Raw genomic sequence first — 72,089 nt, forward strand, 5'->3', positions numbered from 1 at the left:
GATTTGTACTAGAGACTATCCTATTTGAGAATCCACCTTAAATCTCTCACGGTGCTAAGTTTAAATTTCAGTGAAATAGATAAAAGTGACATATCATTAGAACAATGGAAAGGTAAAGACGAAATATGGACCGACTTATTACAAAACCTATATACGCCTCGTAGGTCTTCTATGGTCCATACATCTAAACCATATTTAACCCTTGAAATTTTACTTAAGTCTAGGACTCACCAGCGGAACCTATCTACGACTCGTATCACAGTGAGACGTAAAAGGGTGCTTGGAATTGATTTTAGAATATTATTTTGTCCACATCCTATAATTTCTATCTACGGTCCATAGAAGCTTTTATGGTTCATGGATGGGACTCTTTTACGTAATCTCAACCCAAGAAAATGTATTTTCCTTTTTTTTTCAAAAATAAGGTTTTACATTGTATCCCCCTTACAGTCATTGATAACTCTCAAATCACTCTCCAAAACAAATTAAATGAGTGAGCAATCATAATTTAAAAACCCCAATGAAGAGTCAGGGTTGTTGACACCCAATTTTGTCCAAGCATTTTCAAATTCGTGACTTTATATATTTAATAATTCAAAATAACTTTTTTATAATTTTAAATAAATTGAGTAACTATCCTTATTTGTTAAAGGTTGGAAATTTTTTAATAGTTAATTTTAAAATTACATTTTTACATGTCACCGGTTACGATCATTATGTTATTTAATATATATTTTATTTGTTATATCATTTAATATTCATTTTGATATTTTGTAAAGTTTAAAAATTCATTTAAATATGAATACACTTTGCATACACAGATATTTTAACAGCTAATAATTTTTGGGCCACAATCTCGAGTCCATAACTTAGGCCAATTTTTAAAATTTCCTATATATAGAAAAATTGGTTCGCTAGGTTAAGGTGGTGGATGAAATTTTTAGACTGGGGGGGTAAGAATTTTGTAAAGGAAAAACCCTAAAATTAACTCATATCCTTCCAAATATGCTCCACCCAAAAATAAATAAATTAGATCTCCCTTTTGGAGTAGTCATAAACAATGACCTCACAACTCAACTCGACCCTTCATTCTTCTCCTTCCCAGCGAAAGCAAATCCATCGGAACACCAAAATTTCAAAAGCACCACCTTCTCAAAGCTCTGATGAACCAGAGTTAAACAATGTCAGACCCCTTCCTCTTTCCCTTTTTTGATTTCAAATTTCGGCGAACCATCCCAAAACCCCCTTTTCGTTAACCTCAAAGCTTAAAACTCTCATGTGAATCCTATTAAATAGAAACGATACAACCAACAAGCACCACCACAAAGGAGTTGCTCCAGTTTCGGTAAACAACAATCAGAAGTTTCAAACCGGGGATTGATAACTTTATCTCTTTTGTTTCTTTGTTTATTTTTATTTAGGTATGTGTTTACTATTTTACTGTTCATGGATGATGTTTGCATCCATGATTTTTTTTAGTTCAAGAAATTAAGAGTAAACCCGCTGTAGATTTAACTTCAATTTATCAATTCCAAACTCCAACTTGTAAAATCCCAAAATCTAGAAATGTTTTCTTTAAAAGGTAAAGTGCTCCAAGAACTCTCAATTCTATTCTCAAAATATAACTTTTTAAACTCAATAGAGAGATCTCTAAAATCTTTATCCTTTGGGCTATTTATTCTTTCCCAAATTGTGCCTAGAATTCATTTCTCTATTGACTTAATGACATTAGTCGGGCTCACCAAAGCATCTCAGGAAATTTCCCTTCACTCCTGAAATCACCTAATAATGTTGTAGGCTTCACATGTTTGAACCTGAGTTTGCAAAATCTATGGTTTACACACTATAACTTCAGGCGATGTGCATCAAGATCGCTATTCTCACTCGATGTATCACCGTCTATATCAAAGCCCGTCCATCTCAATGCTATGTATTGTCCATTACGGTGAGGTCGTAATATATTTTTTTTCATGATAGGCCATCAACAATATTTACTTTGAAATTCACTTTGTATTTTGGACATCATTTTAAACATATGTCTTTGCCTTGTCTGATTGCTTCTATACCTACAAACCATTAACATTCCATTTGAATAAAACAAAATTAGGCATTGATTTAAATAGGGATTAAATAAGTGCAAATGTACCACTCATCAAATATTTTTCCTCGAATGAAACTCAAGACATCATAAGGAAGGTAGGGAAGTGTAACAACCCAATGTATACCCTAGAAGTTAGATAACCCTTAAATAGCCACACGGCGTACTCGACCTCTAGAAGTTCTTATACAATCCCTTATACATCATTCATCTAATATATATATATGAAAAGTAGTGTGAAATTAAGCTTTTCACGATAATAGTTCCAATTTTTATAGAAGTATAAGAAAGAACTAAGTCTTTGTAATATCCCTAAAACAAAATAGGTGAAACTAGAGCCTATCATATGTTCCATGAGTTTTTAAGGACTTAAAATGGTTAATTATGGTATTTTAAGGCAGTGTACAAATTTTGGAAGAGTTCGGAAGTGAAACGTCCAAGATGTTCGAAAGAGACCCTTGAAACGTGCTTGTGTGCTCTAGTGTGCCTTGGCATATTTTACTTGTTTTTTTTAGTTCAAATTAATGGGAGAGGTTCCTAATATATAGACAAGTTTGTGTAATGTTGAAATTTCTGAGCATGACTCCCCGTAAACCACTCTAAGTGTCCTTGAGAAGGACCCAACCTTTGGCTTAAAACAGTCAAAAACAGTCTCCACCTAAGACTCACACATGATACCTCGTTGTCCTAGGAACGGTCCATCTATGGGGGGTGTCGCTGCACACTTAGGTGTTGGATATTAAACCCCCATTTGAGGAGTATCTTAACCAAACGACGGTTTCAGTACAACCTGTCGCCTGGTCGATGCCCCATAGATGGGCTCGTTGATTGGGGTCTGCATTTTATTGTAGACTCCCATTCAAGCTAAGGTCTATATAGGTAATTCACCTAGCCTTATAAGAATATATTGGGAGGTTACTTAAGGTATTTTTGGTGTTTTAAGTGACATTATAAGTCTAGAATCAAAAGTAAAGTTCATTATTCAAAACCCAAGACCCCGAATAGAATCCTCTAGAACTCCATCGAAGCTTTGAGCAAGTTTGAAGCTAGGAACTTGATTTCTCCATAAATTCTTCATCATTTTCATTTATAATCATAAATCAGGTTATGGTGTTTCATCCTTGAACACTCTTTCTTAAAGGAACCAAACTTCGAAGGCTTTTCTAAGACTATTCAAAACATGAAATCGTCAAAATCAAATTCTAGCTATTGTTCTTGCATAAAACCATCTGCATCGATGATATATGTTATCAAAATTCCTATGAACCCAGGTAATACATGAAATAATAATGGTGCATATAGTGTGAGTGATTTTATCATGGACTAATTATATTCAATTCTTGAATAGATTACTTTGGGCTATTGAAGTATGTAAAGATCATGTCAGAATTGTATATAGGTTGCCTTAGTTTGATGATTTTCACATTGTATCTTGATGAATCATGGCATAGTTGAATTATTGGTTCGGATTGGTGTGTATGGCTATTGGTATGTTGACCTAATAACTTCTATGTTGTGTAGTATAGGTATTGAATTGTGTTGATTTGTATTTGGTACACTTATGGTGGTGGTGCTTATCTGATATAATTGTGAAGAACATGGTCTTGTCAGCATTACTTTATGAATTGTGATATTATTATGTTATAGCTTGTATAGGTTATAAATGTGAAAAAAATATGTGGTATATATGTGTATGAATAAAGTTAAAGCATGTTTTCTCCTAATTGATTATTATGTTATCATGACAAAATATAGTGATGTCCTTATGTGTGTATACTTGACGTAGAAGTGTGATTCTTTCTAATTGACTATGTGAATATGTTGATGGAATATGTTGATGTTTCTATAAGAGTTAATAGGGTGACTTGTATTAGACTTAGTTGTCCCTATGTGCTACTTGAATGTTGTTGTACATGTGATAAGATGATGATGAACTATGTCTTGTTTTGGTAGACCTATGTCCCTCTACTTGATTCATGAAGAATGTGAATATGAACTCTTGACTTAGTAGGATTAAGTATCTTTGTCACATATGTGTATGTTTGGTTGAAATATGACCATGAACATAGTTTAAGAGGGTCACTAACTTGGAACCTTCAAACTAGAAAGAATGTTATGATATCCTTGAAGTTGAAAGTCGTAATGGTATCCTTCTTGTGTGAATGATGGACTAAGGGATAGGTTGGCTGGAAAGGCATGAAACCATCTCTAAGAAGTTCATTGAACTATCCTAATTGATCATTGAGTGGCAGCCCTAGTGGACCCATCCATGGTAAGGTGTATTGTGATTTGGTACTGACTAAAATATGGCATATGACCTTATGATTGAACTTACTCTATGAGAACCAAGGCTAGTACAAAGTGAGTATGCTTGGAAAGTGCCTCTACTTAAGTTGAGACTAAAGTAAAAAGAAACCCTTGATATTTCTTAACCATGTGCTTACATGGAATGGTGTCCTAGTTCTACCCTTGGAAAGTAGAACACCCTCCATTGGAGTAGGGTACACTCTGGATTCGATGCCTAGCTAGTATAGTCTATGTCGGTTAATGCCTATTCTCATCATGTGGGATACATTCTAGTATTGGACGAGTTCTACAATGTTTAGGTAGTGGAATAGGACGCTATCTAGACATGGCACGAGTAGGCTTTGAAGATGTTAGGGTGTAGGTTCCCTAGGTATTTTCCAAGACCATTATGTGAACTCCTCTAAATAATTAATTGAATCTTTATTAAATTAATGAGTGATTATGACTTAATATAAGTTGAATATAAGTATCCCTATCTAGGGTAGCTTTGAGGGTTAATTCAGTAGGCTTGAAGAGGGTGTATGGGCGGTCTCTTCATGTTTACTCAAGTGTATCTTAGAGTAACCTTAGTTGGTGAGTTAACTATTTAAAAGGAAATAATCTTATCTTAGGTAGTCTTAAGGATTATTTAGGTGTGCTTGAAGAGGGTGTATGGGCAGTCTCTTCTTGTCTTACTTAAGTAAGTCTTAGGATAACCTTTTGTAGGAGATTTATATGCTTATATGGTTTGAAGTGATCTTAATGCTATAATGTGGATTACTTGGAATATATCTTATATATGTTTATGTTGACTTGAAGGTTGTTTCTTATTCTTATGTTACGAGGTTTTCTCAAAAAAGAGCATGAAAGCATATGTTAAAGCAAATGGCCTTTTAGCATGAATTGCATTACACCATATTTAGTGTAATCTAATTTACTAATTCCATATGTTGTTTTATTTCTAAATTTATAGGTGGAAAATGAGAGGAGTCATTTCAAGTGAAGCTTGGATATTAGCATCCTTTCAAGCAACTTTTGTATGTCCTCAATTGACTCGAGGACATAACTATGTTTAGCTTTTCTATTCAAAGTACGTTGTATTAGACTTTGTTATTTTCTATTTGTTGATGTATGGGCTATAACCCAATATATTCTTGTGTCTAAGATGGCGACAACGAGACTTAGCATTTCCTATGTTTTACTATAAAGAGTGTTTGAGATGATATTATAAACCATTTTAATTCCACACTACTTTTCATATTTATATGTGATGAATGATGTCTAAGGGCTTATATAAGACTTCTGAGAGGTCGAATACGTTGTGTGACAACTTGAGGATACCATTTCTTCTAGGGTATACCCTCGAGTCGTGAAAGTCTCTTCATAGCCATCTTAGACACGTATAAATCTTAGGGTCACAGCCCTTACATCACTTAAAATGAAAAACCAATATCTATTACAATGCCTTTTGAAAAAGGAAACTAAGTATAACTATGTCCTCAAATCATATGAGGACATACCAAGTCTTCTTGAGAGAATATTCCCAGGCTTTGCTTCTAAGAGACTCTTCGCTTGCCACCTACACTTGTAGAAGTAATCAACATCTGAAATTAGCACATTGAATGCACTAAGTATAGAGAGCATGCAAGAAAACCATGCTAAAACGGACATTTGCTTTATAACATGTCTTTTATGCTCTTTTGATGTAAATCTCAAGAAATAAGTAAAAGAACCATTTTCAAGACAACATACACATTTAAGACATAATCAAGTAACATCAATCACATGATCATATTTATTATACCACCTACTAAATGTTATCCTAAGGCTCACTTAAGTACGACAAGAAGAGACCGTCCATACACCCTCTTCTAGCATACATTAATAATCCTTAAGACTACCAAAAGTAAAGTTATTCCATTTCAGCACATATCACATAGTCCATATCAATAAGATAAACTTTCAAATCAATTAAACTTCTACCTAAAGTTACTCTAAGACTCACCTAAGTAAGATATGAAGAGATCGCCCATAGACGCTCTTAAAGCCTACCAAAGCAATTGCCAAAGCTACCTAGGTAAGAGACTTTCTATCCATCATACATTAACTAAGTCAACCATATTCATTTAAACTATTTAAGAGACATCCAACAATCATAGGACTTCACATAATGGTATTGGAGGACACCTATGGAACTCATCCTACCATCTTCAAGGCCTACTCATGCCATGTATAGGTGGTGTCCCATTCCACAACCTACACGTCATAGAACCCATTATATACTATAGTGCACATCCCAAATAATGAGAACAGGCATGAAACGGCATAGAACATATTTGCTAGGCATGGAATCTGGAGTCTACCCTACCTCGTAAAGGGTGTTCTACTTGCCAAGGGTAGAACTAGGAGACATCCCATAATGTCACAGATCTAGAGATGCCAGAATGGATCATTTTAAGGTATGCGGATTGTCAAACATACCCGTAGAAAAGTCCACAACTTAAAACTGAAGATGTTGTGTAATGATAGATCCCACTACCCATAGGAATTCTTACGATGCATAGGTTCAAACCGTGGAAGTGACTGTTGAGCTCAAATTGTCCTGTATTTTATTTTTTAACTTTGTTTATGATTATATGTCTCTAAGTAGTCATTTATTCTCTTTTTTTACTATTAGGTAATTAGATTTTTTTTTTGCTTTGATAATCATTTTGGTGAACACTTTATCCATTTAATTCTTGAAGTATCGGTTTTCAATACAATCTTTTGTTCGTCATTTGAAGATTCTTGGTTTCATATACTCTAATTGTAAGTTCATAATTAATTTTGACAAACTTATTTTGAATTGTGATAACCCAAGAATGAGTAGCTAAATCTACAACTAGGGTTGTGAGAACTATGAGGAATTAACAACGTAGAATAATTTGTAATTTTTAATAATGTTTCTGCATGTATTGTTGATGTTTTCGCTTTGATTTCTTTTAATGGTGGGAAATGTTAGAACACGCCTTAAATCTACTTGTCCAAGCAAGGAAGTAACGAATGAATAAAGTGATTAAATAACAGAGATGTGAGTTCAACTATATCTAATAGTTGAAACCATCTCTATGAAGGTTAATTTAGTGTCAAGGGTAAGGGTTAGTAAAGTATGCACTCATAGGACCACCAAGTTGTGTGGTGAAATTCCCTATTTGGACTACCAATCACTTAGGAGATACATAACTTACTAACTCGCATGTTTAACACTAGACAAAATTACTACTATAAGGTTTACTACGTTAAGGACTTGTGAGAAACACGTACACCCTAGTTTCATATTGATTTAAAAAAATATTAAATTTTTCTTACTTGTTTACTTTGTTACTTTTTATCCAGACTCAACCTAACTTTTGTATTACAAAATTCCCATTTTTACGTAAATTGTCTGACTAAAAGTAGAATCAACAGTTTATTAGCCTAAGTCTAGACCTCATTCCACGTGGGATCTACCCTAACCTTTGTTGGGTTCTTTATTTGAACAAGGACCGCTTATATTTCACTAGGGACGTGTAATTTTACAATGACTTAGTTGATCAGATCGAGATCACACTTTGTGCACTCCTATGATGATTATGCAGGGTTAACCTAAATATCTTATAAAATTACAAAACAAAATCATTATTATGACTTATAATTTTATAATATATTATTTCAGCCACTTGGGGTAAAGAATGTGAGAAATGTATTGTATAACATTTAATTTAGTTGTCGATTGCTCTGTTTCAGAAGTTTAATTTAAGCTCTTTAGTTTTACTAAATGATTTAGATAATAATAATATGTTTCTTATATTGTTTTTACACTCCAACATTTTATGTTCTTGACCTCTATCATATTTACATTTAGTTGTTCAATTTTACCTATTATAGGACCATTTTAATTCAACTATTTTGCATATTATGGATTTCATGTAGTGACGTCATCCACGTTATATCATTTTATGTGCATATTCAGGTATTCTGACAAAAAACTAGAAGATTTGTTAGCTCTACTCTTCTCAGCCTAAGTGATCCTCTTTGATCTTAGAGGATTTCGAGCCCGTTTGGAAGGTCTTAAAAATAGTTTTCTGTCAAAAATAAAAAGTAGTCAAAAAATAAAAAGGAGTGAGAGGCCTATTTTTTGGTTTATAACTAATTTTAAGTTATTTTAAACCTATTTTATGATATTTTTATATTTTTCAAAAACTGATTTAAAAATAAGTTTGAATAACTTTTAAATCAATCCAAACACCTTCTTAGTCATATTGTGTTCAGCTTAGTAGATAGTAATTAAAAAATTAGCAAAGGTGGATTGGGGGTCTTTTGCCGATAGACACTACTTAGTTATGCTAATGTTCACAGATAAACAGACAATCATGCATTTTAGTTTGAACATTCTTCGAAACATCAATAATTTATTCATAAATAGTTTTTATTTAAGACTTATCATCTTTATCCTAACGAATTTTTCAAAGAGATATTTTTAAATTTATGCACTACGCTCATGGCTAAGTGTATGCGTACATTCATCCCATGTTATGAATATCCTCATGTTAGAAATGGCATGAGGTGTTGACCACGTTTTGGGTGGAGGCTCGGGGGTGATAAGTTGATAACAAATGAAAGATTTAAAGTGCTCTAGAGAATCTATGAAGTTGTGTCATATGAATCCTTTTATTGTTGTGAGCACTCCCCTTCTATAAATGAGATACTACAGATATTTAAGAAAAGTTTTTTTCTTTCATACTCTAGATCATCTAACTGAGTTGGCCCCTAAGGAACTTTTGCAAAATTGTGTGCTCCAATTCCTCCACATATACCTCATCTATCAAGTGGTAGTAATAGTAAAGCTCAAATCATTATATCGATGGGATAGTCTCAATTAAAGTCTATCAAAAAGTAAAGAGATTGCACAATGGCTTGAAAAGAGCTCAAGTGAATTTAACCTTATTTGGTTTCAAAAGATGCACCTTTGTTGGTTCTATGAAGTCATTAGTGCATTTACTGGTCGTTTGGTACAAAGATGCATGATGCAAGGATTACTAATGTAGGGATTATTTTTTAGGGATAATTGTATAGAATGACAAACTAATAATATAAAATAAATATAGTAGCTACCGTTTAATTTATTTGTGTTCCATAGCTAACTGTTTGTCAATCCCTCTCTCCCTTATATTCTCACTCACCACTCTCCCTCTCTCGGTCGCTTTCTTCTCTTGCTTTATAAAATAGAATTGTATAAATTGTGTTTCTAATTGTATAAAGCGAGAGAAAAGTGTATATACACATGCAATACATATATCTTTGTCTTATACACTTATAATTAAACAATAAAAATATTTCTCTGCCCAAGTCCCTTTTGTATTTCTCTCTTCTTGTTTTATACAAATTCAAATTGTAGATGATTTCTCTGTTTCTCATTTTATACAGTTCGATTCAATTGTATATTCCCTGCCCAAGTCCCTTTTGCCTTTCTCCCTGTATCGTTTTATAAAAATTTAAATTGTATATAATTTTCCTATACACTTATAATTATACAATTTGTTTTATACTTCGTATTATACAATTCTCTGCTCAAGTCTCTTTCGCTTTCTTGATTCATACACTTCTTTTTATGCAATTCTCTTCTTATATATGTATAGCGAGATTATACATATATATGTCTGTTATGAAGCGCAATTATGCAAACTTTGCTATAGCATACAAATATGAATTTTATGTTTGCTATCTGTGAAAGTTGCTCTAGTTTTTATCAAGTGTTTGGTTCGTTGTTTCCCATTTAATCTTATGATTGGCTTAACATTTTAGAATAAGTTTTTTACCTATTATACCCTTAGTTATTATGCGATTTTATATTTCATTTAATTTGTCAATTTAAATACTAAAATATATTTTTAAAAATTATTATTAATTTGAAGTGGTATGCCACCATAAAGATCCTCGATAGCATGATATATTTCTGATTTTTTTTGTTGATCAAGTATACCTTAAACTTAACATAGATTTAAGGCTACTTAAATTGTTCAAATACACATATATTGTTTTTTTACAAAAAATAATTCAATTAGACAATTGACCAACTACATTTAAAAAAAAAAACCCCCAATATAACAAATCAAACAATGAAAAAATAATATTAATTTGTGAAATCGTCAAAGTACATGGAAGTGTGGAATGGATTTGGAGAATTCAAAAGAATATTTATAAATATTCTCATATATATTAAAAAAGAGCATTAAATTACAAAAAAATTAAGAAAAAAGATTTGGAAATAGCTTAGTCATTTAGAGGTCTTACCAAAGGATTGTTAAACCTTGAATTAGTTATCCCTCCCTTTTCTAGAGATTAGATATAGCCTTGTATGAGATATAACTAATCCATATATTAGGTTAAATAAAGTAACCAAACAATATTTTGTTGGAGTAAATTTTAATCCATGAAGTTAATACCTCCCACCAAACAGGTCATTAATCTTATTCTATCTCAAAAGATGCACCTTTGATGGTTCTCAGAAATTATGCATTGAGCTATAGATGATACCTTAGGGCCAATTCTTAGTTCTTAGCACAAGAAACAAACAGATCATCCAAGAAAGAATTTAAAATACAGTGGCATTTCAACATATTACATGTTGCACTAATATGTATATTGATACATAAATTCAACTCCAGTCAAAGCACCAATATGGTGTCTCTTTGATAATAGTTGCACAAATGTATGACTCCAACATAATGAAGGAAAGACCTAATGGCTTCAAACTGCTAATGCTGCCATGTACCAATAACAGCATATTTCACACTACAATTACCAACACAAGAATAAATCAATGAAGTTTACAAGGGACTGACAAGACCAAACCTAAATAAAAAAGCCAACTGTATAAACCAGAAGTTCTAATTTTCAGTTTTACTGTTTTTCATTTCTGTTGTTAAAATAAATAAAACCCAAAAGCAAACCAAAAATCACCCGCAAGGACCTGTGTCTATTTATAGCTTGGGATTAGGTAGTGATGCGGATATGATGTATGTTGAGAGGAATGCCCAGGCATGCCTCTCATTATCTCCGAGGAGTGCAAACCTCTCTTAGCATCAATAACTTCAATTTCTCATTCCTCTCAACGACCAGTCTTGGGACGTTTCATGCCACTAGTATTGAAAGGAGAGACACTGCCACTTGGTCCAGGGCTCTCTTCCCTGAAATTTGAATTTAGCATCGCCAGTTCACGCAATTGCTGTCTCTTTATATAGTCCTCTGATTCATCCTGTAGATAAAAGCATTGCAAAAAATTAAATACTTATTTGCAACAAAAATGAAGTGCACTATAATAGGATTTCTTCTCATCAAAGAAAAAAGGGAAGTAAATAAATTCTATCTAGAAGCCACTGATGATATCTCAATATGCAAATATGTTAAAGTAAAGTTACTCAAAATAATTGTCGTGGTCAACCACCTCTACAGTTTACCTTTTTCCACAAAAAAAAATAAAAAAATACAAGGCAACAAAATTATAGCAAAGAGGAAACAAATCTGAGATACATACCACCGGCTTGAGCAACTCCTCTATGATTTCCTGTGCCTGTCTCAATCTAATATCCACAACGCTGGCTGGCAAATCAGCTTCAATTAAAATGTGGAGTGGTTCATTCAGGTGCTCATATCCTGGTCTTCCCCTTAGTTTCTCCTCCTTGAAATTATCAATCATGAAAATATGTTAGAACTCCAATGATACAGCATGCACAGATAACTCCCAGAAGATACAAGCAAACTACCAAGAAATGAATCTACAAATTGGATAGTCTCTAACTTATGTGCTGATTGCGAATGAAACTGGTGGAAGCCACTACAGAATATTGTGTCGATTACTAATGAAGGTGTAGATTCAAGAATCAAACTGAAGACACCTGGTATACTAGGCAAGCTGGACATAGAGAATCAATATTATCATGTTAACTGGAGCTATCTACTACCTTCTGAAGATGTTGGAAAGAATGGGCTTCGGGCAGAAATGGTTGAGATGGATATACTATTGTATTTCAACTGTCAAGTTTTCAGTGCTAATTAATGGAGCCCTTGCAAGATTTTTCAATACTCAGAGAAGTCTCAGGCAAGGTGACCCTTTTGTCACCATTTTTGTTTTTAGTCACACTATGGAGGAGTGAATAGTATGATCAAAACAAAAAACAACAAAGCCTGGTTGAAAGGTTCTGATGTTGCTAGAGAGGGTACTGACAGTTTGGGGGTGACATTGACACACCTATGGTATGCAGATGATACCGTAGTCTTTGTGATGCTGAGGAACAACAACTAATTGGAGGAAAAGCTTGGTGTATCCAATCAATGAAGTCACAAATATGGTCTGCCAAGCAGCAATTTTTAAGTGGGAAATCGGGACTGCCAACAACTTACAGGGGCATGCCTCTAGGTGCCAAATTCAACTTTGTTGATACATGGAATGGTGTGGGGGAGAAGTGTTGAAAGAAATTGACTAGATGGAAAACTCAATATCTGTCCTAGGGAGGCAGACTGACTCATCAATTCAGTCCAAGATGCCTTGCCAACTACACAATGACCTTGTTCTCAATACCAGCAGGAGTCATCAAGAGATTGGAGAGGAAATCACTATGGCACGGAAACAAGGAGAGGAAAGGCTTTCATCTGGTGAAGTGAAAGTAGTGATAACTGGCTAGAAGACAGGGGGTATAGGGATAAAGAACCTGAAGGTGCAGAGTAAAGCTTTCAGAATAAAGGGGTTGTGGAAGTTGTCAATGATAATCAGATGCTATGGAAAAGGGTAATAAGTGCAAAATATGAAGGTGAAGATATGTGAATAACATAGAAGTGACTACACCTTATAGAGTAAGTTTGTGGAGATCAATAAGAGGCCTATGGGATAAAGTTGAGAAAAATGCAAGGATCAATGTTTTAGACGGAAGCAAGAGAAGATTCTGGAAAGATGAGGTATGATATGAAAAGGGAAACCTAGAGGCTAGAAGTACTTTCCTGTGACATATATAATATAGGTCTGGGACAAAAAAATACCATAGTATAGTTATGGACAAATCAGAGGTGGAGCTTTAATTTCAGAAGACAATTCAATGATGGGGAAATAGTAGGAGTGTCCAAATTTTTCAACATTGTGAAAGCTTTCAATGGCAGACAAACAGGGGAAGATGTTATGTGGTGGAAGGGCAATAGCGTCGGAAAATTCAAAGTTAACTCATCCTACAGGTTGATGGATCAGGCAAACCCACACACACAAAATTGGTCATGGAAACAAATATGGAGAAGCAGAATACCTCATAAAGTTTCATGCTTCATATGGTTGTGGGCCACAGAAGCTGCTTCTGAATCAAGATTACTTGACGAAAAGCGGGATAACATTATGCTCTAAATGTTTCCTTTGTGAGGATAACTTGGTGAACCACTTATTCCTACACTGCAAGTATACCCAACAATTATGGAGGATTTTTTAAACCTCAAAGGCATCTGTTGGACCTTGCCCAGAAAGGTTTTTATAGTCTTTAAAGAATTGGGAGGCAGCAAGGTGAATGCAACGGACAGAAACAGATGGAGAATTTCCCTTGCAAGTATATGATGGACTAATTGGAATGAAAGGAATTCTAGGTATTTTGAAAGCATAGAAAATAGTGTCCAGAAGGTTCAGTTGAGATGCATTTTATTTTTATGTTTTTGGTGTAATCAGTTATACTTCGATGATAGTATCTACAAACGATGTTTTAGGCTCAATATAGACTGAAAACACTGGAAATTAAGACATCTGTAGATGCAGTACAACCCATGTACTGTTTTATGATATAATACAATGTTATCTATTTCAAAAAAACAAATAGCCGTAGTTCTGTAGTAACTAAACTTCAAATACCAAAGTATGGTCTATATTCCAATTAACATTGTTAGTAATAATAAACAAAAAAATCATAAGGGAACTAGTATTAAACAGAAATTCGATAAATGCAGTATAATCTTCTTGGTTTATCGAATTCCACGATTCTGACTGACTTGTATTTCACACAACTTTTGGTTTACTTATTATCAGATGCAATAGCTTGTTTTTATTTCATGCATCCAAAGAACTAGCACTCAACTTCTTTCACTATTTCTACTCTCTGTCCTTTTATTGTCTAGAATCTTGCTTTATCAAAAGGCACTTCAATGCAGTCACTCAAATACATCTTCACATTAAATATCCACTTTGGATGGGTCACTTCATATTTAAGACCTTGGTTGTTAGGTAAGTCAAACCCTTCTTATACAGATATTCCTACGAGGATAAATGTGAGGAAGCTACACTACTTTTTTAAAATGCTAAGGGAAAAATTGTAGCCCATCAAAAGGATGTGGTAACCTGGCATTTATTTGATTATTTATTCAAATAGGTAGAAGTAATAAGTAAAAGACCTGATATTAATCAATCAATTGCCATGAGTCCAAACTAAATTGAAATCGGAAAAACCTGACAATCATTGGCTCAAACAATGAATAGTTAATATATCTCTACAGTTATAGTTGTGAGACAATCAATCACACAATCCAACAGTACTGAGAAAGAAGATGAAAACTACCTTGTCTGGATCTTTTATCGAGCCTTTTCCTCTAATAAAAACACGGCATCCTGTGGTAGCTTCCACCCGTTTCAATGAATTCCCTCGGGGGCCAAGAAGTCGCCCAACAAAATTAAACTGAAATTCAAAATGAAGTTAGTTCAAAGTTCACACAAGCCTATACTACTAAGCTATATACCCATTCGAAAGCAAACTCTAAACAACAGCAGTAATAGCCTCACATTTGGATAAGTGTCGACTGGAATTTCTAACCGCAATATTCTTTTCACAGTGTACGAACTAGGACTTGCTGGGGCCCCTTGCCAGTCCATTGACATTCCAGGAGGTCCACTCAACCTCTGTAACAAATTTGAGAATTGGGGTTATAGATAACACAAGGAAAAATAACTAGCAAAGAAGAAGAGAACCAGTTATCTGACAGCACAAAATGCTTGGCACTTAAGATTATAAAAATAAAGAAGGATGCCAATTGAGAGATAATTAAGCACAAAAAAGAAACTATCAGTCCTGAAAGTGTTCAATGGGAGCAAATTGCACACAGCTATACTGCTGAAACCAGTCAGAGTATTAACCTTAACTATAATTGATGTGACAACCAGTATAACTATAACTGATGTGACAATCAGTATGGCGATAACAGCCTCCAAAATGAGCTAGAAACCATCTGTATCTTCACACATTGTCCAATAAAAACCCCGCATTCCAACCTTCAAATTACTATACCGGGAGAAATGATAAAATAAAAATTCTCAGGGAAGCAATTTTGCATTTTACGGGTTCACCTGTATTGTTTTTTTTGGGGTCAATCTTCTGGTATTATGAGAAAATGGTGTCCGTATGGAGAAACCCAAGAGATAATATGAATACAATGAGTCAAACATCTTTGTTCCCAAAATACTTCAGAATATAGCTAAATTCGACAGTCACATCACCCTTGTTATCAAAAGATAATCTGAAGCTTCCAAATTTTTGTGTCCATATCTGTGTCAGACACATCTTTAAGGCTGCAATATTATACATGGAATGCATGAGAGAGTTGAGATCCCTCCAGTGTCGACATATGCTTGTTCCAACTCTGGATAGATCAGATGACCGTACTCTGCCGCTTATGGATACATATAGCACCCAAAGGGGAATGCATGAGAAGGGAAACCAAACACCAACAAAATATCCACGTATGAAGAAGACAGCTTTGCAGCTAAGCATTCTCTCTCCTTAAATAAAGTTTATCAAAACTAATTGTGAGTAACATTGCACGACGTCGAAAGCTTTGGTTACAAGCAATGAACGGGGAAAGGAAGGGTCATGTAATTGCAGGGCTCGGCTATCCTTGTCCGGTCCTTGATTGTGGACAAAAGATATTAGGATGCACATGGAGAACAATATCCTATGCTCTACAACCAGATTATCAATTTGCAATATGATCATTCCTTTTTTGGGACTTCTACAAGGAAAAGAACCAATCTGTAACCTTAGGGCAAGAAGAGTGATGTTCTGGTATGCTGCATTCTTCTCCATGGGCCCACTGTTGATCGCATCATCTCACACTAACCACACTCATACATCTAGCTTAAAATTGTTCTCTTTGTCTAATGCAGTCCTCGTGAACCTGAATAATTATTGCAAGGTCTCTCACCTAAACTAAAAAAAAAAACCAACCAAATTAAAATAGACAATTTTACTTTAAAGAATGAGCAATATGAAGTGACAGCCTGTATGTCCATGCAGACAACTCAATATTTCTAGAGGCTTACTGAAAATCAAGAAATCAATAACTATGCAAAAGTAGCTTGAAAAATCTTTCTACAAGTAAAAGAACTTCATTTAATAAGTCCAGTACTTCAAAAATCTTACATGTTGACAAGGAAGAAATACATGATTCATAGAAATTCAAATTAGAACACAAAATTAGGCTTAGTATATTGTATTAGCATCGTACAATAAGCAGCTCCTTATAGTGTCCAGTACGCCAAAATTATTAGTATGCCAAAATCAACCCAATTTTTCTAGAGGTCTCCAGCATGTCCTTAATGCTGAAGAATCCAAAAAGAAAAGAAAAAAAAAAGCAGCTCGTTTTATTGTATGCATTAGAATCCAATGAGATCTCATTTTATTTGATATGGAACCTGACCATGTAGACCAGGTTGTGGAGGTATTTCCATCAAACATATGCCAAAAGTCAATGTAATAGTAGCATAATATATTTCAGGAAGACAAAAGTTTAAGAGCAGTACAGCTGCTTCAAGTAAAAATTTTGATTCCAGGAAAAGATCATCCAAATTGCATAGACAATGTTGCTACCTCCGAACGCCAAGCCTTAATGTGCACTCTGCATTATTTCTTTATAGGTAACCGTTTTCTCTATCTAGCCACTGCTATGGTTCCATTTGACAACATCTAGAAACTTATGAATCTTTTCCTTGGATAAAAGTGAAGCCCAACTCCTAAAGTACTAAGTTAGTGGAGTACTTTTTTTTTGAGAAAGCAAAAAGAAGTTGCTAATAACTTATAATCAAATATAAAGCAGGCAGCTATTAAGTTCCAATTATCAAAAATAGTGAGGATCTTAGGATAATAGAAACAGTTAATTCACTCCATTTAGATTCTAGACTATGATTTATCACCAGATTCCACTTGTTTTGAAATAAGTGGCTGAAGCATATCTGCTTTCCTTAACCTATGAACATCAACTAGGCGTAACTTCAATGGGTAAGGAATTCTTGTACACTTGGTCCACATATTCTAATGACTGAAAAAGCATGCTGCTCAATTCACTTGCATGTCTTAGGTGGTGAGTACGGAAAGAAAGGAACAGAGAAGCTTTTGAATGATCCGAATTAGCTGCTGTCAGATCAAAAATTAATTGTAGTCTGCCTAGTACTGGTTACAAAATCATAGAGATCCTATCAGCCACTTATTTTACTTTAAAAAATTTAAAAATGAACTTGCAATCAAGTAGAATCGTAAAGCTCTAATTTTGCTTCTTTTTTGGGGGGACCTTCATCACATGGTTGACACTCTTCTAAAAAAAGAATGCATGTACTACTTACTAAAAGAAGTGGGGTAGATTCAAAGTAACGCGATACTTCTGAAGATAAAAGAAAAAGAAGCTGGTTCATATGGTATACTAATGCACTTAGTGAAACAGGCAAGCATGCTAATTAATGTATTTTATTGGTACTAAAAAAAGTTAGTATCAATAGTTGCCACAATACACTGTTGATACTCCATCGATGTGAAGACATTAAGAAAATTTATATCCTTTTGCTTCAGTTGGACCCAACAGCAGTATTCTAACAGGATTTAACATCCATAGGTGTCCCACAAGATATAAAAGGATAGTCGAGTTAAGAGAAGTGATTTGGTACATTAATCCAAGTGTGAAAAAAAAAAATTACCTCCTGGGGAAGTCCATTCCAACCACTCAATCCTGCTCCAGTAACATTTGACATAAGGTTTGCTGAACCCATAGGACTGGGACTTCTATGTCGCAATCTGTCTAGTTCACCAAATCCTTGGTTCGGCAGCATTCCGGAAACCCTTAAAATCTCTGAAACCGAGATCATATATTTATTTATGAATTACAAAGGTTTGGGGAATGAATTTGAATTTGGAAATGAAGCAATTTAGAATAGGAAAATGTAAGTGATATGGATCTAGGTGGTAAAAATGCAAGTAGATCGGAACTGATGAAGTAAGTAACCTTGATTCAAGAGTCTGCTACATATAGGAAGAACTTGCATAAAAGGTCCAAGCTTTTGATGTTCCGCCAACAGCTCTGACAAGTAGTGATTACTAACAAGGGAGATGATTCGTGAGTAAGTTGATTGATTGATTATATAAAGAGAAAATTAGGGGAAAAGCAAATACCTGTCAACATCTGGTGTACTTCTAATCTGGGGAGAAGCAGCTCTGGCAGGTGAAAAGTTGGGATTATATAAACCTGACATATCTCTACCTTTTTTCTTTTCTTTTTTCTTCCAGGGGGAACAAACCTTTTACACTGAAAATGGTAGCACCTACCCAGCCAGCCGCACAAGACAAGAAAAGAAAAGAAAAGAAAAGACCAGGGTTTCGTTTTTCTTCTCACTAAATTAAAAATAAAACACATTTTTATATTTCTTACTATACTATAGCTATTACTACTAAAATTATGTTTTGAAAAAATATTCTATCTAATTTCATGGTGGCTTTGGTCTAATAATTTTATGTCAACACAGACTGTGATGTCCCCCTTCTCTTTCTGTATAACGTGTGAATGCAACAACAATCACAATAAATATCATCCAAATTTTTAATATTTTTTGTCAAAAACGTTTTTTTAAATATACTCAAACTTAAATTATATCTTTAAAGTATTATTTTTAACAGAAAATATTTTTCAAGTGAGCAATTTTTATAGTCAAAAAATTAAGGGATCCTACAAATACATAAGCAGTCACGTGACTATCAATAAAAGTTTTCTTGCAAAATTTCATTACTTGTTATATATGAAGCTCCTGAAAAAAAATATAAAAAATCTTAGACATTATTGCTTACGAAAATTAAAAAAATGTTTGGAAAGTATGAGGGTACAGAATTATTCTTCTCATTTAATAGGGGAAAAAATTGAAGTTTAATTATCTTACCTTTTTTCATAGTCAAACTATAGTTAGATCAATAAAATTTTTGGGTTAAATCTGATATTGAAGTGATCAAAATATTTATTATGTCTTGCATTTGAGTTTCTTTCTACATTATTAGACCGCTTCTAGCATATTCAATTGAGAAGAAACATATTTCAACTAATAATATTTTTAATATAAAATACATGATAACTAAATAAAACAAACTGTCAAATTAAAAGATTTTGCATAATGCTAAACTCAAATTTTCACGATTATATTTTTGGCGTATCTAAGAATAATAATTAGGAAGGAATGACTTGATTTTGTGGAATTTGTTAGTTTTCTAGTAAATTAAATTAGAAGGATGAAATTTGTTCACTTTAAAATCCTTGAAGGATTGTTTTTGCTAATAATGATACTTTATAGATGTAGTTTAAGTTAGGGGTGTAGTGTAAGGATGATTTTGGCCAAAAACTCTTTTTTCTTTCCCGTCTAATCTTTGAGATTATCTTTTTTTACTGTTAAAAAATATATTTTATAAGTATTTTAAACATTTTTATATACATTTGTTTTCGACGGAACGGGCCAATAACTAGGTTTAATATATAATTTTTCTTATTAGATAGCGGATTTCAAATGAAAAAGTTATCCAACTAGTCAAAATTACCAAAATTTTTTATGAAAAATAGTTATAAAAATATTATATAAAAAGAACAATATAGTAAAACATCACTAAATTAATACTCGATTAATTAGTAAGCTCTCTAAGATAATAGCTTCTTCTGTCCTGACTTGGGCCAATAAAAAAAATACTTATTTCGATAAGACAATATATTTTCAAAAGATCTTTATTCCATTAATATTATAAACTAATAATTGTTTAAAACTACAAATATATCTAAGAAAATTTAGTGAAATGTGATTCTATAATGTTTGGGTTTTGTTAAAATTTAGATTAAGTTGAAGCTGATATTTAACTTTTCTTACTGCATCCAAAAGTTTCAATGTTACATTTTCTAATTGCACCATAAAATTGTGAAGAATTCTGAATCCAAGTATTTACTTACGTGTAACTGATCCCAATTGTATTGTATCATCTTCAACTTTATCATCAACAGTGTTTTCTCAATGATATCCACAATTTGTTCTAAGCTTTAGGGCTATTTTCACCCACCTGATACGTTATCAACATCTACTTTATTGCAGTAAGCCAGCTTATTAATCCTAACTTCAAGTTCATGAATGACGTTTTCTCAAGTGGATTCTCTCGAATTCGTTGAGATTTCATCCCTGAATTTTTTTCAGTATCGAAAAAACTCTTTAAATTAATAAATATTAATTTATCGATTAAATAATACCTTTACAAAATAATAATATTTCATGATACAGCCTAAATTGATTCAGAGAGGTTTTACTGTATTTTTTGTTTTTGATAAATTAGTTATATACACAAGTTTAATTTCCTTATTTTCTATTTTTCTCACCTTTTTACAATATTGCTTGAATTCCTTCTTTCTCTTAATTTTAAAAACTATCGGATACATATAAGTCATCAGCCATACCCACATTCATCACTCCCTTTTTTTCCTCCTATTTTATCTGTTTAAATTCACTCCAAATTCTTGGTAGTTACAAAATATATATATCCAAATTTGATTTCAAAAAGTTTAAACTAACAAAACATAAAAAAAAATCAAAAAATTTAAACCAACCAAACATAAAAAGAATCAAATATATTTTATGAAAAATATTTCATAATACCATATACAAATCTCATTTCTTTTTTATATTTTGTCCATACTAATCACCTCCAATATAAAAATTGAATTAAAAGAATGTATTTCCTCTTTAAAATCCTATACGGCTAAATGGATTTGTTGAAAACACTTCCGTAATTAACTTTAGGCTGATTTTTGATTAGTTACATATTATTTTGTAATAATTAAAATAATTGTAGATAGTAAAATCCGTGTCGAGAAAACAATAATCAAGAATGGAAAATTATTGCAATAATCGATTTATTATTTCAAAAATGTGAGTGTTACAATCTCTATGATTCCTCTGAATTCTTCTTTTTAAATATAATTCAAGGGCTTTAAAGCTTGATCTTGATCTCTATCATGACCTTGAACTTGAACTTGAACTTGGACTTGAACTTGGACTTGGACTTGATCTTGACTTGAACTTTATGTTGAACTTTATCTTGATCTTGAACTTGAACTTGAATTTTATCTTGATCTTGAATATGTTAGTCGTTGTCTTGATCGTTCTTGATCTTTTTCGTTCTTGATCTTGATCGTTCTTGAAACTTGAATGCTTGAATTCTTGAACTTGTAGAGAAATTTGCAGTTTTTGATCCACGAGCTTTCTCTAGCTTGTTGTTAAAATTCTTGGTCCTCTTTTTTAAATTATGAGACCCCTATTTATAATTTTAGAATAATGGAGTTGGGATTGAAACATGACTCCCTTCGGCCAATCAAATTTAAGTGATGTGTCATATGAGCTTTATATGGAGCGGGTTTTAATTAAATTAATATTTATTGAATTTAAATGATTAAGTCAATTATATTTATCCATAATATTTATTTGGACTAATATATTCATTAATTAAATAAATACGAAAAACTTTATAAATTTATATTTAATAAATTTTAAGTAACTACAAATGACCCCTTCTTCAAGTCTTGTCGAAATATTTTATCTTTCAAAGACTAGGTTTGAAGAATCTGAAGACTTCAACTTGCATACTTGGATATTTGAAAAATAAATCTCGAATCAATTTTATTTATAAGGGTTTGCCCCCATTGAGCCACTATCATTTGGTGCAAGTCTGAAGTTTTATGAAAGATTACTCATAGCTTTAACTCATGTAACAGATCAAGTGAGAGCATTTGCTTTTTTGACACTCATGCAACTGAACATAAAATATGGTTTTAAGTGCCTACGTGTCTCAATGAAGAGGATCAAGTCACAACTGAATTCGTCTTTTCAAATATAATTCAAGGGTTTTAAAGCTTGATCTTGAACTTTAAATTTATCTTAGTCTAGATGTCTATCTTGATCTTGTACTTGAACTTGATCTTGATCTAGGACTTGGGCTAGATCTTGATCGCTATCTTGATCTTGATCTTGGACTTCGGATTTATCTTGATCTTGATCTTGATCTTGGATTTGAATTTGGACTTGTACTTGGACTTGATCTTGATCTCTATCTTGATGTTGATCTTGGACTTGGACTTGATCTTGATCCCTATCTTGATCTTGGTCTTGGAATTGGATTTGAACTTGAACTTTATCTTGATCTTGACTTCTAGTTGGATCCAAGGGCTTCAATCTTGATCTTGACTTAAACTATATCTTGATTTTGAAGTTGAATTTGAACTTTATCTTGATCTTGACTTCTAGTTGAATCCAAGGTCTTCGAGCTTGATCTTGAATTCGACGGTCTTGATCTTGATCATTCTTGAATTCTTGAACTTGTAGAGAAATATCTAGCTTTTGATCCACGAGTTTTCTTTAGCTTGTCGCTAAAATTCTTGGTCCTCTTTTATCAATCATGAGACCCCTATTTATAGTTTTAGAATAGAGGAGTTGCGATTGAAATAGGAATTCATTCGTCCAATCAGATTTAAGTGACATGGCATATGAGCTTTATGGAGCAGGTTTTATTTAAATTCATATTTATTGGATTTAATATTAAGTCAATTATATTAATTCATAATATTTATTTGGACTAATATATTATTAATTTAATATAATCCAAACAATTTTATTAAATTTAAATTTAATAAATTTTAAGTGACTACGAATGTCCTATTCTTCAAGTCTTGTCAAGATATTTTATCTTGCAAAGACTAGGCTTGAAAAATTTGAAGACTTCAACTTGCATACTTGGAGATTTGAAGACTAAATCTTGAAACAATTTTATTCATAAGGGTTTGCCCCATCGAGTCACCACCATTTGGTGCAAGTCTGATGTTTTATGAAAGATTACTCATACCTTTAACTCATGTAACAGATCAAGTGGGAACATTTGACTTCTTGACACTAACTTAGAATATGGTTCTAAGTACATACGTACCTCAATGAAGTGGATCAAGTCAACGTAGTTTTGGAGGAGTGAGTATTTTTTATTTTTGTGTCATATACAGTTTATACTCTTGCGGGGGTGACATGCAGTTTATGCTCGTACCTTATGGAGCATTTACTTGAAGGTTTAGCTCAAATTTAAAGATTTTTTATGATATACAATTAGACTCGTGTCTCAAGGATCATTCAACTTGAAAATTTAACTCAAATATGAAGATTTAAGTAACATACAGTTTAGGCTCATGTTTCAAAGAGCATTTCAACTTGAAGATTTAACTCTAACTTGAAGACTTAAGTGACTTACATTTTAAGCTCGTGTTTCAAGGACCATTTCAACTTGAAGATTTAACTCAAACTTTAAGATTTAAGAGACGTACAATTTAAACTCGTGTTTCAAGGAGCATTTCTACTTGAAGATTTAAGTGACATACAATTTAAACTCGTATTTTACGGAGCATTGTAACTTGCAGTTTAAGCTCATACTTTAAGGAGCGTTAGATATACATTGACTCTTCAAAGTCATCTTCGGATGCAGACTTGCCCCCACTTTGGAATTCTTCTATATCTTCATTTTCATGAGGTCTGTAGACAGAAGATTGTTGGGCTTCAATCCTTACAAAATGTAGTGAAGACCCCATTCATACCTTGGATGCACATTTCAATGCTATAATTTTCACTAAGGCGATCTTTGCAGTTGAGGTTTAGACTTCTCCAACAATCGGTAAAGTCAACAACTAACTCATCTTTACCTTGACGAGCCTTTGTAAGTTTCATCATACTAACAACATGTCTCGTGCTATAGAAATGATTAAGGAACTTTTGCTCTAATAGCTCCCAACTATCTATAGAATTAGGTTCAAGATCTGTGTACCATTCAAAGGTGATTTCTCTGAGAAATCGAGTGAACTCTTTAACAAGATAATCACCATATGTCCCAGCAGATTACAAGTCTCAATAAAGTGCGTTATATATTGTTTGGGATTTCCTTTGCCATCGAATTGTTGAAGCTTGGGAGGTTGATAACCCTCCGATATTTTCATGTTATCAATCATTTGTGTATATGACTTTGCATATATGGGAGAAATTTGGATGAAGACTCAGATTTATCTTCGACAGCCTCTATGATAAAGTTCTTTGATTGATCAATTGGAGTTAAACCTTTTACTGAGATATGAATCTCTTTGATCTTTGTTTTCTTTACGCAAGACTCTCATTCATCTTGAATTTTAGAAAGCTTCAGAGGTGATTGACTTGATCTTGTTACAATCATGTTATCGATCTTATTTATTATCTAGGAAAGTTTAGCATCTTGTTCGTGTGCACACTTTGTCAGGCCTTCAGTTGTTTTAATTAAGCTTGCTAGTTGTTCTTCTATAGTGGAAGACATTTTGATAATTTTTTATGCTTTAAAAGTTGAGATGAGAGGTAGAGATTGTCCCACTAGGCGTGACAGAATTTGTAGACAGTAAAATTTGCATCGATAAAATCATGATCAAGAACGAAAAATCATACCATCAATCGATTTATTATTTTAAGTGTGAGAGTTACAATTTTATTGTTCCTCTGAATTCATCTTTTCAAAGGGCTTTAAAGTTTGATCCTGACTATGGGTTTATCTTGATCTTGAACTTGAACTTGAACTTGGACTTGGACTTGGACTTGATCTTGACTTGAACTTTATGTTGAATTTTATCTTGAACTTAAACTTGAATTGTATCTTGATCTTGACTTCTAGTGAATCCAAGGGCTTCGAGCTTGATCTTGAATCCGGCAGTCTTGATCTTGACCGTTCTTGATCTTTATCGTTCTTGATCTTTATCCTTCTTGATTTTGATCGTTCATGAAACTTTAATGCTTGTTCTTGAACTTGTAGAGAAATTTGCAGCTTTTGATCCATGAACTTTCTCTAGTTTGTTGTTAAAATTCTTGGTCCTCTTTTCTAAATTATGAGACCCCTATTTATAGTTTTAGAATAGAGGAGTTGCGATTGGAACAGGACTCCCTTCGCCCAATCAGATTTAAGTGACATGTCATATGGGCTTTATGTAGTGAGCGTTAATTAAATTAATATTTATTAAATTTAAATAATTAAATGTATTATATTAATCTAGAATTTATTTGGGATAATATATTCATTAATTTAATATAATCTGAACAACTTTATAAATTTATATTTAATAAATTTTAAGTAACTACAATAATATTAGAAATTTCTCGTAATTTGAGTTGGTTATGGACTTTGACAACTAATCATCAATTGAAACTTCTTAGGATTCTTGTATTATTATTTAATCTTCTCATTATCTCATAATAATATAGTTTCAATTTCACCAAAATTTCAAATAGTCTATTATTTTCCTCTTTTTTCTAGTGTTTTCATAATCAAATTTCTTTAATGGATTGTGTTTGTTCATATATCTATTTGATAACTCAATTCTTATTTATTGTGATACCTTTAGAGTTAAACTTTATTTCAGCTTACATACATGCTTCTTCCATAACCTTATTGTATCAGATATATTGCTATCAACTACAAAATGATACATTAAGTAAGTTATACATATCTTTCAAGGCAAATAATACAATACTTATCAATTTAAACGAGATACATAAATAGTAATGTATCATGCACTAAACAAAATAAGATGCATAAATAATAATGTATTATGCACTAATTTTTTAGGCATGACATGTAAATTTGAATTCATACTAAATGTATCTGATGCATAACAATTAACAAACAATAATGTATCGATCTCAAACCTAAAATCTTCTGGGCAAAACTTTCTTATTTAATGTATCTAGTAGAAATATAACACTTATCATTTAAATTGAAAGGATCTTCATGATGTATCTTCTCAAAATTTTTGATAATTTTGAATTTAAATTGAAAGTTTCTTTAATGAACAGGAGAATAACCTTGAAACTCAAATCTTTCAATAATTTTGAAACAAAACTGAAAGGAACTTCAATGAACTAGGAAAAGAATTTTAAATCTCAAAATTTTCCATAATCTTGAATCAAAAATGAAAGGATCTTCGATGAACTTGAAGTTTAAAAAAGAAATCGTTTATCCAACAAAAATTTCATCACTTTTATATCCTTCCTAACTCACCTCGCTTATCCAAAATTTCAAAAAAAAAATCACTCAAATTTGAAAGGTTTCTTCGCTGACTAGGGGGCCTATGCAATTTAAAAAAATAATTGAATTTCTTTGTTTTGCTAGGATTTATCTTTGTATAATTGAAAGTAAAAAGAAACATAAGAAGATCGAAATATTCATTATGTGTCATATGAAATTTTTCAGCTAACGGAGGAAATAGAGAGAATGATGAAAAATAAGAAGAAATTTTAATCTTATAATTTGTTACACTATATGATTGAATTCTTGAAAATAATTTGAAATGGAATAACAAATTTATGGGATCTTAATTTTATTTATTTATTCCTCAATTAGTGCAACAGATACATTCTATAAGTTTTTAATTTTATTTTTCAGTTTTTTTTCTTATAAGTGCAATAGATTGATAATCAACAATAATGTATTCACATTCTTAATTATGTATCCGAAATGTCTAAAAACATGAAATTTGTGTAATTAGAAAAAGTGTAGGAATAAAAGGTAATTTAGGTTTTACACTATGGTATTTATGTAAGTTATACTTTTGCTTTATAACAAATCATTCCCTCTCTCGCTTATCTCTCCTCCCTCTCTCTTTCCCTCTGCTCTCTCTCACCCTCTCCCCCACTCAAAACACAAGAATGCAACTTCATTAGGGAAAAAACAGAAACTTCCCAACATTCTAACACCAACCTACAGTAAAGATGAAAAAAAGAAAATCAAGCAAGTAGTTGTGTTTTCATACGCATCTAGTTAAAAAGATTAGTGAAGAAGGGAACAAAAATTAAGTTCAACAACTACCTAGACCCTTTTTTGCTCTTTTGCTTTATGGTTATAATGTCAAAAAAATAAAGGTATTAGTGTGGTGACGGGGCATGATATAAGTAAGAAATTTTCATCCTGTTTCAGTGGTCTTCGAAAAATTATATTTTGTAATTTTGTGTCAATTTTATTTGTATTCATACAAATTTAACATTCAGTCATCCTCTTACTCAAATGTATTTGTATCCAATCCCTGAATAATTTTTTCAGTGCCGAAAGACTCTTTAAGTTAATAAATATTAATTTATTGATTAAATAATATCTCTATAAAATAATAATATTTCATGATCCCGCCTGTACTAATTTAGAAAGATTTTACTGTATATTGTTTTATGACAAATCTCTTCCCTCTCTCCCTTGTCTCTCCTCCCTCTTTCTTGCCCTCTGCTTTCTCATACCCTCTCTCATATCTCTCTCCTTGTGTGTCCTCTCTCTCTCTCTCTTGGCCTCTCTCTCTCACCCACTCTCCTATCTCTCTCCCTTTCCCCCACTCAAAATACAAGAATGCAATTTCATTAGAGCAAAAAGTCATACCTCCCAACATTCTAACAACATCCACAGTAAAGATCAAAAAAGAAAAATCAAGAAAGTAGTTTGGTTTTATACACACCTAATTAGAGTCTATATCTAGTGAACAAGGGAATAAAAATGCAATTTAACAACTACCTAGACCCTTTTTACTCTTTTTGCTTTAGGATTTTGGTGTAAGAAACGTAAAGGTATTAGTGTAGTGAGAGAGCATGATATAAGTGCAAATTTTTCACCTTATTTCAATTATATTCGAAAAATTATATTTTGTAATTTTATATTAATTATATTTGTATTCATACGAATACAATACTCAATCATCCTTTTACTCAATATATTTGTTTCCAATCAAAGAAAGAATGAATACAATTGTATTCGTTGTATTTCAAATATAATTGATACAAACTAAATACAGAATACAATGCAAAATTAATATAAAATACAATTTGTTGAATTTTGAATATAATTGATACAAAATAGCTATAGAATACAATACAAAATAAATACAATATACAATCCTCTCTCGATCTTGCTTGTGTCTCTTCCCCCTGTTTTATCTCGCTCGCCTCTCTCCTATAATACGTAGTCATTTTGATATCATTCAGTTTGTATTTGTCTTATTTTTCTCCAAAAAATCAACAAAAAATGCACTCTCTCCTCTCTCTCTGTAGATCACGCTCACCTTCTCTCTCTCCTAACATGTTGCTATATGCATAATAAGCAAACTATAACTATATAGTCTTATTTAAGGCCTAATGTTTGCTATTTTCAGAAGTTTCCCATTTTAAATATACTAATTCGCTTGTCAATCAATAAAATATTGATTGATTTGGTATCATGTGGTGTATTGACTTTTTCATTTCATATTCCATGTTTTCACTTTCATTCACCAATATATTGATCTCCTATTAAGTTGATACTCCATAATTGTAAATCACAATAAGAAATACCTGAAAGCCTAAATTTTGAAGGTGAGAACATCAACGTTCATTTAAAAATATTCACAAGTACATTCACTTTATATTTCATGACTTGTATATTTCAAATATACATTTTTGTAAACAAGAAGTGAAGATTTGTAAATTATGATCTGAACTATTTAGCGAATAGACCATTAAGAAATTCAACTCACAAATATGTATCAAGTCATATAAAGCATCAAAATATTACATGGGACTTTCATATTAATACTAATACATATTGTACTTTACATATCAAGGGTTTAAAATGTAGGTAGATAATTCTTTAATGGTTTAATGGCATATTCAATAAATATTTGAGGAATTCTGCTTCCATTCTAGTAAAATCATTAAGTATAAAATTTTAGTACGTTCACTAATTATTAATCCGATGTGCTAATTTTATAGTCAGTTTATCAGTTATGATTCAATTTTGAACAGGTCAAACCATATGTACGAATTTTTTTAGCTTATAAATGCTTTTGATTTGATCAAATCTTTTATGATTTTATACCTAAAATATAAATTTTATTTATATAAATATACTTTAAATTTATATTTATATATTCTACAAATATCTTGGAGAATATTTTGATCATTGTAATAAAATTATTTTTATTAATATCTTTTTTACCAAATATACTTATTATCTATTGTCAATTCTAATAATTTTATTCAACCACATAATTATGTAGTATTTATTAATAAAATCAAGTTAAACATACATCTAAAAGTGCCTTTTTTGCATTTAATATATATCGGTTATTTTTATGGGTCAATTCAAATGTGTTCTAATTTTTTCAATATATATTCAAACTAAGAAATAATGCCCTTGACTTTTGGTCTAGATTTGATTCAACTATTAAAAAGAAATAAAGTCTGCTAGAAAAGAAAATTGCTTTGGCTTTCACCCCTATTTGAAGATTTAATTTGAGGATGATTTTAGGTATTGTAAAAAATTTGTGAATAAATTTGAATCTTTTTCTTCCAAGTAGACGTGTTCACAATTCAGATAAAATCGATTAATAATAAAAATGAACCAAATCGACAAAAAAACCAATTTGGCCTTGTTTTAGATTTTAAAAAGTTGATACTATTTGATTTGGTTATAGATTTGTTTGAAAAAATTGAAGAAATAATCGAATCGAACTGATAAATTAAATACATATATTTTATTATACATACTTAATATATCATTTTTATAATTAATTTTAAAGATATTACATATGTTTTTGTTGGTGGAAACCTACAAGTGTAACAAAAGTACAAGATCACAATTGAAAATAAAATGAAGAAATAAATTTTTTTAGGCTGAGACATGGATATCTCACTATCTTTAAGTAGATTCAAGCCCACTGAGACAAATGTTTTTCACCGGTCCATCAGTAGTCCTCTTGACTTGTTCTCTCTAGGATACAACAACCTTCACAAAGTATAACTCAACAACTCTGGATAAGAGTTGAGTCCAAAGCTATAAAAATAAGAACACCTCCCTTCAATTAATAAGAACTCTCTTTTTGACTGACTCTTTCACTATATATTTTTTCTTATATGTTGTGTGTATCAAACCAAATGAAGACCACCACTATTTATTCTACAAAAGTTTTCCTAGGAATATATAGGAAGATAATATGATGGTAAATAGTGAAGATAAATAGTTTTAGGAGTTACATATGTTACATACGTTTCAAAAAATAATAGAGGAATACAAGATGAGATAATGAAAGGGTAACTAATGCCATCAATGGCTGATCAACATGCTGCCAAGGTTCCAATGTTCACTGGAATGTTTCTGCCAATATTATATGATCACAAAGTTGATGGCCAAATGCAGAAGTTATTAGGCAACATTAAGATACCAAAATAATAAGAAAACTTAATATAAAAAATAATTTTGAAATTCTCAATAACCAACAACCCCCCACTCATTTTAATACTAAATAAGATAGTATATTAGTTGAGTAAATAGTTAGTATATCAGTTGAGTGAAGACTATCATGCATAATGAATGTGTGCTCTGCATTGAACCTTTACTTAGTGAACAATAACATTTACTCCAGAGTCGTAGTTGTTTAGACTTGAACTATGACTGATTTAGGAAAATACAATGTCAGTGCTTACACATAATAATCATGGTGCTGGCATGAGATTAAAGCCAACACGTTATGGCCATGTTCCATCCCGATTTCATGGGCGCTTTTATAATAAGGCAATTCTCATAGGAAGTGACCTATTTCCACACATCACATAAGTAAAATCTGTCGAGAGTGCTCTTATAAGCTTAACACTCCACCCATACGGGCTACAAATTTTCATTAAGAATTTTATCAACTCAACCTTCACAAATTACATAAAAAAATGCTCTCACATCATAAGGAGGGAATAAAATGATAGTGTATTTTTCACAAGAAGTCATTATATGATTAGTTTTTCCCTTTGAACCTGGTTATAGGATCTCTAGTCCCCAGGTTGGGTTTCCTCATATATGACTCAAAGATTAGTGGACTTCAATCTCATCACCCTCGATGTGCTCCAGCCTTTTCTCTTGTTAAGGCCTTAGTTAGAGGATCTGCAAGATTATCACAAGATTTGACATGATCAACATTAATGGTACCACTTGTCAAAACGATCTTACATTATTGTATTTCCTCATTAAAGGTCTGAATTTACTTTTATATAACGATTTTGAACTCTATCAATTTCAGTATTGCTATCACATTGAATTAAAATAGGAGGAATTGATTTTTCAAAATAAGAAATTTGAAACAATAAATCTCTTAACCAATTCGCTTCCTCACTACATGAAGCTAAAGAAATTAGTTCAGCCTCCATGGTAGAGTTAGCAATTATAGTTTGCTTTTTTGATCTCCAACAAACAACAACACTACAAAAATTAAAAACATAATCAGTGATAGAACACAAATCAACTGATAAAGTGTTTCAATCTGCATCACAAAAGCTTTTAAGTACATCATGAAATTTTTTTGTCGAACAAACAATAAGTTTTTGTTCCAATTAAATATCTCATAACTCTTGTTAAAGCATGCCAATGTTCATTACCTTCTTGCTTGTAAACCTTCCAAGTACCCCTACTACATAAGCAATATCAGTCCTAGTGCAATCAGTCATATATCTCAACCTTCCGATTATACTAGCATATTCCTTTTGTTTTATTACATCATTTTCAGTTTCAATGGGAAATAAGTGAATATTTGAATCAAAAGGAGTAGAAACATGCTTGCAATCATGAAAGTTATATTTTTCAGAATTTTTTCTCAACATAATGTGATTGGTCAAGAAAAATTTGCTCACATGTTTTTGTTATTTTTATTCCAAGAATAAAATTTATCTCACCAAGATCTTTCATATCAAAATGATTTCTAGAATATTTTTAGCCTCATCAATAACATTCATGTTAGATCTAAAAATCAACATATCATCAACATATAGGTAAATAATCACATGTGAATTATTCAAAGACTTATGATATATGCACTAATCCCACTCATTTGTTTTAAAACCATTTTTATAAGCTTTGGGTCGTGGGTCGCCCATGTAGACCGATCCAACCCGACCCAATCTATTTTAATGTCTTATCTAATTAATTAAATAATTAATTAGGATAAATCCTTTAAAGGATAAGACAAAACAGTTACATTGTAACTGTTTAACTCCTCTTTAAAATACTCCTAGTGGGAGCATTTTCTAAGAGACGTGAGACGTGAAACAAGAAACGTGAAATAGAGGGAAAACTTGTGAAACAGAAAATAAAAAAACCAAGCGTTTAGTCAAGAAACAAAAGTATTGAGTTTTTTCTCGGACAAATTCATCAACACACAAAATTAGACTTCTACTTTGTGAACAAGATCTTTGTTTTCTAGTGATAAAAGAAGGACTTCAGCACTAACCTGTCAAAGAAGTAGATTGGGGACTTCTGCTGTAAATTACAAGGTACACATCTCCTTGTTGATTCCTCTTGACATTCCAATATTTTTCAATTATTCAGGAATCAAAATTTTCATATCATTTTTTTAGTGTCTGTTTCAAGCCACATAAGGATTTAGTAAGTTTACATACTTTGCTTTCTTGGCCTGCTTCAACAAAACACTCGGGTTGATCCATCCAAATTTACTCATTTAAGTCTCTATTTAAAAAATAGTTTTTACATCTATTTGATGAAGTTGCAATTAAAAATTTGCAGTTATAGCAATTAAATGTCTCATGGATGTAATTCTTGTTACCAGAGAAAAATTATCAAAAACTTCCACGCCTTCTAGTTATTTAAATTCTTTTGTAACTAGTCTATCCTTATACTTATCAATAGGATCATTCAGTTTTAACTTTTTTCTTAAGACCCATTTGCACCCAATTGTTTTACAACCTGGTGGTAAATCAACTAGTTTCTAAGTTTTATTAGAAATTAGTGATTGCATTTCATCATTTACTGCCTCTTTCCAAAAAATAGAATCATGTGAAGATAATGTTTCTTTCAAAGTTAGAGGGTCATCTTTAATATTAAACACATAAAAATCAGGACCAAAATCTTTTTTCACTCTAGATCTTTTACTTCTTCTTAACTCATAATCATTAACTTCTTTATTTTCAAAGTAGAAGTAGAAGAACTAGGTAGTGACAAAATACTTTGTTCAATCCTTTGACCCCAACTATATTGAAATCAAATGAAAATTTATTTTCATGAAAAATAGCATCACCGAATTCTATTACAATATTATCTTCAAGATTGAAGAATCTATAGGTTGTACTATTTGAATCAAAACTAAGAAAATACAACTAGTAACTTTCTTACCAAACTTTGTAATCTTGGGATCCATTAGCCTCACAAATTCTAGACAACCCCAAACTCTTAGATGCACCAAATTTGTCTTGTAACCTTTCCACAATTCAAAAGGCGTCAATTAAGACTTTTTATGAGGCATACAATTCAACACATAACAAGTAGTTAATATAGCTTCACCTTAAAGGTGCATGTGACTCAAGAAACATGAGATTAGTTAACTTAACCGATGATCTATTTTTTCTTTCCGCTACTCCATTAGATGAATGACAGTAAGGAGGAGTAGTTTCATGAATTATTCTCAATGATCTAACAAAAGAATTAAGTTCATTTGATTGATATTCACGGCCTCTATCACTTCTATTTTTTTTATTTTTTCTTCAAAACTGATTTTCAACCTCGTGGAGATAAGTTTTGAAATTTTCAAAAGCATCACTTTTATTTTCATCAAGTAAACATATGTTAACTTAGAAAAAGCATCAATGAACGTGATAAATATCTATTACCTCCACGTTTTAAAATTTTATCAAGTTCACAAAAATTATTATGAACTTATTCTAATAAATCAATTTTTCTTTCAGCTTATAAATGAGTCCTTTTAGTGATTTTGACTTTACTACAAGCCTCACACTTTTCAATTTTTTTTTAGTTATTGGCATTAATCCTAAACTACTCATGATTCCAAAATATTGATCATTAATATGACACAAATGAGCATGCCAAAATTTAATAGAATAAAGCATCTAAACAGAAGTAGAAAATTTATTAATTTCAACATTCAATTTGAACATCCCGTAACATGCATACCCCTTTCCCAAAAAAATACCATTCTTCACTATAACATATTGATCAGATTCAATTATTTTTTAAAATTTGTTTTATTAAGACGAAAACTAGACATCAAATTTTTCTCATAGAAGGAATATAAAGTACATCTTTCAAAGTTAATAACCTTCCAAAATTAAAATACAATTCAAAATATCCCTTTCCAAGCACTTGAGTAGTGCGAGCATCACCAAGCATGATGGTTTTGGGCTCCTCAAAATGAGTATATTTTTTAGGCAATCTTTGTCATAACAGACACGTCGTTTGCTTTAGAATCAACCCACCATCCATCAATATTCTCAATCATATTTATGTCGATAATCACCGCCACAAAGGATTCTTCAATAATATTTGCCTGAGGTTTAGGACCATGTTTTCGGAATCTGCAAAATCGAGTAGTATGCCAATTCTTGCCACTAACAAAGCATGAATCCTTTTCTTGATCTTGTTGATTTTATGCTTGGTTATTTTCACCATTATTTTTCTTGAGAGGTCTACCATTATTTTTCTTGATTTTTTTATTCTCAGTCCTCAAAGATGTATTTTACTGAGTTTCAAGAGTTGTATTATTCAAAGTAAATAAATTTACCTTTACTGTGATGTTGTTCTCTTCTATTTGTAAAAGTGTATCATGACCTCTTGCTTCTTCTTCAATCCGAATTTTCATTATTAAGGTTTCAAGAAAGGTTTAATTTTGTTTGTGGCGCATAGATTTTTGAAATTCCTTCCAAGAAGGTAAAAAATTATCTACTATGTCATAAACAATAAGATTATCTCCAATTTTGAACTCTTTGGACCTAAGCTCTCCAACAATCATGATGAAATCTTGAGCTTGGACTACCACTGATTTATTATCCACCATTTGAAAATGAAAAAATCTACTAGCTGCATATTTTTTTGCTTCCGCCTCTTCGGTATCATACATACTCTGTAATGCCTTCCAAAATTACTTTGAACTAGATTAAGTTTTATCATAATAATCATGAGAATTATCAAATAGACAATTAAGAATATAATACCGATACTTATAAGAATCACCATCTTACTTTTCAACTTTCTCTATATGAGAAATAGTTTCATCGTCATTCATACAGGTGATGTCAATTTTATTAGGATTCTTCTTAGTCAATACATAAGAAAATTGAGAAGATTTAAGTAGAAAAATACTTTACCCTTCCATCTCTTCAATGATTACCATTGAACCGAAATGTCTTGTTAAGGTCTCCCATCTTGACATCTGCGATTTTTTCAATTGTAACAATGAATATTCTCCTTCAAATTGTTAGTGAAAACTTACAATTATAACAAAAGTACAAGACTACAATTGAAAATAAATCGAAGAAATAAATCTCTTCAGGCTGAGGCACAAGTATCTCACTCTCTTTAAGCAGATTCAAGCCCATTGTGATAAATGTTTTTCATTGGTCCAGTAGTAGTCCTCTTGACTTGCCCCCTCTAGGATACAAAAACCTTCACAAAGTGTAACTCAACAACTCTAGACAAGAGTTGAGTCCAAATCTCCATAAATAAGAACATCTCCTTTCAACAAATAAGAACTTTATTTTGAATGAATCTTTCAAACTCTATATTTTTTCTTGTGTGTTGTGTGTATAAAACCAAATGAAGACCATCACTATCATTCTATAAGAAGTTTTCCTAGGAATAAATAGGAAGATACTGTGGTGGTAAATAGTGAATATAAATGGACTTAGGAGTTACATACGTTATATAAGTTATAAAGAATAATGAAGGAATAAAGAATGAGATAATGAGAGGGTAACTAATGTCATCAATGGCTGATAAACATGCAGCCAAGGTTCCAACATTCACCGGAACGTTTCTGCCAATGTTATATGACCACTAAGTCAATGGCAAAATGTAGAAGTAATTAGTAAACATTAAGATACCAAAATAATGAGCAAATTGAATATAAAAAATAATATGAAAATACTCAATAACCAACAATTTTCATCAAATTTTACTTATAATTTACTTAACGAAAGAAAAAAAGTTCTCAATGTTAGGAAATTTGTCTTATTGGTCACATGTATTATATATATGAGTGTCCATCACAGTTTTTCATGGGACTGAAAATGTCATCGTCTCCTCCTTCTAAGCCAAAATGGTGAATTGTAGAGTTTTATTCATTGTAAATTCAGTGACTGAAAGTTCTTAATGTCAATCATTTTACAGAAAAGGGTAAAAAATACACTTGAACTAACAGAATTAGCTCAAATATACCCTTGAAGTATATTTTGGCTCAAATATACCCTTACCCTCAAACTATAGGCTCAAAAATACCCTTCTCATTAACAGAATCGGTCAAACGCCACTTAGATGCCATGTGGATGTCACATGGAATTCCACATAAGCCAATAGAGTTACACTCATGCTACGTAGACTAATAAACTTACCCCTAATTTCCCTTAATTTTCTCCATTTTCCGTAGAATTTTAGAAACAATTTAACCGAAGAACATAGAACCCCTTTTCCTCATTTCTCCATTTTCTTAGAACGATTTCACAAAATACATAAGTTCTAAGGGAAAGAGGTTCTATGATCTTCAGTGAAATCGTTTCTAAATTCTAAGGGAAATAGAGAAAATTAGAGGAAATTAGGGGTAAGTTTATTTTCTATGTGGCATGAGCAGAACTCTATTGACTTATGTGGCATGCCATGTGGTATCCACATGACATCCAAGTGGTGTTTAACAGATTCTGTTAATGAGAAGGGTATTTTTGACCCTATAGTATGAGGGAAAGGGTATATTTGATCTGAAATACACTTCAAGGGTATATTTGAGCTATTTTGAATAGTTCAAGGGTATTTTTGACCCTTTTCTGATCATTCTAGCTATTTTTCGTTTTGTATGAATTGTTGTCATTTCTTCACCGTTTGAATGAATTATTTCTTTAAATTTCATGTATGATTAATGAACAAACCAAAATCGATAAATGTTATTATATTTGATTTGATTTTTACAATTTTATAACCGAGTAGGATAATTTGATTTTGGTTTTGACTAATAATTGATCCAAACCGACCCATCAACACCCCTACTTCTAAGAATTTGGCAATTAAAATTAACGTATTTCTTTCTAGTACTTTGTTAATTAAGGAGAAATATGAAAAAAATAATGTAATGGAAAAGATATGAATGAACAAAAGCTATTGTAGAGCAAAATAAACATTTTCAAGCACATAGTAAATGCAAATTTGGACCCTTTTATTTTTTTCATTAAAATATTTAAAAACTAATGAAATGCTTTAACAATACGAAAACATAATTACATAATTTTATTTATTATATTGCGTACTAATAAATGTGATTAGACGAAGCAAGCATGAGGTTGTCAAGCTTAATATCATGACCCACCACTTTTCCATTCAATGAGGCATAAATATTGGGGGGGGGGGGAGGGGACTAGAGTTGTGAAGAGGCTTGCGGAAGACTCTAGAATTCCCTAGATATTTTCTTGCAAGGCTTTAGAATTCTCTAGGCCCGTAGAGAATTCTAGAAGAGAGACCATTGTAAATATGTAGGGACTTGTGTAGTAATTTTTATTTTTACTTTAGATCCTAAAAAGTAGTATAATACAGGGGCTCTCATTTTCAACTCATCTAAACAAGTGCAAAGCATTTTCCCAAGCAATACAAAGCTTTCTATACATGCTCTCTTAGTCTTTCTTACTTCTCTTAGAAATCTATGTTTCAAAAGGCTTACTTGAGCTTACAATATCATGAAAAAATCATGAATCAATCATCAAGTATCACACGGAGCATTAGTGGAAGTCTATGTCCATAGCAAAGAGGTAATAAATTCAGGTTCTTACTAAGGGAATGACTAATGAGGGAGACATCAACACTGATAGCACCACCAACGTCTTACCAGATGGTGGAAAGAAGAATGGAAATGAGAGGAAACACCTTAAGAGACCTTAAGATTAATCAAGATCTATTATTCAACCCTACACTAAGAAAACACTAACATCTCTCTTATTTTCGACCACTGAAGCATGTGACAATGAACACGGTAAAGAGACCATTGATGTCACACCTGAACTAGAGTGGGTCGCAAGGGTTGACATGATGAGGCAATCTGTAGAGATCTTAGGTAAGCGCTTAAACGAGGTTGAGGAAAAGTTAAAGACTCTGGACGATTTCTCCTTTGAGGAGAATGACAACATCCAAAAAGAGTTGGAGGGACGCCAACATGCCAAGTATGAGATGAATGAGGTTATCACTTTCTTGGAGTGTGAGCTCATGTATGCACTAAGCACAATTGAAACCATGAGAGCCGGGGTGAAAGAACTCAGGGAGGGCATGAAAGTTGGAGGACCCTCATCATTCGATTGAGATATGGAGACCAAAGTAGGAGAATTTCTTAGGAATTTAGAGAACTACTTCTTTATCGCATGGATCCACCCAAATTAGAGGAGCTGAAGAAGCATATGAGGGAGTTGCTTGAAGTTGGTCATATTCAATCGTCCAAAGAACGTTTCTAAAGAAGAAAAATAAGGCATTATACCTATTTATTAATTACCAGGCGCTCAACAATGTGACAATTAAGAAGAAGTACCCCTTGGCTCATTGCTGATTTGTTTGATAGGCTTGGACAGGCCAAGTACTTACCAAGTTGGAACTATGAAAAGGCTACTATTAGGTTAGTATAAATGAGGGAGATGAATCGAATACCGTGTGCATGGACATAATATGAAGATTATGAGTGGTTTGTGATGCCATTTGATTTTACCAACACATATCATCCATAGTAACACCTTGGAAAAGCATGTGGATCACTTGAGAATGGTTTTCCAAGTAATATGAGAAAATCAACTATACATCAAGTACAAGAAGTGTGAGTTCAGATAGCATGAGGTACATTTCTTGAGGCATATCATCAGCCAAGGGTAACTACATATGGATGAGGCCAGGATATGTGTTATAAAAGAGTGGGAGGTGCCTACCAAGGTGATCGAGCTGAGATGTTTTCTTAGATTTTCTAATTATTATCGTAGGTTCACTAGTGGCTACTCTAACAAGGCCGCTCCACTTCATATTATGATCAAAACTTCTAACTGTAGCTATTTACACATTCACATAGGGGTACATGGGTAGGGGTCATCGATTCTTAGTAAATCATTAATGGCAGCACCTACACATGATATTAACATAGACATTTACATGCTCATAACGTTAGTAATATAACATTGATTCACAACTACAATAGAAGACTAGGCACAAGTTACACATAAAGTGATCATCTTAACCACTCATTCATATAACAATCAATTTTCCTTTAAGGCCATAGTCAACACATATATAATGACAATAAGGTAAACACCGCCACCATAAGTGGACCATACCACACCATACCATACAAAGCTTTATCAACTACATTAATATAGAAAAGTAGAGGGATGATCCATTCTTACCAATTCATCAATATTTGATAATAATGTATCAGTACTCCTTTATCATCATTTATACATTATATACAAGTAACTATAAGTTCTTAAATCATAAACGAAACCATGTACAATTTATCACAAGAGCATGAGTCAATTAGTGCACTATATCACAAATATGGTAGGAAGTAGAGAGTTATAGATCATCGAGTAACTTCCCTAGTTTTGATCATCAATCATAATGTATCTATAATGTACATATAGGGAATAAGTCAAACATATATAAATCAAATCTAAATCATGCTTCATCTACCCTAGAATTAAGATCACATAATGTTCATTACAACATTCAAATTGTAGGCTATAAGAACCTAGATCAATTCATGCCAAGACTCCTTTTATTTAATCATCAAGAATTCATACCCACAATTCTTTAATATCATCTATTCAAGGAAGTATTTAAGGACAATATAATCTACACGAAATCCTACTACTATTGCTATAACCTCTAGATCACAGCGAACATGCTATTCTAGACATCAACGGAAAGTAGAGGAATCCTAGGCTAATAGACATTGATCCACATGAATTCATTATTTACAATTCATTATATCATTACATCATTGGAAATACCTACTAGAACTATAGCATAATCGAATTCTACAATTTTCATTAAAATGCCAATATTACAGTGAATCATGCAAAACTAGGCTAAGCATGTTCAGATGTTCATACATTGATCCTCATGAATCCTTCAACATAAATTCAACATTAAATTCACATAAATAACAGTATATATAACCATTTCAACGTAATAAAATCATAATGCAATCGATAACAAGTCAAGATCACAAAGCCCATGCACAGACTAAATCAATTTAGGGAAGGAACATGGGTTCATACTGCAATTGGATTAAAATCATGTTTAAACCAATACAGTAACATAAATTCATCAAGATTTAACCATTTAAAACTTTTTATAAAGAACCCATGGCTAGATTGAAGAAGGAGAAGTTTGATCATAAAATCTCTTTTGAAATTTTGAGATTAACTCTCTAGATAAAATGATAACTAGAGATGAAGGATCACTTTACCTTTTTATAGTTGAAAACCCATAAAACTTGGTGATTCTTCCTTGTAAATCCATGCCCCAAGTTGTTCTTGAGCTTCACCAACAATGGTGGTTTCTAGGTAGAATATTTTTGGAGGAAAATGTTCAATTTGTGCGAGTTGGTTTGAGAATGGGTTGATCATGTTTTTGATCACTTAAATACACCCAAAGATCACCAAATAAATCATGTGAGGTCAGGTTAGAACATGGGGTGAATTTCCCATTCACCCCTTAATGAAACATGCGCAAGGCACCAGTTGCAGACCACCATCAACGGCACCTTCGACGGACCGTAGGTCAATCAACGGGCCGTTTGTGGCTTCTGTCAATTGGTCCTTGGTCTGGTCTTTGGTTGAAACTTGACTATTCTATGTTTCCATCGAAAAGACCCCACCAACAGGCCGTTGTTTGACCAACTGACCGTCGTTTGGTCCGTCGATTGACATTGCCAAGGCAGTGTCTCGACCAGCCTTGGGTCCTTCTTGTGGGGACTTTTGAGGGGGCCCTTTAGAAGTTGTACCCGGACCTTTCCAACGTAAATACAACACTTAATAAGTCTTAGACCTTCCACACAAGTTTCAACCAAAACCAGCAGCTGCAACTCTTCCAAACAGGCTAGGCCCCATAAAGACACACTTGAGCGTCTTAAGGGCTATCTCTCGAATGCCTTGGACATTCTTGGTTGTTTGAACTCAAAACTTCTCGAAAATCCATATAAAATATTTAAAAATCATTATAACTCATTTTAGGACTTTATAATATCATTTCATATAATTTTAAGCATACACAGACACATGAGTCACTTAGGTGACTAGTCGTCGAACGTTTTGATCGACCCTTGATGTTTGACTTTCAAATCACCTCAAGCTTTATACACTGCCTATAAACCATATTATAAGACATTTTAGGACATTATAACCTTAATACAAACATGTTAGGATCTAGACACCAACAAATTTTCTTAGAGTTTTCATGTAATATGTGGCATCCCGTGATTTGTTAGAAATTCAATTATCCTAAATAAATTAAATCTCAACCGAAATCCAGATGAACTTATAAATCCTACCCTCCCCATCCCTATTTTCCCTTATGGTTTTACGGGTATAAGAAACATTGATTCAAGATGGAATTTTTCAAAGATGAATTAATATTTGATAACAATATTAAAGAACCTAATATGGATACTTTCTACCTCGCAGTGAAATTCTCAATCATGGGTTCTCCAAGAAGTCTCTTAACTACATATAGTAGCGAAGTTGAGTTGATTGATATGTACATGAATGGGGGTATTGACACTTCAATTCAGAACTATACAATACAATGTGTATGAAATGCAAGGCTCTGATTATTCACCTTTAGGCCGAGCTTTTTATCGTATATACAGGTGAGGAATCGAGAATTATTTCTAAGCTAAGTTACTTTACAAATTTTTATTTTTGGTGGAATGAATGTTAAGTGTGATGATTCTGAAGAAAGCTAAATAACAACGATGAGACGTTTAAAAAAATTAAAACATATCCTGCCATTTCGTTAAAACAATTTTCCTCTTAGACCGATTCTCAAATATCTAACTAGCCATCAGATCAGGGAGCATGTCTTTTAATGAAATGCCTTCTCCAAAAAATTGTGAATTTGGAAAAGCTTAATGTAGCTATGTCCAAGAAGAATAAGAATAATTATCCATCATAGAAGGAAAGAGAAAATGACATGGTTTATGAGGTTCACCTCTTAAGATATGATTTTTTATGTAGGGGCGGATAGGGATTGATAGGTGGGTGAGATTTAATTTAGTAAGGTACTTAAATTTCTAATTAATCACACGGTTATAATGGATCCATTTGTTATAAGGGAATTATAGAGTTGTAAAGATTGACATCAAGGGTATTATAGAGCCAATAATGTCAATGGATGGTATCTTTATATAAATTCTAATAGTTCAAGGATATTTTTGGTCACTCCTATAGAAATAAAGATTTCAAGAAAATAGTCGTATATCATAAAAGAGTTTGACAAAGTAGAAGTCTAACATTAGTTGCAATATGTCATCTACTACATAAAAAGAAATAGTTAGGACATAACCCATGCACCACATAAAAATTCTGAAAATTGAAATGCCATAAGACTATAAAAGTAACTCGGTCCTCGAAACATGAGGACTCACTAATCTTGAAGCGCCAAATGTATCAACTAGTCACGAGTGTGAGAGGTAGGAGCATCAGACCCAATATTAGTGATACAATATAGGCAAAATTATGTATTACAAAATTAAATGTACTAAATATGATAATAATGCATAAGAGTTATGAAATCAAGATAAAAGGACTTTACATGACATACAATGACCAAGATAATCATAAAATAATAGGGTTAGAAAACGTACATCATAATTATTTTCAATGAAAGCTTAGCATCTTAAAGTTACTTGTGGGATACTTTCATAAAGTAACCTTAGCTCATTACTGTGGGAATCCTACCATATAATCGATATAAACCATGTGATCTATTACATGAAATCTAGTGATTTTTCCACACCAAAAAGGGATTTCCTTCCTTGCCTTGGTAAGAATTATGAATTTGAGCTAAAGTGGGTACATTAGGTAATGTCTATCTGAAAAATATCCTTTGGTGGCACATATTTATGGGATAAAGAGATTGTTACTAGAGAGCCATACTTTTCTAGAGAGAGATCCTCCATCTCAATATTCTTTTGTTGTTAAGTACAAGTCATATGGAATATTAATTAATCGTAATCATTTTATCATCAATAGAAGGGAACAATTAAGCAATCAATCTAAGCTAGAGTTAATTCATAATAGCTCCTAAAACATGATTCAACTTAGTTGACAAAACCTTCAAACTTTATGAATCCTTATGTGAGAAAACCTTTCACAACAACAACATTGCTACTTTACTCTCGAAGAATCCTCAAATCATGTACATCAACTTCATTAAAGCATGCATATCTTTATAAATTCATCTTTCATAGTTCACATGCTTTATCGTGAGTTTATAGTCAAAAATCATGTATCATACATGATTTCATATGAACTCAACTGCAAATAATGTAAATACTTTTAATTCATGAATTAGAAGATAAGAAACAAGTAATTCAATCAAAATTGGAAATTATCCAAGAATATTGAATAAAACGCTAACTTTTGAAATGAGATTGTAACTTGTAAAACTTGAAGAAATTAGTAACCCTATAGAGGAAGGAATCCATAGGTAAATACTAACATAGCTTAGAAATCAATGTCCATAATCTATACTGAATTGGAGTTATTGAAAACAAACCCTAGCTTCTTCTTCCTTATATCTTGAGAGGATTTTAGGGTGATATTTGAGGGAAATATAGGAATTACGTGAATGACATGTCTCCCTAAGGACCAACCAATGGTCTTTGAGGAGGATCCTAAACTAAGTCCAAAAATTGCCCAACTTGGTGAACCTCGAAGGTGACCTACGCCACGTAGGGTGGTCCACACTCTGTGGGAAGGCCTCATGGGTCAAAGAAAAGGTTGACATGCTGCAGACCTAGACCATGGAACCACAGGATGGGGGCTTGACTAGACCCACATTCCATGAGTCATGGGCATGGGTCACCCCTGTACTTGCTATCCTAATTTCGTCCTAAGGTAAGCTTTTCCAATTAATTCCTTTTAATTTAGTTTTCATTAGGGATCGTTTAATATGGGTTCTTTTAACCTATATAAATTATATTAATTCATTAAACACCTAATTAAATCATTATATCAGAAGATCCAAAATCAAAACGCAACTACTTTTCTCTCCTCTCCGAGAATCTTCTCTCTAGATCAATTAATGACTAAGAGAAGAAATCAAGATAGGCTTGAACATGGAGGCTTTTTCATATGAACATCATGGAATTATAAGTCTAAGGTATGGAAGTTTTCATCCTTGGGTAGCTACCACTTAAGAAGCCTTCTCAAAAGCTTTTATTCAATTCTAGATTCTCCAATAAAGCTAAGATTTCAACTCAACTCCATGGATTCCTTTCAAAGTTGTTCTAAAAGTTTGAATTATATTTGTTATTGATTATAGTACTGATTTTTATGATTTTAACTTGAATTCCAAAGAATCCATGAGTTTCGCCCAATCCTAGCTTTGACTCTTCTCTACATTATCAATATTGTTAGAAGTTGGTTCAATTGATTGAATGTGACTTGATTACAATGTAATTACATGGTTTAAGCATAATTCTTCATGTATTATTGATTAAACTAATATTTTAGGGTGAAATTTATAGAGCCTAGGGTTAGGTTATGAAAGTGTAAAATTGAGGGTTTAGAAGAGACCTTCTAAGATTGATGAGCTTCTTGGTGAAATGCCTTACATTCGATAACCTAGACATGAATCACTCATGACGAATTTTATAGATTTCTTATGAATGAATATAACTTCTTACTAAATCTTGAAATATTGTATGGCTTGATTATTGTTGAAGCTTGACAATTGATTATGTCCACATTGGTTATGTGTTGAATCATTATATCCCTTTATCTATTGTAGTATTTCTAGAAGTTAGGGGTGATATTAATTCCAAACCTTAAAGGTCAAATTATCAGGGGATGATGTGTTGAGGAGAATAATATATATGAACTATTTATCCACTTGAAAGGTAGATCTGTTTAGTTATTGTATATGAACTATTGATTCACTTGAAAGGTGGAAGTGTTTACTTGTTTTGCATGTCAAATTGTATATAGTATTATTGTGGAAGGACCATACACACATGGACTCCAATATGAGTATATGATCTTATACATGCAATGAATGAACTACTTGAATCATGGTTATACACATGTCTACTATAATGAATGTTAGATGTGTAGACTTACATGGCCTATGGTCGTTGTGTGAAATATAAGTGGATTATGCATGATTGCGGTATTACGTATAGGATTATGAACACTTTAATAGGTTAATATCTATGGTGATATTGTTGTTGTTGTGTCATTGCAATGACAATCACACACACTCAATGCATAAACATGATTACAATGTAACTATGGTGTCAATTGAAAGTATAGTTCTCATATGAGTCTTTACACATTATTATGCATGAAATGTACATGACTATGAAGATCCTATTGTGTGTTGATTGAAATTACATTATCATGAGAACACATGATATTGGTGTTAAAGTTATTCTCACATACTAATGATGATTATAAGGTTGATAGTTAGTTCTCACCTTAATGAATCTTTGAGCTATATTATGAGTTGTATTGAATGAAGGGAAAAAGTGTTCCTTCACACATGTAAATTAAATTCAAGACTAATTATGTGTAATTTGGGGAATAATTCTTAGCACTGAGTGGAAATGACAAATGAGGTAGAGGCCTTCCCATCAATACAATAGGCCGGCCTTCTACATATGCTCTCATGAGATATAAAGTCTCCCATTAATACAATAGGCTGGGTTTCTAGAAGCAATATCCCTATCCTATAACTGTGTGAGTGGATCCACCTAAAATCTAATATGTTAGTTCTATCTTAGGAAAGTAGGACACCTTATTTATGTGTCGGGTTATACGATACCGAATTCCATGTATCTCTCATGGTCTATGTCTGTTAAGGCTATATTCTCTCTAATGAACAAGAATTATGAACACAAAAGTGAGAAACGTGCTATGGTTCCTCAAAAGGATCTTCTTAGTATGAATGGTAGTATGGGATTCCATTCATAAATGGAACAAATGGGCCTTGAGGGTATCCATGGTTTCAAAGAAAAATGTCCCTTTTATGCATATTTTGAGGATTTTATGCATGGCTTTAATATTTAGTACATTATTTGTTCTAACCCATATTTATACATTTTCTATAAAGCATAGTCTTTGAAGAAATTAGATTCCATCCTCATGGATAGGACTCTAGTAGATAAAAAAAGAAGAATAATGGGGAGTCCTCATAGTATTAGGGGGCTTGAACATATGTCCTTTATGTCTTTCTTTTATGATTTAGACTTTCGTAAGGGCTAGGTCCCTAAGATTGTATTAAAAATAGTTTCTAATTCAAAAGTTCAAGATGGTTTGAGACATAGTGTTACTGATTCTCTTCACTTTATAAATATTTTGATTATGAGAAAAGTTTTAATTCTGCACTATATTCCTATGCACTTATATTTAAGATATGCTATGAGGCCCATGTCACCATGTTACGTCAAGATGGTACCCCTAGGTTGTGACACCCTAAGTCCCATGTCACCATGGACGGTTGGGAAATTTCCCTAAACGGCTTGTGAAGACTTATACTATTTGTTTAGGGAGCCGTCCATGTGAGAGTAAATCCTTGCAACCCCAAACGACCAATCCACTTTCCTCAAAATGCGAATGGTACCCTAAACTGACCATTTAGGTTCTCGTGAAGGCTTCATGGAATGATTTACGCTTGTAGAATTGCTTGGTAACTCACCTATGCTAATTCATTAGGCAAATAAAGCTAAGTAACTTTACCAATACACATCAAAACTTGATATGGGCCTACCTATCAGGACTAAGCTTTCCCTTCTTTTTAAACCTAGTTACACCCTCTATAGGCAAAATTCTAAATTAAACCCAATGATCAAAATCGAACTCAAGATTTCTTCTTTTAACATAGACAAGAAACTTTTATCGACTTTGAGTTTGATAAGATAAACTTTATCCATAGCCTCATGTACCAACTCGGGTCCAATCAAGCCAACCTATAGGATATCTACATATCCTAGCATAAAGAGACTCAAGGGAGCCATTCCAAAACTTGAATGATAGATTTGAACATATACTGCCAATATAGGGATCTAGCAGGGTTCGATTCCCTATATATGCTAGTATGTTTTGGTTCACTTTGGCCGGTGATTCCGCCTCTTTTTCCTGTGGGGATTACACACTGGATTTCATGGTGCTCACACGATCTATGTCGGTTATAGTTAAGGTTCCTAAAGAATGAATGAGGCCAACCTCAAATGATGCACATAATCAAATGAATGATACAAAAGTTGTAAGGATAGGATAATCAATAGGTGAGCTAGACTTAAGTAATGACACTAGGTTATTCTTGGTCATTGCACAGAAAACCCGATGAGAGTCTTAAACTACATCCTAGGTATGAGTAGTGATTACACTAGTATATGAAATAATGAAAAATAAAGTACGTATGAATGAATGAAGCAAACTCTGTGTTTGCTAAAGAAGGCTCCCTAGTTGAGGTCCCATATGTTGAGACCTCATTTTGGGAAGTCTTAATGTCAAGTCCATTATTTCAAAGTCTGATGGAATTTGAAAGAATGATATGAAATACGTGATATGATATGTGAAATATGTTATGTTGTTTGCAAAATGATAAATTTGATGATGCGTGTTACACTCATGATATGACTTTCCTAGTCCAAATTTGGTAGATCCATTGACTTTTCTAATCCAAATTTGGCAAGTCCACTGACTTGAATTTCCATAAATCATGTTGTTAGGAAAGTGATATTCTTACTCATGCACGACCGTGGTGTGTGCTTGCATATACCCATACTTAGTAAAAGTATGTACTAATTCCATACAATTATCTATTTTTAGGTGCTGGCACACCTGGAGGTTATATCGTATAGTTAATGTTACAGCTATTCAGGCGTAGAGCTTTCATCCAGACTTAGTAAGCCCTCATGCTTTCGAGGCTATCTAGTATTATTATCTAACTTAGATGTAGGCCTTATCTAGCGGATCATGTTCCATTAGTGTTTCATTTCCCACTTCATTTCAGATTTTGTATTGGTGCCGTTTGGGCAAGTACACATTTAATGCAGCTATGAACTATTTCTTTCATTTGATGATCTTAATGTTATATGGTTGATTGTGAACATTTATGATCTTAAGTAGAATATTTTATACGAATATTAAATAACAAAAAGTTCAATTTTTTCGCAAAAATTAACCTAGATGAAGTAAAGATGACATATGTAGGCTTGTCTGCGACCTCTGAGAGGTCAACGATGCCGGTCTCATATGGGGTCTAGATTCCGGTCGTGAAAAAGTTTGTATAAGAGCCCTAGTTGAAATTCCGAGGATGATAAGTTCACATCAACCACATTGAGTTGTTTCTAAGTCATGGTAGTGAAGTGCACCATTATCCTAAATTAGAGACTACATGATGCGTAGGAAATTTCCTTTCTTCTGATCTTATTGTTCCTTCTGTAATGTCTGATTCTTGGTGTTAAGAGCGTATCTAACATCAACTCTTGAGATTCAAAAATATGAATACGAGGAAAAACGTAGGCGGAGAGATTGGAGGAGTAGCTGATGGGGTAAATCAAGTTCCTCCCTTGGCCCCAGCTGCTGAAATAGAGATGCTTGTTAACCCAGTTTGTTTGACAGATGGAGAAGTAAGGACATCCCTAGTACAGATGGACCAAGCCATCACCTTACAAGATCAAGTATGATTGCCCAGACAGAGCAACAAGGTGTTCCTAGGAAGAACCCACCTGCAAGCACAATGGCTAGTAGGTTAAGGGACTTCACGAGGATGAATCCTCCCGTTAACACTGGATCTAAGATTGCTAAGAATCTCGAGGACGAGTGTAGGGCAGCTATGCTGCATGCTAGCATGGGCCATTCCAAGATTATGGTCCATGTCCAACAAGTCGAGGAAAGCAGGAAGAGGAAACATACTAGGGCAGGGGGCAGGGAACTGGTGAAGGCAAGTTGAGAAGAATTTTTCAAGTAAGAGTAATATTGAAATAAGGGATAATCCTATGTTTAAGAAGGGAATATCCCACCAAGGGGAGTCAAGTTCATCCAAGGGTCGCTATGATAGGGACTCCGAGCCCAGAGTTAAGAGAAACATTGAAGTAGATACACCTAAGGAGGGGACACCTTGTAGGAAGTGTGGAAAACATCATGGAGGAGTCTTATGAGGGGCTCTAACGCTTGTTACAGTTGTAGCGAACCGGGTCACATGATGAAGGATTGTCCGTATACGAGAGGTCGAGAAAAAGGGAAAGAGAAAGTTCAGCCGAATGGTCCAAGTGAAGAGGTTCTAGGAGGCAACGATTCTTCACACTCAAGTCTAGGGGTGAAGGGTAAGACACCTTTGGTGATTTCTCGGGTGCGTAGCCTAAATTATTTTTTCATGTGTATGTTTTATCCACTAGTATGAAGTTAATATTTTGGAGTCATCATGTTGGTTGCTGGCTTATGTGACTTACGGTGGTTTTTATATGTTCTATGCTATGATGAGACTAGTTTAGGAAGGAGTTCCTTAGTCTATTAATACGAAGCTGCTAGTAGGTTTCAAGGATTTTCACCAACTTACTAATATGTAAATCAGATATTCGCCAATAAAAAGCATTGAATAGCTTAGGTATGGATTTTCTCCATAAGTGTTATTCTATAATAGACTATCAGACCAGGGTAGTGAGGTTTCAGTTGCCAAATGAGATAGGGTATAAATGGGCAGGGCGTGGACCAATTCAAAAAAGCCATATACTTTCAAATGTTAAGGCAAACAAGATGTTATCTAAGTGGTTCGATATATTCCTCCTAAGGCTATTTTTGTTTAATAAACTCTATGTTTTAGTGCAATAGTCGACTTGGTGTTGTAAGTCCAAAGCTCGTATGTGTAATAATTGCACTATGTGAGTTTAAATGAATTCATGTTTGCATATCATGTTGCTGTTTCTGTATAGTGTGGGCATGATGTTTTTTGTGTTGCATGATTTGTGAGGTGCATCAAATTAAGTGCGATTGAGAAGGAAGTTCCTCATATCAAATATGAAGCTCCAGATAAGCTTGAGTAATATGCATTATCCAGAGTAAGTGTGAAACATAAATTCACAAAGAGTAAAGTCTCAAGTATGTTAAGATATTTTCAAAAAATCACCCTCTTTAATTTAAAATGATGTGGAATGTCATTCGGGGACGAATGTTCCTATGGGGGAGGGGGGGGGATAATCTAACAACCCTAAAAATGAATATGCTAAGTAATGCTTAATGTGTCTAGAAGTACTACGATTAGACCGGGTTCACACAGATTGATACGCCTAGAACCAGACCTCTAAACCCTTGCAACAGCCAATGGGAGTTAGTTGAGCTAGGAAAGGTTGGGTCTAGCCATGTAGGGATCCCGAATATGAAGATATAGTCGGATGAGTCTTTACCGGACTTAAAAAGGGGAAATCTTAACTTTGGAGGGTCTAGGGGTAAAATGGTCTTTTTCCAGTCCAAGGGTAGTACCGTAATTACCTAAATATGTAATTAATTAATTAATTAATAAAGTGGAGGGGAATTTTGGGTAGAGAGGGCCGAAATTGCCCATTAAGCAAAATCTTGCTCCACCCGGTTTCGAACCTAGGTGGGAGCAATGATTTAATTTGTTTTAATTAATTTGGTAGATAAATTTAATAAATTAATAATTAATGGCTGATTTTAATAAAATATGAAAATCATATTTTTATTTATTGATTATTAATTAGTAATTAATATGACTAAGTCTTGCCAACAAGTCCTAGTTCTGAGGGGACACTACCTCACACTTCTCTCTTTCACGCTTATCCATCTACCTCTCACATCTATTTTCACGTTTTGTCTGTTAACAAAGCAACAACAAAAATCAGAAATAACAACAAAAGTTCTTCACACTTGAAGAACTTACTGAAATACAAACGACAAAAACAATCTATCAAAGTAAAGCTAAACGTGACATTCTCGACGGGCAAGGTAGGAGTTTCTGTGTTGGACGTTGGGTTAATGGTGATTATGGGCAGAAACTTTGAGTGTTGAACAACACCAAGAAGAGGTATTGGTTTTCTCTCTTGGAATCATTCCCTTAAGCAAAATTTCATTCTACAAAATTTAACGTATGAAACTGGCTATCCCCTTTATTGTCGAATTCCTTGTCCCTAGTGTCCTTCCGATTTCAATCTAAATTAGGTTAGAAATCATGTTTTTGGAATGGTTGCTGGTAACTAAGTGTGAAATATGATGTTCTTTGTGATTTTGTGTTTGGAAATAGCAAGCATGTTCAATGATGTCAACCAAAAAAGATGTGGTGCTATGTGTAAAATGTTTGTTGTTGTTCCCCGTTTTGAAGACTTAAAAAGGCTTGTTTAATGATTGGAATTAAGGTACATAAGATGTCTAATTTTTGATGTTTAAATGAAATGTAAGGTGGCTTATCTTAAGTGGAAAAATCTAAGCTAAAAAAACAATGAATCTACACTTAAAAATGCATTAAAAAATTTGTGAAGATACCACAAAACGAATGTATGAATGTTTTTAAATCAAGGCTAGAAAATTTAGTCAAATTTGCAGAACTTGGTGATGGAGTTTCGGCAAGAACACTTGAGGTTTGAGAAGTTTAAAATAAATTTAAAACATGTGAGGTCAGTGGGGATTGAACCCAAGACCTCACTATATGAAAGCGGGAAAAAAAAGAGAGGTATGGGATTCAAACCCACAACCTCTCGGCCAAACAAGAGAGTGAAGAGAAATTTTAAAATAATAAAAATAATGAGAGGACTGGGATTCAAACCCACCACCTCTTAGCAGATTGAGAATGTAAGGAGAAAATGTAAATTAAAACAAGGTGAGGCTGTGGGGATTCGAACCCACAACCTCTTGAATGGATGAGAGAGTTAGGAGAAAAATAAAGGAGAAAATAAAATGTGGAGAGTGGGGATTGAACCCACAAGCTGTTGAATGGATGAGAGAGTTAGGAGAAAAATAAAGGACAAAATAAATGTGGAGAGTAGGGATTGAACCCACAACCTCTTGGACAAGTGAGAAAGTTAAGACATAAATTAAAATAAAAATAATGAGCTTGTGGGGGATTGAACCCACAACCTCCTTGACTTAAATGAAAAACGAGAGGAGAAAAAGATAGGAAACATTATGGGGTTGATGAGGATCGAACTAGGGTCCCCTAAATCTGAAAAAAATGTCATTATCAAGTTTAAAATAAGATGAAGTGTTGTCCAAGGGATTCGAAATCGGGTTTCCTTGCCTAATTTCATATTGACACATAAGTCATACGTAAGTAAATATTTAATGAATGCTGCCTCTAAAGATTGAAATCAATATCTTCACATATCTACAAGATGCATAAGTCTCGTTCCATATAATCTTGGTAAACATGAATCACTTAGACAAATTATGAATGAAGCCTCATGGCTTGTATGTGTGGACTCATAAGTCTAGCAGACATTTAAAAGTATGCGAACCTAAGATGTATGTGATGAAATGATGTAACCCTAGAAGGGTTAAGTAAGATGTGAAACACACTAAATGGCCAAGTGCATTGACATATGATGAAATGAACATTCACGTAAAGGGGTGAGTAATTATGAAAAATAAAATGTGCTAAAGTTAATGAATGAGGTGACAATATGATAAGAGGATAATGTGAAAGATGAGAGCATTCACAAATGAGCATGAGTAAATGTTACCAAAACGTACTTACCTATGAGAGTGTAAAGTTAATGAAGAGACCAGTCTCTATGAACATTCTCATGAAAGTATTTGAGTGCATATTTAATTCTAATGATGAGATGATAAATTATCTAATGATCTATGATGTTCTCATACTAGAATCCAGCTTCCACGATGTATGAGTTGAATGTAATGGAACTTTATACTAAGCACCCATAGGTTAGCTATGAGCGGTGAGGCCTTCCTTCGGGAAGGGCGGAAGTTCATGTAACTCTCCTGAAATGAGACTGTCCGGCATGCCGGGTATGGGTCTCCTTATATATCCTAGTCTTTGAACCTATACTGCCAATATAAGGATCTAGCAGGGTTCGATTCCCTATATACGCTAGCATGTATTGGTTCACTTGGCCGGTGATTCCACCTCTTTTTAGTGCGGGGATTACACACTGGATTTCATAATGCTCACATGATCTATTTCGGTTAAGATTAAAGTTCCTAAAGAATGAATAAGGCCAGCCTCAAATGATGCACATAATGAAATGAACGATACCAAAGGTGTGAGGATAGGATAATTAAGAGGTGAGCTAGACTTAAGTAATGAGGCTAGGTTATTTTTGGTCATTGCATGGAAAACCCGATGATAGTCTCAAACTACATTTCTAGGTATGACAGGTGATTACACTAGTATATTAAAGAATGAAAAATGAAGTATGTATGAATGAATGAAGCAGACTCTGTTTGCTTAAGAAGGCTCACTAATTGAGGTCCATATTTTGAGCCCTCATTTTGGGAAGTCCTAATGTCAAGTTCATGATTCCAAGGTCTCATGGCATATGAAGAATGATATAAACTACGTGATATGATATGTGAAATATTTTTTATGATCTTTGCAAAATGATAAATTTGTTGATGCATGTTACACTCATGGCATGACTTTCCTAATCCAAATTTGTTAGGTCCGTTGACTTTCCTAATCCAAATTTGCCAAGTCCACTAACTTGACTTTCCATAAATCATGTTGTTAGGAAAGAGCCATTCTTACTTATGCATGTCCTTGGTGTGTGCTTGCATATACCCATACTTAGTACAAGTGTGTACTTATTCCATACAATTATCTATTTTTTGGTGTAGGAAGAGGTGGACGTTCTATCATATGGTACAACGTTACAACTATCCGGACGTGGAGCTTTCATTCGGACTTGGTAGACCCTCATGTTTTCGAGGCTTTCTACTGTTATTATCTAACTTAGATATAGGCCTTAGCTAGTGGAGCATGTTCCACTAGTGTTTCATTTCCCACTTCATTTTAGATTTTGTATTGGTGCCGTTTTGGCAAGTACACATTTAATGCAACTATGAACTATTTCGTTCATTTGATGATCTTCATGATAGATGGTTGATTGTGAACATTTATGAGTTTAAGTAGAATGTTTTATACGAATGTTAAATAACAAAAAGTTCATACTTAGTACAAGTGACGTACTAACCCCATGCTTATCCCTTTTCCCAAATATTTTAGGTTCCGATCGTTGAAGGCTCTTTGAGACGATCTTGAAGAAGACTTGGAATTTCTCTAACATCCAAGTGGGTAGGTCCTCACTTTCCAAGGGTGATGGCAATATCTAGCTTATGAAGTTGTTTAGTTGTAAATATTATTATGTTCCTTCTATTTTCATTTGAGTATGATTTGTATAAGCCCATATATGCCTTCTTTACATTGATGTAGGGCTACTCCCAAATAGTTATGATCATTTTAGATGGTTATGAAATGAGACAACTTTTGAGACTATGTTCTATCTTCTATATATATGTATATGCAATAAAAGTAGAAAACTATGTAATATTTTTTATACAAGGGTCTACGAATACTTGATACGATTATATATTATGTGTACGTAGAGGTGTATGTAAACCGCGATGTAGATTAGTAAAATTTTTAAATTTTTCTGTATTTTTGACCTTTAATGTAAGACTTAAAGGCTAGTCTTAGTCCTTAAAGAGGACGATGATGCCGGTTACGTCTAGGGGGTAAACTCGGATGTGACATCATTAAGCATACCACTCGTGATACAATTTTGCAATTACTTTGTTTAGCTTAATAATCATATATCTTGTTATTTGTATATCCTCAAATATTCTGTAATCAACTGATTTTTTCTAAATATTGTAATGTTTGAACTGAAGACACATATAGTTATGTGAAACATATGACTTCCTTGACCTAAAAGAGTACTATAACTATATGTTTAGGAATCAAACATGAGAGGGTTTATAAATTAGGAGAACTTTCTTCCAAGTATCATATAATCTATGATGACATTCATTAGAAGAACATGTGACTTCAGGTTGTGCCTTAATTGTAAATCATGTTTTAGCTTTACATAATTACATCGGGACTTACTATCTCACATCGTGTCGTCAAACTTCTTTGCTAATAAGCTTATCCATAACATCATATATTATTACAAGTGGGAAGCTCCAGACACTAATGTTAGATTACCATTTTATCCCTATTCTATAGTAAAATTAAAATATAATTCAAATATCTAACTAAAAATTAAAAAAGGCGAATGACCTAAGATACCCCTTTACTTGGATCCATTTGAAGGTGGTATCCTCCTACTTATCAATTTTTCAACTGAACTCCTAAACTCATCTTTAAACGTCTTTGACCATTGATTGGACTTATGTGGCATTGATAGTGTTGAGTTGGGAATTTACGTGAATACACACATTTGACAACTAGTAAATAAGGTATTTTACATTAAAATATTTTTATATAATTATAATAATTATCAATTTATATTAATAATTAATATCTATCTTCCTCAACCATCCATTTCCCGCCCCACCCCACCCCTCTCCCCTTTGTCCCCAAATCCCCTTCTCTCTTCTTTTTGTTGGTATTTTATCCACCACACCTATTGTAAGGGCTATAAAAATGAATTAAGGTGCTTAGATCTTCACATGTTCCTAAAAAGGTTAATTTTATGTTAAATATTTTTTTTGCAATATGCATACTTTATTTGAAGTGATTTGGAGGTCAAATGTCCAAGAACGTCTGATGACATTCTTGGGCTAGCCTTAAGACGTGCTAGTGTGTTCTAATGTGCCTTTGTATGTTTTACAAGTTGTTTGATGCCCAAATTTATATGGAATGTCCTTAAAATGTATATGATCATATTTACATCAAAACATTCGGTCATGTCTCCCCAAGGAAAACCTAAGGGGTCCTTGAAAAGGACCCAAAGACTGGCTAGAAACTGCCTTGGCAATGTGCAATCGACGATATTGCACCTGTGCCTCGTGCCTTGATCGACGCCCCGTCGATGATTGGGGGACATAGCTCAACACTTCCCCATGTGATTTTAAGCCCAAAAAATGCAGTCTCTGTCACCAATGACGGATGCACAAAACGAAACCTTCATTCTATCGACGGTCCAATCGATGCACTCATCGATTGGTGACCTGCAACTGCTGCCTGCACGCGGTTAGGTGAAGGGCTGAACAGGAAATTCACCCCACGTCCTAAATAGACCCTATAAAGTTATATTTTTTTTTATCTATTTTAAGGTATATTAAGGTGGTTAAAAGATCAAAACCCAATTGCCAATTCATTCTTCAAACTTCACCTTTTCCTCACAAAACAAAACCTCTCTAGAAACTTCTATTGGAAATGAAGCTCAAGAGCATCCATGGTGATGTATTCTCAAGATTTTCTCTTCATGTTTTTGTGGTATTTGAATATAACGAGTTATGGTGATCCTTTATCCTTAGTTATCCATTTATCTAAGGAGTTCCTTCAAAGATTTTCAAAGCGAATTCATGATCAATTGTATATATTCCAATCTAACCATATGTACTTTATAAAATTGATTTCAAAAGAATGTTTATGATAAATTTATTATTAGCTACTATTTTTAAAGTAAATTTAAATCCAATTCCATAATGAACCCATGATTTTCCCAATTTCTCAATATAACCTATATTGTGGGCATTGTGATCTTGATGATAGGTTGATTGTAGTATGATTCGACTATGTTAAATTTATCATATCTAATGTCTTATATGTGAATTCATGGTGAATTATAGGTAATCGATCAATGATGATCAAAGTTTTGAGATTGGGTAAGTTTGCCCTATATTCGTCTACTTTCTATAGAATTGATGATATAGTGTACATTGTGTGGTATTGTCCACTTATGGCGGCAGTGTTTATTTTATTGTCAATCTCTATATGTGTTGATCATGGTCTTGAAGGCAATTTAAGTATTGTGAAGTGTGGTTATGATGATCAGTAAATGTGAAGCATATGCCTAGTCTTTCAATCTAGAATCGTGTGTTAAGTGTTGATGATGTCTTCTATGTTTGAATGAAGTTTTTAGGGTTAGGTTTGGTATATGTTCTTCCTTTGATGAAGTGATAACGATGAATGACCCCTAACTATGTACCCATATATGAATGTGTGATCTTAGATAATCTTAGGAGTCTTGAATACAATGTTGAAGTTATCTTACCTCCTATGCTATAATATGGTGTGTGGTCATGTATGGATGTAGATTGTTGTCCTAAGAGGGTGGATGACTCATTGTTATGTTGATAGCCGTTATGTTATCTTTTTAACAAATGTACACACACACCTCATGCATGCTTATCAGTAGTATAGGTTCATGTCTCTAATGAAAGGATAATTCTCATATGCACTAATGTCTACTTCTATGCATGTAAAGTATGAGTCCATGAGTATGATATGTATATTAACTTGGATGATTTGATAGGTGTACTACTGTAGGCAATGATATGTGACTTTGACTATACACTGCAAATGTGTATTTTGATAGGATAGTTCCTAGGGTGATTACTTTATGTTCATGAATATGAATGCATGATTAAGCATGAACATGAAAGTATATGATATGATGAAGTATGCATAGATGTAGTGTCTAAATGTGTTTATGTGAAAGGTCTTCTCATGTAAGTACACATACACACACATGAATGGATATAATGAAGAATGTATGATGATCTAGTAAAGGGGGAGTCTCTTGGAAAGTATTATCAATTAAACTTTAAACCAGGTTATGCTTGAGTATGCTACGTCCACGTGAAAGGTTTTCTCACATGAATTAGGTTTATGAAAGGACACTCTCATCTATAACATATGAGCTAAGCATATGAGGTGTTAGACCTCCTAAAGCCATTTTATGAAGTAATGTTAATAAGGACGTTTCAATAAAAAAAGGGAAGTTAGCTTAGCACCGAATGAAATTGATGATGAGGGGTTCCCTTTCCCAATGTTGGAAAGCTTGTTCACCATAGTTCTCATGAGGTGGATAACTATAATGTCCATTAAGAATAAATAGGATTTCCATATATACCTCAAAGTTTCTATAACTATGTTGCCCCATAGTATCTAGCAAGTGATATCACCTAATATGCTAGCATGATACTAATGTCTTACCTTGGCAAGTAAGATACCCTCTTTTGGTGTGAGGGAATGATACCAAATTCCGTGTTTCGCCTACATGGTCTTATGTTAAAGCTAGGATTTACCTAAAGTAAAACAGACAATGGAAGTAAAGTAATGAATCCTAACTAGGATAACCTAAGGGAAGTTTCTTAGTGTAGGTGAGGGTATGATACTTTACCTATGAATTGCATGATTATCTCTTGAAGAGAGTTCAAGGAAGGTGTTCTACATGTATATGTACATATACATGTTTCTTATATATGGCATTATGGTATTGACTTAATTGTATGATAATATGCATGTTATGAGTCTTATAATGTCTATATGATGAAGTCTTTCCTTATATGCATAAGTTGTTCTTATTGACTATATGATGACAGTCTTACTTAGCATGTTTGAAGATGTCTATACTTGTCTTATTGATGTATGAAGCAAATTGGATGCTTTTGTTCTCTTTGTGCGTTTAATTACTATGTGTGAGGTTATGGGACTTCACATCTACATTGCACTAGTAGTATTATATCGGAATTATGAGTAAGGTCTTGTGATGTCTATATGACATGAAGTCCTAGTATGGTATGGTTGACTACTGCCTCTTATGATGTTATTGGTAGTGTTGACTTGCGTGTGGTATTTAATTGAGTCTTATATGAGGTTCATGTATTCTATTGAGTTACATGTGAAGCTTGTATTGTTATGATATGCTATGCCTCTATGTGTATTTATATGCATATGTGTTTGGTGTTGATGAATGTTATGTAAATATTCACCTTGGTGTCCTTTTGGTGATGCTTGAGTGTGGATAGTGGAATGGGACACTATTCATGCATTGTAACAAGAGTTACTAGAGGGTTACTTGGGGGTTAAAGACTTAAGGTAAAAGGAAATATAATGTAATGAAATGCTAAATGAGCCTTAAATGAACTATGTGGCTTTATGCGATTTTATGAATAGTGTCCATGACTATGTGAAGTATATGAGTTGTGTTATGCGTAATGTATCAAAGTTTTAAGAAGTTTCTCTAAAAGGTATGATGCATGGTTTTCTAACAAAATGTCCTCTTTAAATGCATGTTTTTTGCATCCTTGCCATACTTAGTGCTTTCTTGTACTAACGCTTATTCACCATTTTACACAAAGTGTAGGTTATGGGTGTCTTTCCAAAGTTCAAAAAAAGGGATCCTTATGTTTCAAGTATTTCCTATAGTATGTTTTATTCAAAGTATATGTAATACCTTAGTAATATGTTATGTTGATAAGGGCCGTGTCCCTATTTATGAAATGATGATTATAGCATATGATGTGCTATGGAAGTTTTAATTTTCCACTACATTTACTATAACATTTCAATGATGATAACATGGGCTTGTATAAGACCTCCGAGAGGTCAAGTACGCCATATTACTTCTAAGGGGACTCCCTGATTGTTACAAGCACTCTCTTTTTCTTCCTTCTCTCCTCAATCCACTTTGTTCTCAACCCACACTTCTTTTTCAGTACAAATCAGCCACCTATGCTAGCCACCTAGTCTAAAAGTCTTTTAGATTTTATCTTTTTAGTTTAAAGTATTGAGATTATAATTTTTTTGTTTTTTTAGGCTACAAGAAAGAGGTCTAAGTATGGATTAACACAAAAAATAATGGTGGATATTGAAAAATTAGAACTCTTAACATGAAGGATAATGGTTGATATTGAAAATTAGAACTCAACTGATAACTTATAGAGATCTTGAAAAATAACAAATGAGATGTGATTTTGTAAAATTGATTCAAAATTGTGATTTGGATTAGATAGATGTATGATGGTGAACTTGTATTTGAATTTTCAAGTCAAACGGGGAAAAATCTCATCTATTTGAGATGAATTTAATGTTCAATTTAGAATAAATATGAAGAACATTCTTATTTGGACTTTTTTTTTTAAAAAATGCTTATATAAAATTTTGAGAATTACAAAAGTTGCTCAATTGATTCCGTTTAATGTTTAACATGTAATTTCTTACATGTCATTAAAAATGTAATGAGATTTGTAACATTTTGGAAAATCATATGTCTAATGAAGAGCCAGTATGCCCTTAGGAATGCGTATTGGGGGTACATAGACGTTCCAATGCCCAATATTGAAAAATATTGGGGATGGTATATAAAATAGCTAAGGGGTGTGAGCCAATTTCTATATTTACCCAAGTACGCTTAACATGATCCAAGATTGTTTAGAATTGTACATGCAATGAAGACCCTATGCTAAAACTATAAATTGTTTTGATTCACAACCCAATTCATTAGGTACTAGGCATCCAAGTGTCAAGCCTAGCACCATACCACATAACCATTTAAAATGATCATGTAGATTATGCAATGCCCAAGAACATAGTGAGGATTCTTGGGACAATTAGTAAACATTCCCAAAATGAACCATAAATAATATTTTAGTTAGGAAAGTGCAACCAACCCATGTGCATCCACATGTGCAAGACATGTGAAGAAGCTGCCAAAGGAGGGGACCATCTTAACCGAATTTGGTTAGGGTAGTTAGGGGAAAAAACGTGCACAAGGGACAACTCCATGTGGGGCCTAACCTCCCTAACAATTATAGACTCTAACCTACTGCCCTAAATTACTGAATAACCTAGTACTAACAGAATTTGACCCATTAGTGCACCCAACAACCTAGGACCAAAACCGGGTTGACACTAACCTAGTACTAGTTAAAGAGACAACCTAGTACCTAACCTAGGATAGTCCAAAAGGTTAGTTATGGTCCTAACAACTTAGGAGTACTTTAGTAATTCCCATAGGTTACCTAATTAATTAATTTAGCAAAATAATTAATTAATTTAAAAGGGCTAAAACCGAAAATAAAAGGAAATTTTCAGATTTCGGTTAAGACAAGAAAGGGACAACGTAGTACCTAACCTAGGATGGTCAAAGAGTTAGTTAATATCCTAAAGAATTAAGGGTACTTTTTTTAATTAACCTAGGATACTTAATTAATTAATTTAACAAATTAATTAATTAATTTAAAGGGGACAAACCAAAATCATAAAGCAATATCCAGATTTTGGTTAAAACAAGATAAAGACAACCTAGTACCTAACTTAGGATGGTTCAAAGGATTAGTTATGGTTATAACTACTTAAGGGTACTTTAGTAATTACCAAAGTTCACTTAATTAATTAAATTATCCATTTAATTAATTAAATTAAAGGTGTCAAACCGAAATTCATACACTAACCTAGTACAAATCAAGAAACATTCTAGTCCTTAACCTCGGATGGTCCAAAAAGGGTTAATTTTTGTTTCAATGATTTAGCGTCACTTTAGTAGTTAACATAGGTAACTCAATTAATTAAATTAGACATTTAATTAATTAATTTAAAGGGTCAAAACGAAATTCTTAGAAAAAATTTCAGTTTTGACCAAGTATTGTATTTTCCTAGTTCTAGTAAATCTAGAAGGGACTTTTAAGTGATTAGTTAATTAATTTATTTTATTAACTTATTAAAACCTAAGTTTAATGAGTCAAGATCAGTTCTTAAACCTAAAAATCACTTTCAAACTCATAGAAAAAAAGGACACAAAAACATTAAGCAACGAACGCAAGAAAAAGGCGGAAAATTTATCGATTTCTCTAGGGCGATTTCAAGGTTTCTTCAAGGTGGTCTTTGTAGATTATGTTCTATATAAGGTATGAGTTTATATATTGTACTTATTTATCCAAGAGAAATTTCTTTCAAATGATTCAAAGATCTTAAAAACTAGGGTTATTTCCCGTTGTTTTTGTCGAACTCCTTTTCTTAGTATCCTTGTTACGATTTCAATGTTGAATAGGTTAGAAATAATGTTGTTGGTATGTAGTGCTGAATGATCTTAATGTGTATGGGTTTTCATTAAATAATGATTGAATGAACCTATTAATTTGACTTGTTTGATGCTAAGTGTTATTATGTGAATTAAAAGAATGATACTATGTTAAAGATATGTTCGAAAATGTTATGTATGAAGATGTTAAGGTCTATTGTTCATACTTGCTGTTAATATGACATTGTAAAGATGATATATTTATCAAAATATAATATGATGACAAGATGTTTAGAAAAACGTTATGCTTAAAGTTATTCATAAGGTTAGCTAGAAAGATCTCCGTGAAATCATAATTTGAGTGAATGTTTGCCTTATGTCAATAAATGGCTAACAAAAACATTGTTCAAAATTTAAATGGGAATCGACTATAATGTTATCTCTAAATAAGTAAAAGATTGTCTAATGAATAATGTATTCAAAATAGAGCATGATTGAATGAAACTTTTGCTTATTCCAACAAAACAGTTATAAAATCTATAGACAATTGCTTATGCCAATAATAATCTTATGCCAATAAATTGGCTAACAATACATTGTCAAACAAGTTGAAGGGAATTGTCTACTGTATTATGTTAAATAACAAAAAAATTGGCTAATGTATAATGCACAAAAACTTAAGCATGTTGAACATGAAAATTGGCTTACGCAAACAAATATGGTTATGAAATCTATGCCCAATTGTTTATGCCAATACTAATCGTATGCTAGAAAAATTCCTAACAATACACTGTATAAAAGTGATGCATGTAAATGGCTATTATATTATGTTAAATAATTAAAATATTGGCTAATGGTTCATACATATTAAATTTAAATATGAACATACATAAAATTGACACATGCCAACAAAAATGGTTATGTAGTGTAATATTCAAAGGTTGAGACCAATACTAATCATATGTCAATATTGTGTAGTTAGAGTATCAATGATAATATAAGAATTTATAAACTAATTCAATGAATCCATAATCAAGGGCATGCCTCTCATTGGGACAACTTCAACATGCTCTAAAAGAATGACATATGAACTCATGAAACTCATTAAATGAAGTGCTCATCGTCCATAAATGATGATATGAATATACTAAACTAAAGTAAGTAAGTAAAGTGAGTTATAACATAATTAAAGGGGTCTAAAGTAATTAAGTTACCAGAATGGAGTGTTAAAGGAAGTGAGACAAGTCTCACTTACACCTAAGCTACTATGTTAAAAGAATACTCACGTATGAAGGTGTTAGAATGTGTGAGCAGTCTCATTAACACCAAATGATGATATGTAAGGAAAATTCAATTTCATCAATGTAAAGTGAGAATGACCAGTCATCAATAGAGTAAGTAAATCTCAATCTAGAAGCAAGCCTCCATAATGATTGAGTCAACACTAGAAGATAAAGAAGAAATAAACATTCACGTAATGAGGTGAGTAATTATGTTAATCTATGATGCTAATGGAAATGGTGACAACATTAAAAGAGGCTAAGATGAATGGTGAGACAAGTCTCAAACAAGCCTACGTAAAGGTCACTAAAAGTACTCATCTAAGAGAGTGTTGAATATCAAGAGACAAGTCTTAATCATACTCTATATGTAAGTGTAAGGATAATTAACACTTAATACTAAGGATGAGATGAGAAATAATCTAATGAGCAATGATGCCCTCAGTTAGAAGCCAACTTCAATGATGTATGAGTTGAATGTAATGGAACTTTATACTGAGCACTGATAGGCTAACAATGAGCGGTGATGCCTTCCTTCGGGAAGGACGGAGGTTCACGTAACTCCCATGAGATGAGACTGTCTGGCATCCTGGGTATGGGTCTCCTTATATCTCCTAGTCTTTGAAAATATACTGCCAATATAGGGATCTAGTAGGGTTCTACTCCCTATATACGCTAGCATGTTCGGGTAACTTTAGCCGATGATTGCACCTCTTTTTGGTGTGGGGGAAGACACTGGATTTCAGGATGCTCACATGATATAAGTCGGTTAAGTTTAAAGTTCCCAAAGAAAGAATGAGTCCATCCTCTAAGTATGAAATATAATGAAATGAATGATACCGAAGGTGTTTGTGAAAGACAATCAGGAGGTGAAATCAGATTCAAGTAATGACATTAGGTCATTCTTGGTCATTGTAGTTCATGATCCCGATGAGGGTCTTAAACTTCATCCTAGGTATAGATGGTGTTTAAATCAGCCTACGAATGAATGAAATGAATAATGTGAGGTACGAACGAACGAATGAAGCAGACTCTGTGTTTGCTAAAGAAGGCCCTCGGGTTGATGTCCCATATGTTGGGCCCTCCCTTTCATGTCTTATGCTACATCAACGATTCCAAAGTCTCGTGTATATGAAATGTATAATATATATATAACATGAAAGTAATGAAATCAATGGCATGATAAATAGAGAATTGCTTATGAAAGGTAATGAATATATAGTGTAAAGAATGACTCACTATAAGGTAGGGAAATCATTTCTTAGTCCTAGGATTAGTTACATCGATTCATTGTGGGTATGGGACTACAATGAATCATTGGACTTGTAAGTAAAACATAGGACCAAAAGAATTATTGAACTACACAACAAGAAGAACAAAAAAGATTGTAAAATAATCTAAGTGTACAAAGAGGAGCTCTCGGCCTAACAGGATAAAAAATCTCAAATCTTCGCCCGAGTTATTCTAAAATTATGTTGATGATACTAATTTATTGTAATCATATAGAAAATTAGTTGTGTGCTTTGAATGCATTAAAACACATCATATTCATACCACAATTCACAACTAACGATTTTTGGAAGTCTAGTGTCTAGGCTTTCCAAAAATAGCATGTTGTTTAGGAAGAACTTTCTTTGATCATGCATAGCCTTATGTGTATGCATGTATACACCCATACTTAGTACAAGTGGTGGAATAACCCCTACTATTTACTATATTATAGATGTAGGTTAAGGGACATATTGACGACTCGTGCTACGGTCTGGACATTAGTATTTCTCTAGACCATTTGGTAGGTCCTCTTGATTTTGAAAATGCTACAATTTTCGTCTAGCCTTAGTTTTAGAAAAAGCTAGTGGATGTTGTCCCTAGCGTTTCTTTCGTACTTTCATTTCTAAGCTTTTGTAATAAGAACGTGTTTGGCAAAATATTTATGACATATTCTTATTCTATCCAAATTGATTCTTATGATAGATGGTCGTTATATTTATGTTTAGTTTAGTACATGATGAATTCATGAAATAACTATATGAAGTCTATGTATACTTCATACGTTTACAAGTTTTAAATTTTTCGCTAAAAGTAACCATATGAATGTGATGAATGCAAAATGAGGCTTGTCTACGACCTCTGAGAAGTCAACGACGCCGGTTGCAATCCGAATTCCAGAATCTGGGTCTTGAGAAAATTCCACGTTTAAGCAGTTGTACTTCACACACACTAGTGAGATGAAAATAGGGTTTAATTGACAAATTGATAAGTAGGAGGATCCAACTTTCGAACAGAGCCAAGTACAAGGGTCTCTCAGGTCATTCTGCCACTAAAAACTACGATTTTAATTACCTTTCAAAAAATAATAAATCATAATTAGCATAGTGAAACATATATATGCAATTTATAACATGTAATTTTTGAAAAAGTCTCTTAATTGCGATTTGCAACAATCAAGATTTAATAAGCAATTTTTAGAACAATAAATCATTATCTAACAAAAATATAATAATAAATCACTATTAATTTTAGTAAAGAATCAAAATTTCTAGAATACAAAACATTGATAATTTGAAGGATTATCGATTAAATCAAAAGTGTTTTAAGAAAAAGAAAAGTCAATTAGGACTTTAAGATTTGTATAAGACACTTTCTTTTTGTTGCAGTTCAAGAATACATCTATGACTATAGCTTGAATTGTCTCTTAAATTTATATTCTCTTTTAAAATAGGTTTTTTTTAATCAAGTTAATATTATTCATTTTTATGTTTTTCTTGCCATTGATTTATCTTTCTGATTGTTCAATTTTCATGCAACATAGTCCCAAACATAATTTCATCAGGGTGAGGAGGTACAACTCTTTCAATAATAATTAATCAAATTAATTATTTCAAAGCAAAAAGACCGGTGAGACAAGGGGATTCTCTTTCTATTATCTGTTTATATTTGCTATGAATTACTTCACAAGTATGTTGAAAAACACTGATAAGAAACTTAGATTTTAAGTACCATCCTAGATGCCACAGACAACACATCATACATCTTAGGTTTTCCATTATCTATTGCTGTTTAGTAGAGGATATGTAACTTCAACTACCCTTTTGTATGAGTGTTTCCAACACTTCTGAAAGGTGTTCAGACTCAAAGCAAATCGGGCCAAGAGTTGTGTTTACTTTGGAGGTGTATCAGAAGATATGCAACAATTAATATTACATCTTACATGTTTTGTAAAGGTTTTACTTCCTTTTAGATACCTTGGAGTACGTTTGAGTTCAAGGAAACTGTCAGTAGGGTGATACCAACCATTAACATACAAGATAATGGTTGAATTATAACATGAATTGTCAAATTCTTGTCATATGCATGCAACTTGTAATTTGTAAATAGTATGATAACATCTATGGATGCTATAATGACCCGAGATCACCCCTAGTTATTACTAGCGTATCAACCTCGAAGAGGTCTTGTACAATCCCGTAGCATTCGTCATAGTATGTATAGAATAAAAATGCAAAAAATTTAGAACTTTTAATTTGGAAGTTCAACATCACTTCATATATGAAAATAGAATCTAACTTCGTCATATCATACCAATGAAACATAGAAGTTTAGAGATTGGGACTTATCCCTTACATTAAATAAGGAGTCTAGAAATAGGAAAGTACAACAATGTCTTTAAACATAACAAAAGAACTAAAACTAGAACATAATGACCTTGTCTTCGGGCTTGAAGACTCACCAACTTGAAAAACCAAATCCAAATGTCATGATAAATATGCTTGAAGTCTCCTCAAAGGCCCAAACCTACAATGTTTTTTAAAAAGAGAAGAAAATATAGTTTAGTACATCACACGTACTAAGTATGACTTCTATTCACAAAAATCACCAATGCATGTATAAAAAGACATTTTCATCAAAACATGCTCTTTACCAAGTACATCCAATATGCACATAAACTAACCATCATAAGCCAACACAAGATGATATCATCCTAAAAATACTTGTGCAATGCAAAGAATAGAATCTTATAACCCTTTCCAAGTTAATTATCATATTAAGAAACCTACTTTTTATATACATTCATGATTTCATATTATGTCATATCTTGTCACACTCATGGGAATCATACATATCTTAACATACATAAATTATAAACAACATAGTCATAGGAGAATGCCACTACAACCATATGTTAGGATCCCACAAGTGCAATGCGTAAGAGAAGTACCATACCCTCCCTTACACCATGTAGAACCCCTTAAGAAAACCATAGTGAGAGTTTATACATTTCATTTATTCATTTACTTTTACATTAGGCAAAGAAGTTGCAATAACCGACATGAGACCATGAGAGCTACATGGAATCCGGTGTTCTACTCCTACACCGAAAATAGAGATTGTTACAATTGGATACTACCCCCTAAAAATAACACTGTGTACTTGACCTCTCAGAGGTCTAATACAATACCTTAGACATCTTTCATCGCATTGTCATACACTTAGCAGAAAATTTAGAACTTTTTATAGCATATCACAAGACTAAATAACCATTCCATTTAAAAATATGAGTACATAATTAGGACACTACATCTCGTTTTTCCATCTTACTCACAACATTAAAAGAATAGGGACACGACCCTTCTCAATATAAAAGAATACTTCTACACTATACATGCATTAATTTAAAGTCATGACATGAAGGCCCTTAATCATTAAGGAAACACTTGAACTTGAGAATAGTAATCCAAGCTCTTCTTTCTAGGAAAGATCCTATAGCCATCACCACCTGCATATAGTGTAAAAAGATGAAGAAGAACGATATTAGTAAAAGAATACACTAAGTATGATAACCCTGCAAGAAAGTGCTTTAAAGAGGAAATTTAGATAGAAATCACACATCATGTGTTTTAGTAAAACTTCATAAGAATTTGATACAATAAGCATAATATAGCTCACATACATTATGTAGACATGAATATCATTCAAAACATATAAAGCCATTTATCACATTTAAGACACATCCAATATCTTCATAGTGCAATGAATGAGTAGTGTAGACCCAAAGCAACACTTAAGTAATACTTAGTGCAATGAATGAATAGTGTCCCATTCCACCATTTATACCAAAGTATATATAACTCACCCTAGAATTCCCTTCAAGATCTACTTGTGCAATGTATAGGTAAAGTCCCATTCCCTGACCTACACTAAGCAACATCTATTAGGTAGTCCTAGTTAGTGCGCATATTCATACTTCCATTGTTTCATTTTACATTCGGGAAGCTTCACCATAACCGAAATTAGACCATGTGAGATAAACATGGAATCCGGTGTCAGCCCCTCACACCAAAAGGAGGGCATCCTACTTGCCAAGGTGGGACATATACATGATAATAACATGTAGGTGGATCCATTTGCTAAGGTTCCTATGAGGGCACATAGTTAAGGAAGTAGGAGGTTTTTCTAGAATTCTTATTTGTGCTAACTAGCAATATTGTTTCCATCTCATGAGAACATTGGGTGAACCACCCTTCCTTTGATAAGGAACACATCTCATTGTAAAGTTCACTTGGTGCTAAGATAAATTCCCTTATTGAAGAGCCTTTAAGTCTTTCTTTAACATTAGTTTATAAGATAGTTCTTAGGAGATAAATCCCTTATATAACATGTACATAGCTCATAGGTTATATGATAAGAATGTCTTTTCATGAAAACCAACATCATGAGAAAATTTCTTTCACATAATCATAACATAGTCTAGTTTAGAGTACCATTAAGGAAACCTTCCAAGAGACTCTCATTCACTAAATTATCATTAAAATCCTTCATTCATACATTCATGTGTGTGCACACACATATATGAGAAATCCTTTCAAGTAAACACCTTTAGACCATACATGTTCATACTTCATTAGCCATATAATTTTCATGCATAATAAGAGATAAAGGTACATATGAGAATTATCCTTTCAACTGACACTATGAACATATCATACTCAAAGTTATGCATGAGATATGTGTGTGTACATATATTGGTCATCATGATCACAAATAACAACAACATTTTTATTGAGGAGACCTCCCCTCAAAAGATCACAACACATATACAATATCCTTCAAGTCATAAACAACTCACATATAGATCATTTAGGGACTATAGACCAGACACCCATATTTCATAATAGGAGACAAGAACACATTCAACATTAAATAAACAACTCCTAACATGTAAAGGATCACACATTTATGTAGGTTTACATAGGTAGGATTCATTCTATAATAGTATGCATCATAATCAAGCATTTAAACCATACCCTACCCTAATATCCTTATTCACATTATCAATACACCTTAATAATGATACTATCATTGAGAACTATACACATAACCTTTATACTAATGATTATCATAATTAAAAGTCAATTTATATATATTGTCTTGAAGGACATGATCAAAACGTGTGTAGATAGACAAGAAGTTAACACCGTCACAATAAGTGGACCAAGCCATACAACATAATTTCCAATACTATAGAGTAGAAGTTACTTCAGCTTAACACTTCTCCAAGCCATGATCATCATATATAGCAGTAAAATTTAACAATACATCACAATGTAAACATAATCCAATTATATCTAATTAAGATCACAAAACCCACTTTATAGGTTAAATTGAGAGATTAAGGAGATCATGGGTTCTTAAAGGAATTACATTGAAAAATCACCTTAAAATATTTATAAAACATCAATTTATAATTACAATAACTTTTAAAACCATTTGACAATGAACCCATGTTTAGATTAGAAATTGGGAATTTTGATCTTACAAACACATTGGAAAATCTTTGATAGAACTCCTTAGCTGAAAGGTTATAAATGGATAAAGGGTTACCATACATTAATATAAGAAAATACAAAGAAATTTATATTATAATCACTTGAAAATCCATCCCCTAGCTTGATCTTGAGATTGGTTTCCGATGGAATTCTAGAGAGAGTCTTATTTCAGACGGAAAGGGTTTAATATGAAGAATGAATTCTAATTTTGGGTATCAATGTTTTAACTAAATTAACTACCTCAAAATAGATAAAATAACCATCCAACATCTAATTATAACGTAGGGTGTATTTTTGAATTCACCCATAGGCTGGCTGAGACATTGTAGTGTTGCAGGTGCCATTCGACAACCACCATTTGATGTGATGTGAATAGGATGAAGGTTCGTATTTTTGCTACATAATTTTATTCATATAATCTCTAATTTAAGGTAAAATATCTCATAACTAAGTTTGGATCCATATCCTCTTATGAGGGGACGTCAATTGATCTACGGGGCATCAAATGGAGTCGTCAATGAGACTGTTTTGGCAGTCTCTTGGAAAATGTTTGGGTCCTCCTCAAGGATCTTTAGGATGGTACTTCGGGAGAAGAAAACATACATTTAGACCCTAAATATTAACATCTAGATACTAGGGTCACCTAATATCATTTTAGACTCCAAACAACACTTCAAACCAAGGCAAACATACAAAGTCGCACTAGCACACAAAAGACTAGTTTCTGAACGTCTTGTTCGTCTCTTGACATTTGTCCTCAAACCTCTTGAAACGAACTATTACAATATGTGAAACATCTTATAAACAAGTTATTAAGTCTTAAGTCACATATGATGATATAGATTATCCTAGTTCATTTTGAGGAGTGTAATAGAAGGTTAGCACTTGCCTAAAGTGTAACCTTCTGTACAAAGCTATCTAGGTGGATCCACTAAGATAGAGTCCTATGTGGACACATTTATAAGGGTCAAGGATATTGTTACGATAAATCCTAAATTTCTAGACGTGGGGGGTTTCCATCTTATAACACAACACATATATTGGAAATTC

At 32.9% G+C, this 72,089-nt stretch overlaps 1 protein-coding gene across 1 annotated transcript; it reads right to left on the bottom strand.

Annotated features, from left to right (window-relative positions):
• Window positions 1–11,013: 11,013 nt before the first annotated feature.
• LOC101268791 (KH domain-containing protein At2g38610) lies at window positions 11,014–20,259 on the bottom strand. The gene is made up of 7 exons (XM_004246922.4): window positions 18,853–20,259; window positions 18,686–18,777; window positions 18,381–18,532; window positions 15,204–15,320; window positions 14,983–15,099; window positions 11,940–12,083; window positions 11,014–11,660 (listed from the first exon to the last, which is right to left on the bottom strand). Exons 1-7 carry the CDS (start codon window positions 18,930–18,932, stop codon window positions 11,514–11,516), a joined length of 849 nt encoding a protein of 282 aa, XP_004246970.1. The 5' UTR covers window positions 18,933–20,259; the 3' UTR covers window positions 11,014–11,513.
• Window positions 20,260–72,089: the final 51,830 nt, after the last annotated feature.

Source organism: Solanum lycopersicum, chromosome 9 (assembly GCF_036512215.1).
Source record: "Solanum lycopersicum chromosome 9, SLM_r2.1".
Classification (NCBI taxonomy): Eukaryota; Viridiplantae; Streptophyta; class Magnoliopsida; order Solanales; family Solanaceae; genus Solanum; species Solanum lycopersicum.

Excerpts from the sequence above, each read along its gene's own strand:
- LOC101268791 (XM_004246922.4), bottom strand. The coding sequence starts at position 18,932 with ATGTCAGGTTTATATAATCCCAACTTTTCACCTGCCAGAGCTGCTTCT. Across the intron at positions 15,321-18,380 it reads GGAATGGACTTCCCCAGGAG|AGGTTGAGTGGACCTCCTGG; the intron begins GTAATTTTTTTT and ends AATTTGTTACAG. Across the intron at positions 12,084-14,982 it reads CGATAAAAGATCCAGACAAG|GAGGAGAAACTAAGGGGAAG; the intron begins GTAGTTTTCATC and ends GATAATTTCAAG.